The sequence below is a fragment of the Pelmatolapia mariae genome, linkage group LG9 (assembly GCF_036321145.2).
Source record: "Pelmatolapia mariae isolate MD_Pm_ZW linkage group LG9, Pm_UMD_F_2, whole genome shotgun sequence".
Taxonomy (NCBI): domain Eukaryota; kingdom Metazoa; phylum Chordata; class Actinopteri; order Cichliformes; family Cichlidae; genus Pelmatolapia; species Pelmatolapia mariae.
The window spans coordinates 9,175,903-9,247,991 of NC_086235.1; the positions used below are offsets into that span (position 1 = coordinate 9,175,903).

Here is a 72,089-nt window from a genome sequence, read left to right on the forward strand (position 1 = left end):
AAAAATGCCTGTAAATCAAATTGAATCCAGTGACAATTACTTTGTTTGAATCAATTTATTGATAACATAAAACCTTTTAACTGACGCAACACATACAACAATGTAACAAATATATTCAAATAAATTTCTCAATACATAACTCATTTGGGAACTAATCTTTCTAGAAGTGAAAAGAGTCTGTCCATCCTCTCCCTGCTCTCCTCTCCTCAGCCTCGTTTAGTACCAGGCCACGGGAGTTAAGGCTCCAGTATGAAATTTATGGTTTTCAGGGTTTTTATCATTAACTTGGTTTCCCTGGGTCTTTTCCCGTGTTGTAGTCGTTACCATAGCGACCATAGAGCATTAAGAGGAAGAGAGAAGGATGTTACTCTTAATGTTGGCGCATTTTCAGGAGGACGCTGCTAATAAAGTTACACAATTACACAATGTATTCACGTTTATTATTATAATTACAAAATACCACAGTTTTTGTCTTGGTCGGATCATTTTATGTGGTTGTATTTATCTGCAATACCTTAAAGGCCGGTCTGTGTCTGACATAAACCGGTCTGTGGCGCAAAAAAGGTTGGGAACCGCTGCTGTACAGCATGAGGGTTAATAGGACCGTACTCATATGAATATGATGTGTAAATTGATTTATTCTTCTTGATTCATTGTCAATCATCCAGGAAAGTAAATCTCCAAAAGTTGATTCTGTTCATCTGGACGTAGCGTTTTGTGGGAGAAACGTTTCGTCACTCATCCAAGTGACTTCTTCAGTCTCAGCTGACTGCAGGTTTCCCCAATCTTATAAACAGTACATTTGCATAAGGACTGAAACCAGCCTGCTGAAGGAACAATGGGCTGTGAGGTCAGTTCCTTAATCATAATTATGCAAATTCCCATGACCATTGATCAACAACCACTGACCAAAACCCACTGATCAAAGAACACTGATCAATGTCCATGAGTACCATTCACAGAGAGTTGGGGAATGGCTGCAATCACAGCATTGTAAGATGGTGACAGATGTACCCTTAGGCCCCCTCCTCGATTCAGAGATGGTCTTTCCCTTTTCACGTAAATGGCCTCCTTGACTCCGCGCTCAAACCAGCGTTCCTCCCTGTCCAGGATGTGTACATCCTCATCATTGAAAGAGTGTCCACTGGCCTGTAGGTGTGAATAGACTGCAGAGTCCTGGCCTGACGAGGTGGCTCTTCTGTGTTGTGCCATCCGCTTCGCCAGAGGTTGTTTGGTTTCCCCGATGTATAAATCCTGGCAATCCTCCTGGCTAGTGCTGGGCGATATGACGATATATATCGTGTGGACGATAGAAAAGTGTCTATCGTGCCATTTGTCTTCTATCGTTTCTATCGTTTCTAACCCGAATTTTACAAATTATTACATAAAATATATCATTAACCCTTTACAACCGGTCAGAGCAGGCACACTCCGTTTTGCCTAACTATTTTTAAATCCCTGTAGAACTGGAACCACGTAAGGTAGTGCAATAATGTTTTTTTTTTTTTGCATATTAAACCGTAGGGGTTGTACTTACATCTTATTCCATTAGCTTGCCCTAGGTCACGGTTTTCTTCCACATATAGCTTTCCAAAATTTGCATAAAAAGCACTTCCAGCAACAAAAACATAATATTCCAGACTTGCAGCAACAAAAACATAATATTCCAGACTTGCAGCAACAAAAACATAATATTCCAGACTTGCAGCAACAAAAACATAATGTTCCAGAAACGGGCTTTGCCGATCCGATCAGCTGTTCATAACACTTCCTAGTTGGAATATAAGTCAGCACAACTATCGCATGTCCGCCATTACCTGTCCGAAACCGGAAGTGACGTCACTTTCGCGGAAAATGTTTTTTAAGCTTCAAAGTCTATGTTGGTGTTTTTAAAAGTCATGTTTGACTTTATGCTCTTCTGTATCGTTTCTGGGATGCTTAGAAGTCAAATTACACTGTTGGAAATAGTTTATTTTGATGCACATGCTGTTTTTTTGCAAATTTGCATTTATTTATTTTCATTTATATATAAAAATTTGTGTATCTCAAAAATAAAACTATGAAGACACTCAAAATAAATAAATGTAAAGATAAGCTCTGGCGGACTTGGTTCTATGGTAGGTCTTAAAGGGTTAAATAGCCTGTGCAAATATATTAGTGTTGTCTTCTCACTATACATACTCTGAACTTTATGCAAGAGAAAATAAAGTATAAAAAAATGATATTTTTCACAAAGAAACTGTCTTGTGGTTTTGCAACATGGTGCTGCTTTACATGCACCCAGATTTGCGACATACTTTACAGTAACTCAAAACAAAGACTGCACCCTCTCCACTCGCTGTTTACAGACTGCATACTTTCCAGATGACCACAGGTCAGGTGGTATATCGTGATATATATCGTTATCGTGATATAAAATAATTCATATCGTGATAAATATTTTTTCCATATCGCCCAGCACTACTCCTGGCACTTAACAGCGTACACTATGTTACTCTGTTTGTGTCGGGGGACCCGATCCTTGGGGTGGACCAGTTTTTGGCACAGCATGTTTTGAGGTTTAAAAGCCACAGAGACCCGGTGTTTAGAAAAAATTGCATCTCACCTGATCTATACTAGTGACACATACGGGATCACTACAGGTTTTCGCTTGGGCAGCAGTTGTCCTTCTCTCCTGGATCGGCTGGAGCTTTCTTTATGTGTCTTTCCCGCTTTGACAAAAGTCCAGCTGGGATAACCACATTTACTCAGGGCCTTCTTGATGTGCTGTTCTTCTGCCTCCCTGGCCGCTGTGTCTGTGGGGATGGTGTTCGCTCTGTGTTGTAGCGTCCTGATGACACCCAGTTTGTGCTCCAGTGGATGATGAGAGTCAAACCTTAGATACTGATCCGTATGTGTAGGTTTACGGTACACGTCAGCTTTTAGATGTCCCCCATTACTGATAGAAATCTCACAGTCTAAGAAGGCTAACCTGCCCCTTTTCATGTCCTCCCTGCTGAATTTGATGTGTCGGTCCACCAAGTTAATGTGATCCGTGAATTGTGGTACGTCCTGAGATTTGATTTAAATCATGGTTTACGGTTTGGTCTTTGTTCGCCACAACATATCACCAATTCGAATATAATTCGATATATGAAATATTGAATAATGAATGATGCTCATAGTCAGTAAAAGGTAAACTGGGTGCATTTTTTTGGACAGAGATTCACTTTTAAAGTTTATGTATAATATAATACAGACATACATAAAAAAATACACTCCAAAAATAGAAGAGTGTACAAAATATTATTAAAAAATTAAAAAAATTGAGACACCTTGGCCTATGGTACAATGTATACAATGTATGAAAAGATCTTTACTGCAGACACTACTATGGCTCTGCAGATTTTTTCTTTTCTTTTATCCTATGTCGCCTCACCTTGAGGTTGGTAAATCTGTCTATCACATTTTGGTGGTCAAGTCTCTCAAGCATCTCTTTCTCAACTGACATCACAGCCAGGTGCTGGAGTCTGCTTTGACCCATGGTCCTTCTCAGCCAGTTATGGAGCTGATGAAAGACTCTAAAAGAACTTTCACAGCTACAGCTGCTAACTGGGTTTGTTAGGGCAACCTGAATAACAGTTTTCAGTGTGGGGAAGATCTGATTATCCAGAAGATTGTACAATGTTAACATATCTGGAATGGCACCAGCCTCACTCTTGAGCTTCAAAAAGTTTTTGGCAACCGTGACTTCCTCTGACTGAATTTCAATATTGTAATGCAGTGCCAGGGCTGACAACCCAGTTTGTTTTGCAGATTCTGTATAGCAGCTTTAATATAGGGAGAACACAACTTCCAGATTGTATGAGTAAAATTAGTTTGTTTTTTTTTCTTTGCCAGTTTAACAGTTTCTGTTTTGCCTGTTAGTATTCCCTGTCTGTTTTCTTACCTGGTTCTTCCTGACCTTGTACTTTCTCCTCAGGTTCCCCTCTTTCCTCTCCCTCTCTTTGGACTGACAATCATACACAAAAAAATACTATTAAGAGCACTAACAAAAAGTCCTCTCTCAGTGTACTTTCAACCAAAAGACAAATAACCAAACCACATGTACATCTAATAAAGGATATAAATATTGAAACACTGATCCAACATTATCCTTTATTAAGGGATAATTTGACCTTACACTTTTACCTAAATGTGGCTTCTTTTTTTGAAAAAACTTCCTCATATCCATTATGAACCTGGCTGTCTCTCTGTACACAAACACACACAAACACAAACACACACACACACACACACACACACACACACACACACACACACACACACACAACAGGAGTTATAAGGTTAATGGGAATCCAGTCAGTTAGCTAGTTAGTACCTTGGGTTCAATATCAGCACATGCAATATGACAAAATAAGCAGTTTCTCTCATTACATTTCAAACAGGACAGTGGTAACAGCAGCAGGCTACGGACAATGTTAAGTTTTAGATTTTAAATAGGCTATAAATTTTACTACAGAGTAGGACGGATTGTAGGGTAGCAAACATAGTCGGGAAACACGTTTTCAACACAGCAGGTTACCTGGTGTAATGTTTTTCAGTTAAAAAGAAACATGGACTGCCTCCTACTTAAATATACAAAGAGTAACTGAAGGTTAAATGCAGCTAATATGTCCTGGTTTAAGCCACGCACTTACACCTCCGCTCCGCTGCGTCTAAGCCACTATCGCTCTGGCAGCTGAAGCACCCCTGCTTTATTATCTGACTAGTAACGGATTGCATTTATAGTTATAGAGCCGGGTGGAGGCATATGGAATGCCAGGACTGCCATAATGAATGAATTAAATACACCATTAAATAATTAATTAAATGTGGCAATAATTAATTAAAATCGGAAATAATTAATTACAGAAATATTTACGACACATGTAATTAATTAATTAATAACACATTTAATTAATTATTGATACATTTAACTAATTATTGACACATTTAATTAATTATTGACACATTTAATTAATTATTTATTTATTTCACATTAAATAATTATTTAATGGTGTATTTAATTCATTCATTTTGGCACAGTTGACTCCTTCAGGTCTCACCATGAAATAATTTTATCTGTCAGCCTCACCCATCAAACTCAGGAGCGGGGTTAACGCTGATCGAGTCAAAACCATTGCTTTGGCCTGGTGGCCATTGTTTTTAGCACACAACAACGGGCATGTGGAAACTAACAGAACTGAACTTAGTTGGTGACAGAAAAACGGGGTATTTTAAAACTACACCACCACCATTGCTGCCTGTGATTTGAAATGCATTCTGGGATACCTGGCTGCCCCAGGTCTACACAAGCAATCGATTATCTAGGATCGACCTGTCTTGACATACTTTGCACGGCAACAAATCAAATGTTAGAGAAGCTGCATGGCAGCGTTAACCCCGCCCACTTAGTTTGATGGGTGAGGCTGACAGATAAAATTATTTCAAGGAGAGAGATGAAGGGGACAAAAGTGCCAAAATGAATTAAATAAATAAATCATTAAATAATTAATTAAAACTGTCAATAATTATTTAAATGTGTTATTAATTAATTAAATGTGTCAATAATTAATTAAATGTGTCATTAATTAATTAAATGTGTCGTAAATATTTATGTAATTAATTATTTCCGATTTTAATTAATTATTGCCACATTTAATTAATTATTTAATGGTGTATTTAATTAATTCATTATGGCAGTCCTGGCGTTCCATAAAAGTAAAGAGTTTTTCTTCATTTTTATAGCTACTTTTACAACGGGTTTTCTCATTAACAGAAAACAGACAGAAACCCTAAAAGAAAATGGCCTTGTTTTACACACATCAAGAAGGAGTCAGACGACCGTCGGTTCATCCCTGTTAATGTTTCCTCCGTCGGGTACCATAAACGTATGAGAAAAAAAACCCAGAGAATTTATTATTTTTGTAAGAATGAGGGAGACTCGATCAAACTTTTCACAAAACGTTATACACGTTATAAATGTTAACCAACCTTTGACACTTGGATGTTGGCTTAATTTTTACTCAAAGAGAAATTTGACCCTAATAAAAAACGATACTGTGGTGAACACTTACCTCAACTTTGATGGGGTTTTTTTCACAGCGATTTATTCTGAAAAAAAGGAAACATGTTACAAGGACAGTTTTGACGCAATGCCCAGTGCAGAGTATGAATGGGAAGTAGGAATTCCTCCTCTCTATACTTACACTCCTCCCTAACAAATGCAGAGTCATCATCTCCATAATCTGTCTGGATTTATCCCACTTTTCGAGTTTCATTGGAGTATACTCAAGTGCACAAGATGTAAAACAATGTATTAGTTTTTTAAGCCGTTCACTGAGTCCACGTCAAGATGCCATTCATTTAAGAGTCTAATAATTTTTTGAATTTAAATTGTGCTAACTTCAACACAGTACCATTAAAAATAAAACATATTAGAACTCATTTTTGTTGGACACAAGAACAACTCGAGCATATTTTTCGGGAGCTCAACTAGGACTTACAAGTTTGTTGTGCGGCAGATCCCGACGTGGAGGGTCCACACACTCCCACGGCGCAGACTTTGCTATCCCCATAGAGCGTTTCTGGTGTGGCTTATGCAAAAGAGACAATACAGCGTGTTTCTCTGCTCCCGGTAAGCATGTCTGTTGTAGCCTGCGCTTTATAATTGTCTCTTTAATTATTCAAACAGTGTTTAAAATGTGACTCGTTTGTTATCCAAAAACATTTGATCTATGTTACTGATTTAAAATTATATGTATATATTTCAGGTTTTTTAGCTCAAACAGACTCTTGAGCATATTCATATAGCAAATCTACATAACCAGTCTGCACCCTAATGTACATCTTTTAAGTGTATGTTAATCAGTACATGAAGCGTAGCTCTGAAAAGAGTCCATCATTTGTGAATTTACAGATTTGCTTTTAACTGCAGTTTTCACAAACTCTGGATGATGAAATCCTCTTTATTTTAGGAAATGTCTTCAAACTATCGCTGTTCCTACTTACTGAGTTCCTGAGCTACTTTTTTACTATGTGAATAAACTATTCGAACTAGAAAGGATTTAAAGACACATCTTAATTGAAGAAAAGGTGAAAAATTTGGAATGAAATTTATGCGACTGTTCATCTAAAATCCAGCAGAGAGTGAAAATCCAAGAGCTGCTGCAATCCTCTGCATTAATGATCTCTCTTTCTGTGTGTGTGTGTGTGTGTGTGCTCACAGAGGGGAGGTCACGACAGGAGTTCCCTGAGTTGACACGTATGAACCATAAAGTCAGTTTGGACTGAGGAGCAGTTGGTAAACACAGAAGTACATCCAACCTTGACAAAATTTCTTGTTTATCTACTTCATGCACATTGCATGCACAAGAATCCAAATCTCTGTATCACAATGATTTCATTAAAGCCTTATTATTTTATGGGGGCAATATCACAAATGACCGTAGATCATTAATAGGGTACAAAAAAGAAGGATCACATCGGCAATGTTGCTGGGAGACAGAAGTCTTGACACGTGCTTATAACTTAAAACAAAAAACTCAGTTACAGCTGGTAAGATTTATGGTATAAACCAGACTTTCACAGTCTGCATCTTTACAGTGTTGTTTTCTGCTTTGGTTCACTCCCAGTGTGATTAAAAACACAACAACCACAAACACAGAGCCCACTAACTATTAGCCGCTTTCCCCCCTAAACAGTCAGTTGACTGAGAGAAATGCAATCCATTATTGTGAACGCTGAAGGAGATGTGCTTCATAGTCAAACTTATATTTCCTTAACTTACATCCAATGTTCTGTTTAATTCCGGCATCCCTTTATGGTTTGATGGAAAATTGGTTAAACCATTGCTCAACTTATGTCTGAATGACAGCAGATAATTCTGATGAAACTGACCCCGTAAGCACTTTGCAGCTGAGTCGAGGGCTCGTGGAAATAAGGTCAGGAGGTGTCCGCGTGAGTGCGCGTGTGGTCTGTCCATTTGAGACGTCTGACAGACACATTAGTGCAACTCAGAGTGTGAGCAGCAACTCCTGTATACTAAACATAAGAAAAGTAATTTGTAGTGCTTCTTTTTTTTAACCGAGATTCCAGGGCTCATGCTTATATGGTTTTGTTTTATTCAAAAACAGGTTTGTATATGGAGCATAAAAGCTGAATGCAGCTTCTCCGTGTCTGGTTCTGACTCTGGGAACTGATAAAAAAAACGGATCCAGGTGACCTGAGGGATCTGGAAGGTTCATACTGGGTCAGGAGGTCACTGAAGTATTTTGGTCTTAAACCATTCAGAGATTTATAGACCAGCATCAGAACTTCAAAGTCTATCCTCTGACGGACAGGCAGCCAGACTAAAGACCTCAGAGCTGGACTGATGTGGTCCACTTTTTTGGTCTTAGTGAGGACTCGAGCAGCAGAGTTCTGAATGAGCTGCAGTTGTCTGACTGATCTTTTAGGTAGACCTGTAAAGATGCTGTTACAGTAATCAAGCCTACTAAAAACAAATGCTTGGACTAGTTTTTCCAGGTCCTGTTGAGACATATCAGTACTTACTTTTAAACGTTTACTCTTCCACCGTTTTTTGTTTTTTTTTCCGGCAAAATTATCCACACCCACTGCCGCGCTATGTAATCTGGGATATGTTGGGCCACGAAGTCTACACCGCCACATCCTTAGAATTCAGGGAAATGAAGGACGCATTTGAGGGCCACATTTCGAACAGCCTTCGAATTGGGACAGCCTTCGTCGCGATGCTGTGACGTAATCGGTCTTATAATGTGGCCTTTAAGGCTGCAGACCCTGAATTGGGATACAGCCCAGGAGTGACATGTTTAGCCACATGTTCTCCTTAAGTTGCTGGCTGTCTGAGTGGTGTCCAAGAAACGATGTGGGCTTCATAGATAATTGCCAAACTTTCTGGAGGAAACCTGGTCTTGTTAGGAGAGACGGCATCCATCCCACTTTGGATGGAACGGCTCTCATTTCTAGAAATATGGACAAATTTATTAAACCCCCTAAAATATAACTATCCAGAGTTGGGACCAGGAAGCAGAGCTGCAGTCTTACACGCCTCTCTGCAGCTTCTCTCCTCCTGAAACGACAGCCTCAACACAGCATTTAATCTGTTATTAGACTATTAAATATTTCACTTTAATGTTGTAACTATGCGGTCACTTCTGTCTTTAAACAAAATATTTTCCAGTTACAGAAATCATGAAATCCAAACTAAAGTGTTACTGATGCTATATGCATTTTATATAAATAATCGATGATGGTACTGACATGAAGGAAGAGAAAGTTACAGGTTGCATCCTTTGAGTTTGTCTCTGTGCCTTTGGGCGATTTTCAGAAGGACAGATGTTTCTGTTCAATTCTTAAATCCATTTTTTCAAACACAAACACTATTTTAAAGCTTCTAAAGAGTAAAATATTAATGATAATTATAATAACAATAATAAAAACAAAAGCTCTCAGATCCATCAAACCAAGCAGCAGAAAGAACAATAAGTGAAGAGAAAACTTTGACCTTGTAGACTTCATTATGTTCCAGCTGCTCTACAGATGCTGTGACCTCGAACTTAAGCAGGTCGTAAAGTATGTGCAGCTCAAAAACTTCATAATTACACCCTGTGGTATTTAGGCAGCAGAACATCTAAGAATAACAACTACAAATAATGTTTTTAGGTTTCTGTTGTACTGCAAGGTTCTGTACAGGAGAACCAAACCAAGAGCAAATATTACGTCTCATTTACACCAAAGCACGAAGAGCCTTCAAAATGTATCAAATTGAATCATCTTTGTTTAGATGCAAGAAGAATCATATAGAAATGGAAAAGTATAAATATGAATCCAGAGCAAAGATATCCTCTAAATCAGCGTAGCACATGTGCAGCTGCTGGGATTCACTTAAGCATTCGGCTCGTTGCTGTTGCAGATTTTTCTCTCGCTGTTCTGGCACACAGTGCTGCAAGCACAAAAATAAATATCCCCAAAGGTGTGAAAGAGAGCTAATTAGTAAGAGTATTGTTACTCTCCCCAGGAGTAGTCCAGCAGTAGAAATCAGTCCAATAACGAGATGTGTAACATCTAGCAGGGTGACAGAAAAACCCAGGGTAACTTCTAAGGACCTCAACGTCTCTCTCACATTGCGTTTTTTAACCATGTTTCCATTTGTCACTTCAGTCTTTACTCTGAAATACAGGAAGAGAAATCGTGGCTGAAACAATTTCTCATGAAACCAGGGGTGTGGTCCAACAGTCAGTTTTGGTGAGGAAGGTTCCTAACTGAGAGAAGTGACCCAGAAGTATCTGTGTAGCAGCCACAATGAATCAAGATCATGAGCTTTATTAACTGATCAAAGTTTATTCTTTCATCTTCTGTATTATTCAGTTTGCATTGGTAATGTCCATTATTGTAATGCTTTTTTAAGATGATCAAAACTTTATTTTACTTTGGTTAGCTGGGATAAGTGATGGATGGAGGGAATTTTACTTCAGTCACAGAAATCCTAAACAGGAAGGAGGAGCAGAGTTACAGTGGATCACTATCCAGCAGGGAAACAAGACTTATTTCAATTTCTTGGCTATGAGTGAGATTTACTAAGTGGGCAAATTAGGGTGATGATACCGTTTCAGAGTGATCTATTAATAGTGCACCAATTTACATTCAGAGATGCATGCAGCCAGTTCATTTCAGTATTAACCGGCTTTCTACCAACAGCAGCACAAAAACTGCAGATTCGATCATGGAGACACTGAATCTGCTAAACTAATTAAACATTGTAAGTGCAGGTCTCAGTTTAGGTTTCTTTGTGAAAACAGCACAGCAAAGGAGACTCTGTGAAGTTTTGGTATAAGGGATAAATCTTCTGACCAAACCTGCTGGGACTGTGTGAGGTCCTGAGGCTAAGAGTAAGGATTTATCCACAGGAGAGCTGCGTTCTTACAAACCATCCCACTGTGTAAACCTGACATCTGTGGAACAGCTGAGCTGTATGATGTGTACAAGGACACAAAACATTATTTACCATCAGATCCCGAGCCCTCTATGTGTTAATCAAGAAACTGCTGCTGTGCTACATCCATAAATAATGAATAAATTAGGAGCTAAAGCTAAAAGGACAGTTTATTTGTACCATCTTCATGTGAACACATTCAAGAACATCACAGATGAAAGAAACATTAAAAACTTCCACACTACATAAAGCAAGAAAAATAGTTTCTTCCTTTATGTAGAAAAAACAGAAACATCAAACAGCTCCAAGACTCTCTTTGAAAGAACTAAAAACCTTTATTCTCATGGTCCAATCATGAGTGAACTCCCCGATGAAGCCTTGTGTGCTAAAACATGTCAGAGTTTTAAAGGTTAAACATGAGTTTCCAAAACGTTTTGCTGGAGAACAATGAACTATTTGACTGAGTTTCAATTATTTACAGACGAGCAAAACCAGGACAGAGAAAAAAGGACAAAACTGACTCAGTAAAACGACAGAAAATAAGATCCCATGTAAATCTGTATTATGTAGAAGTTCAGCCCAGCAACCAGTTCAGTTCAACACAAGTTTAAATGATTCTATCTGAACTCTGTGGAGCCTGATCTCAAGCTTTTTGAGTCTGACACTGAAACCAGAGGATCTTTCTGTCTCTTCAGATTCACTGTGATCCTGTGATGGGAGTGATTTCAGCCCTGAGTGATCACGCTGATGTTTGAACAGAGCAGACAATGAGGTGAATGTTTGGGCACATTGGTAACAGTGAAACAGTTTATTAGTAACGTGGGATCGTTTGTGTTTGGAGTATGAACTGAGATTCCTGAAGCTCTTGTCACACTGGTCACAGCTGTAGTTTCCTTCCATGTGTGTACGTTCATGATTGTTAAGATGACTTGATTGTGAGAAGCTTTTGTCACAGTGTCTGCACTTGTATGGTTTCTCTCCTGTGTGGACTCGTTTGTGTGTTTTAAGCTGGCCTGCAGTGGTGAAGGATGACCCACACTGATCACAGAGGTGCTTTTTAACCCCACTGTGAATCAGTTCATGGCGTTTTAACTCACTTGATGTGGTGAAGCTTCTCCCACATTCTTTGCAGTATTTCAGTTTGTCTCCAGTGTGTCTACGTTGATGTGTTTTTAAGTCAACTTTCCAACTGAAAGTTTTTCCACAGAGGTCACAACGAAAGTCTTTCCCACCACCACAGTGATGACAGGGTTGAGATCTGGATCCATCTGTGTCGCTCTGCTTCTAAACAAAGACACAAAGACAGTGTAAGTCAGTCCTTCATGTCTGTGAAGGTTCTCAGTCATCCAGGTCATCGTAGTCTAAGGAGCTTGGAAAGAAAAGCGTCTGGACTTCTTTAAGTTGCTTGAAGACGTTTCACCTCTCATCCGAGAAGCTTCTTCAGTTCTAAGGTCAAATGGTCGAGAGTCCCAGATTTAAACCCAGTGGGAGTATCCCCCCAAAGAGGGACAAAGGACCCCCTGGCGATCCTCTAATCACATGAGCCAAGGTGTGAAAGCGGGTGTGGGACCTAATCAGCCAGGGTTTCGGGTGAGCTCATTGTTAAACCTGGCCCCACCCTATCATGTGAATTCCTGAGGTCAGATGGCCCAGAATGTGAGTGGGCTTTAAGGCGTCTGGGAAGGGATCTCAAAATTGGATTATAGATGGCAGACAATTGGTGTCGTAAACCACCGCCTCTGTTCAAAGATGGTCGCTCACAGTGGACATAGATGGCCTCTTTCACTCCTCTTTCAAACCATCTGTCCTCTCTGTCCAAAATGTGAACATTGGCATCCGCGAAAGAGTGACCTTTAACCTTAAGATGCAGATGGACTGCTGAGTCTTGTCCTGTGAAGGTGGCTCTTCTATGTTGTGCCATGCGCTTGTGAAGTGGCTGTTTGGTCTCTCCAATGTAGAGGTCTGGGCATTCCTCGCTGCACTGTACAGCATACACCACGTTGTTAAGTCAGTCAGTCCTTCAACATTTTTATCCTGAACGTCGCCTGAAATAAAGAGCATCTCTGCAGACGTCCAATTACATGTTACTGTTTCAGTTAACACACTCAGTTTACTGGGCTGCAATAACTACAATACTACCACCATAATACTACAGTAATACTAAAATCATAACTGACATGAAAATCTGAATAATCACTCAGAGCTGCTTTTCCATGCAGTAGAATTGCTAACATGCTAACACAGTTTAATGAGCAGAGTTGTTCCAAACAGTCAGGCTAAAATGACAAGATAACAATATAAATACAAACCTCACAGTAACTGCACTTGTAGAGTCTCTTTCTGGTGTGGATCTGTTGGTGTCGTCTCAGGTGATGTGGAGATTTAAAAGTCTTCTCACACAGGTCACATTTATTAGGTCTCTCCTCAGTGTGGGTAAACATGTGTTGTTGTAACTGTGCGTCTGTTATAAACTCTTTGCCACACTGTTCACAGCAGTACAAATCATGTCTAGTGTGAATGCGTAGGTGTGTATTTCGGTTCCGTCTCTGGCTGAAAGTTTTTCCACAGATGTCACAGCTGTATGCCTTAATTCCAGAGTGGGTAACTAGATGAATCTGCAAGCTGCTACTTTGAGTAAAAGCTCTGCCACACTGATCACAGCTGTACGCTTTAACTCCACTGTGGATGAGTTGGTGTCTTTTTAGGGAACCCTTCAAGGAAAAAGACATTCCACACAAGTCACAGCTGAACGGTCTCTCTCCAGTGTGGATGACCTGATGACCTTTTAGTTCAGCCTTCCCAGTAAAATCCTTCCCACACTCGTCACAGCTGTATGCCTTAATTCCAGAGTGGGTAACTAGATGTCTCTGTAAGTTGCTACTGTGAGTAAAAGCTCTGCCACACTGATCACAGCTGTACGCTTTAACTCCACTGTGGATGAGTTGGTGTTGTTTTAGGGAACGCTTCCAGGAAAAAGACTTTCCACACAAGTCACAGCTGAACGGTCTCTCTCCAGTGTGGATGACCTGATGCTGTTTTAGTTTTGCCTTCCCAGTAAAACCCTTCCCACACTCGTCACAGGTGTATGTTTTCTCTCTCTTTCTTCTGTGAGGTTTGTCGGCCTCCTGAGAGCGCTGACTTCTCGCTCCATGTTGGTCCTGCAGTGACAGAGATACAAACAGAGGCAGTGAGTGAAATGCAGTCGTGGAACAAACTCAACCTTCAAACTCCCTCCATTAACACTAGTTTTAATCCTGAAGGTGGAGTGTGGCACCAAACACCTTAAAGGTCTCTTATCGCCACCTGCTGGTAGTTCTAACACATTACATCCAACCTGGTGCTAAAAATAATTCATGACTGTTTGAAAACACTATCCCTCCTGATTGTATGTACACACACACACACACACACACACACACACACAGACACACACACACACACACACACACAATTATTTTATAATTTATATTATTTTGTTGTTTCCTATTACATATTTCTATAATTTTTATAGATTTATACATAATCATTCTGTGATGTTAAATCCTGTGTTTGTTTATTTGTTTATTCAAAAGGAACCCCATTAGCTTCCACAGCAGATGTTGCTCGCCTTCTGTCAAATACTATCACATAAAATATTACACAATAAAGTGGATTCAAGATATCCACATAATTTTACATCCACAGTGAGGTTTCACAATTGTTAAAATATAAGCAATCAATAATAATAATATCAATAACATTGAGGCACATTACACAAATTTCAAAAACAAATCATCTCTTTCAGTATTTACAACAACTAAAAACTCTGTAAATCGGCTTTTAAGTGTTCATTGAAGTTTTGAATAGTTGCTAATTCTCTAATTTTATAAGGCAATTTATTCCACTTAAAAGTTGCTCTAAATATAACAGTTTTACACAAAGTTACTTTTAACTCGAGCATTTACTAAATTGCAGTTTGTTGAAAACTGTGTAATATGATTATGTATTTCATCTGGATACTGCAGCTGAGCAGAATAAATGTGGTGTGTTTAACAGAATTGCATTCTTTATAACTACAAGTAAGCCATAGAATATTTTAGTCTGTACAGGAAGCCAAGAAAGCTGATTATGCATTTTATCAATATTAGTATAGTATGAACATCTTAACACTAATCTGGACGCCTTATTCTGGACTAACTGAAGTCTGTTAAGATCTGTCTTATTAGCTGCTGACCAAATGATTGAACAATACTCCAGATGAGACATTACTAGTGCATTAATGACATCTTTCATAATTGAAGAAGTGATACACAAAGAGCATTTCATAGCCATAGCTATGCCTTGTCCCATTTTCTTAATAACAGAGTTGATGTGCTGAGACCATGAAAGGTGGTGATTTATGGTAACTACTTATGAGCACCTGCAATCGTTCTGGTGCTGTGACATAAAAACAAACGCTGACCCCTGACTCTGGCACACAGTTTTGTGTCTTTTGCTCATTTTAATGTGTGATTAGTGCACGATCAGCTGGGCCATATCATACCGTTCATAGTAATACCGGTATAATGTTGGGCAACGATAGGAAAGTGAAATATGACGATAGAATATGGGTAAAACACGCATGCGCAGTGCCTTTGTTTTCATACGCACATGGAGTAAAAAGCATGGCAGCGACAGAGAATGAGAAGGGTGAAAGCGGATCGTTGAATGAAACAGATGAACCAGAATTGGTTTGTAAAAATTCTGCAACTTCAGTGGTGTGGAACTGGTTTAGCTTTCATCCGTCAGATACACAACAAACACTATTTGTGGTAGGACATGCTAGCAGGCCGTCGTTATTACTGTGTTTTTTGTGGAGTTGTAAAGTATTTTGTCTAGTGTCAATTATATCATCAGATATATTGTTATTGCAAATTTTAAATATTTTTGGTCATATCGCCCTGCTCTGTCTGTCACCTTCTGTGTTGAGCTCATTGTTTTCTCTGTAGTGGCTGAGCTGAGTCCAAGTAGCTGAAAATGTTCCTCTGCTGCTCCGTCAGACTCTTCTCCTCCTGCTGATCAGCTGGGACACAAAACAGATCTTTGTTAGGCTCCACACTGCACTGAAGAGTCAAAGTGTCTCATATGTTCATCTGACAAGTAAAAGAACACATTTTTGTTTCCCGAGGTGGCAACTTATTGGAAACAAACACAGAAGGTTTGAGCACTGATACCTGGCATTGCTGGCATTGAAAGGTGCAATGCCAGCAATGAGGATTGTCAAGACTAAAACCAATCATTAAGCAAAGACAACAGGGATCATTTGTTTCTGTTTATTTAGCATTCACAACATTTGTAGTTGCCTTCTGTACAGGGGAAGTCCACGCACACTGTGTGGTACCGCCATCCGCAGAAGGTGCATTCAATCTCTGTAAGAAAAACTAGATTGTCTGAGACTGAAATGATATTAACAAAAGGAGTGGTGATTTGTAAAACTTCAAGTGTATGATAAGGTGAAAACAAATACACAATTGCATGTCATGTAGTTGAAGGTTTTTTTTTTTCCTCTTTTGGAAGACCGGAAAACATTGAAAGTTACAAATGTATTGTGCTTGAAACAAATTCAAAATAGGTGATAAAGCCAGCTGCACATGTGCGTCACAAGTAAATCTGGCTGTATAATAAACAGAAACAAGTGATCCCTGCTGTCTTTGCTTAATGATTGGTTTGAGTCTTGACAATCCACATTGCATCTTTCAATATGTTTGTGGGTAGATTTGAATGCACCAGTGTAAGTGCAGCCACTCAGACTCAATGTGGTCATAGAAACAGGTGCAGATGTGTCACGAGTTAATCTAGTAGTAGGCTATGGCACTTGGCCACAGGTGGCAGTAGTGGACTGACCTCCATTGGAGACTACTCCAGCTGCTATGTGACAGTGGATCTGCTACAAATTGAAGATCATATGCAAGTTTTGGAAATTAACCCTTGTATTATGTTGAAAAACAAAAAAATGACATTGATTTTGTTGCGGGTCATTTTGACCCGTACTGTGTAAATCCACTCAGAATTGTTAAAAAACTGCAATAAAACAATAGCAACTTTATTTTCCATTAGATAAACATGTAGAACACAGACATACAACAGTTTGACTTTCCATAACTATTTTTAGGAACAATTTGGTTTTTCGTCCTTCCAAACACATTTCTTTTGAACTTGCCCAACGTTCTCAGTTTTTCAATGTTCAACATTTTCAATTTTGTCCACATGATGGACAGAATGTAACTGTGTGCAGTCTGCAGATGTACTTCTTGCATATCTCACAAAAAGTGCTTGTTTTAAAACAGGAATCTTCCTAACTAAGATTTAAAACAAAAGATTTCTATGTCTCCTCCAGACTCAAAAACAAATGACAAACCAATCGACACACCGGAGTCACTGACTTTCTTCAATCCACTCACTCTCACTGGCTCTGTTTATTACTAATCACTGTGTAACTGCTGTAATTTCACAGTAACTGCCATCTCCTTACAAATGTTCATTAGATTAACCACACTTATACAGACTGTATATAACTACCAACTCTCCAGCCATGTTGATGGATTGCCTATGTTGGCCAGAAATATTAATTTCCAGAGAAAAGACACAGGCAGACTATGCTTATGACATGTGATGTGACAACACTAATAAAATATTGATGTGTCATATTTGTCCAAGGCGTATTTCATTGTTATGGAAAAAGAGAATATTAAAATCATGATGAACAGGGGTGGTGATTTCTATGACTTTGTGTAATATAATTTGGAATTTTGTACAAATGTAGGCCAATAATAAATACATGATATCATTTCATTCATTTCAAAGGTTTATTTGCATGATGCACAAACAGCCACAATTGAAAGGTACAAATGTGTTGTGCATGAAACGAATTCAAACGTGCTGCAGATGTGTGTCACAAGTTGATCTGGCTGTAGGCTGGGGCACTTGGCCAGAGGTGGCGCTGGTTGATTCGAGTCCATGTTAGTGCACACAAAGTAAACTGCACAATTTAGTTGTGAAGCAAAAAACGCTGAAATCGGAGTAATAACACGTTCGAGGGGAACGATAACGACGACAAGAGTCTCCCGATCGTTTACTCTTGCTGTCCTGTGAACAGTAGGGATGGGTATCGTTTAGGTTTTATCCGATACCGGTGCCAAACCGGTACTTTTGAAACGGTGCCGGTGCTTAAACGGTGCTCAAACCGGTGCTTAAAGAATGGAGAACACAAAATTGGTCCAAAAACCTCTCATGTTCAGCTGTTTTTTGTAAAAAGATAACAATGTTAGCCTTTTCTTCAGCTACAGGGCACATATGGTATCACTCTTGGCTGGAAGCAGTGCTTAAACAATGGAAAAAACACAAAATTGGTCCAAAAACCTCTCAGGTTTAACTGATTTCCACTTTTTCTTTTGGTCATTTTAGCCTTTTTGGCCAGGGTGAAGGGAGTATCTGCCATCAAACAAGAAGACAGCCGCATGTAACTACGACGGTGTTTGCTAGTTCACCTTACATGCATTAATTTAATAACGTGGTTAGCCTACTCAACGTAAATTACACACGAACAACATTAAGCTACTCACGCAGAGAAGAACGGCTGCTGCTGCCATCATCATCCGTCATCATTTCTGCTACACTGGCAGGGCTAGGGGCCAGGACTCTACTCTTCGAGGTTTTGGGGGATGTTGCTAACTCCCGGTCCGATAACAGGCACCACACCCGCAGTAGATGTGCTCGGTGTGAGGTCTCGCAGCAAGCTATCAAATATGGCGCATTTCTCAGCTTTAAAAAAAAACGCTATGCGTCGCCAGGTGTTTCATCGGATTCGAGGAGTTACCTCCTTTGACAGTATCACAGTATCAGCTTAAAGCACTTGTTGCAGGCAGCCGAGTTTGCATCTTTTGCTGCGAAGTACAGCCAGACTTTTGACCGCTTCGCCTTGGGCATTTTTAATCTGTAGCTCTGCTCTAAAAGAACGTACGTACCTGGGCCCGCCTACTATCCTCGGAAACGTAAAATGATTGGCTAGAATTGGCTCAGGAAAAAAAAAAAGCACCGAAATAAAGCACCGAAATGTGTGCTGCTTTTCGGTCTGGTTACTACCGTTTATGTCAGAACCGGTGCCATCATGGCACCGGACACCGGTACCCATCCCTAGTGAACAGCATCGGCGTGGTGTTAATTGTTTGCCGTTTTCGCGATCGCGTCGCGCATGAGACTATCACCAGGTAAACGTGCGACATTTTTAAACATTTTGTTGTTCAACAGCATCAGGACTGACGGGAGACATTTAAGGATGCAGGGACTGACAGAGACGGGGAAGAAGTCTCATCGTGACGAGTAAAGTTTACCTTGCCTGGATGGGCAGCTCTCTGGGTGCTCAGCACCCCCAAAGCTCTGATCTTAGAATGGCCCTTGATGGTGGCTCCGGGAGAGTTTCGGGAGGGGCACTGAAATTCTGGATTCTAACGGGAAAATCGGGAGGGTTGGCATGTATGGTTGTGGCAACATCACTAACCTTTTCAAACACCTCAGAGTAAATCATATCACAGAATATGTTGAGCGTATGTTGAGGCGAACTGAAGATGTGGACAGGGACAGGTGCTGCTAGGGCGAGACAGACGTCTCTCACAGAGTCCTTTAGTGCTGCAGGCAGGCAAGGTGTTCAAATAGCGCAAAACTTTTTTATTTCTATATGATGAACTCTGCATTATTAAGTGATAAGAACACGTGATCTGATGTCCTGTAATCATTTTGATGCTATAATTTGAGATACAATAAATAAAATAAGTTTTTGTACAAAGTATCAGTGTCGGATCAGTATCGTCGATATAACCCTGAATATTACTTGGTATCGGATCGGAAAGGAAATCAGTGGTATCGCACATCACTACTCTGCAACTGCCTCGTTTGAGTTTTGGACGAAATGGATTCTGGGATATTGCATTTCGTCATTTCGAGCTGATTGGAGACAAGAACAGCCAATCAGATATTTTTGCATCCAAGTCTGTGATTGGCTGGTTTTGTGGCACAACTATAAAGGTGTAGAGAAAGAGTTGAGCGCGCACGGGCAGAAATGTTGAGAGCGCGAGCAACACATTGCGAGCGAGCGCAAATGCAAACGCTGAGCGAGAGGGGCTGCTATTGTGTGTGTGTGTGTGTGTGTGTGTGTGTGTGTGTGTGTGTGTGTGTGTGTGTGTGGATAATAGCAAACACTGAAATACATTTTTTGCACGCAGAAATTAATTTTGTTCACTCAAATTCAGCTTTTCTTTGCTCAAAATAAATTTGTCCTCAAAATACAACACTTGCACCTGCAAACTTTTTTTTTACGTGCGCTCAATTTTTTTTACGTGCGCTCAGAAAAGTGGCACAAAAATAACGCCATACCCGAGAGCCGTCGCCAGTCCCCTTCAAGCCCTTCCCCAAACTGCAGCACTATTCACACTTCCTCATCCCTCATCGTTACCAAGGATGTGGTCCCTGCTAGTGAAATCTATTCGTTTGCACACTTACACACACACAGCTGTGGTTTCCTGTTTCGCTACACTCTGGAGAGCCTCGCCTTTAACGGTCTTCTCTCACAGAGAGCAACAGAAAACTTCATTCAGAAAACTTCGAAAAACTCAAGATTGACTGAACTCAGTTCAAAGTTACCTTGACACTTACCTTTAGATGTGAGAGGTAGTGATGGTCCGCTTGAAGCTGACGCTCCGGTGCGTGTGCCAAAAAGATCAACACGCTGCTTCAGAAGCACTGTGTCGAGGCTTGATTCGTTTGGCCAGAGTCACGTGATTAGTGACGTCTGAAGCTTCATTAGAACGTACTTTTTTATTGAACTTTATTGAAACACAATGAGTGTACAACATACAAACAGATGAAGTTTACGGAAGAACAGAACATGAACATACAGAACCAGGAGTAAAAACATATCTTATTAGTACGCGCAAAAATTCACATATATATATTGTTCTGAGAGGCTTTTTGTTGGTTGAGTCTGATATTGATTGTATGTACAATTCCATATCCTTATAAAAAAGGCAGAAATATGGTGTTTTATTAATAAACTTACATTTATGGATAAATTTTTTTAGCTGAAAGTATTAACAAATTTATTGTAAAAAACATTTATCATTCTTCCTGGAGAACTTAAAGAAACAGAATAAAACATTTTCCATCATAAAGAAAACTCCCTTAAAATATGGACAATAACAAAACTGCTAAATTCCTTCCAGAATCTCTGTGTAGAGGAACAGTACCAAAAAAGATGTGTCACAGTTTCTGGATGATCCCCACAGAAAGTTCAATTAGTATTTATGTCTCTTTTAAATGTTACCATATAGTGACTGGCTGGGTAACATTTATGAAGAATTTTATATGAGATTTCCTTCACCTTGTTTACAATTATATATTTATGGGGGATCATCCAGACTGTCTTCCAGGTGATATCTGGAACATGTCGGTTCCAGTAAGATATTATATATATGGGAGAGACACGAAATCTTCTTGGAATAAACTAAGTATTCTCTTATTGCTGTTACCAAGTTCCTGTGAAAAGCAGATTTTTCCCACTGCTGACTCAGCTGGATCAGGGAGAGTGACTGAGGTAGATGTTGAACTATCAGTGTTTTATATAACATTAAAGTACCTGAGGGTATAGCACCAAGCACCACTGAGAATTTTCCGAACACTGATGGGAAAATTATATGGTGTAAGGAATTCATTGTAAGTAAGTAGTACTCACTCTTTATTAACCAGCTGAGCCACCAGTAGGATCCCATTTTGGACCCAAGTTTCCAGGAAAAGTGATTTATTTTGAAATAAAATATCTCTGTTGTTCCAGATGAGGTATTTGTGTGGTGAGAAGTTGTGTTTATAAATGAGGGTCCACGGTAAGAGGACCTGCATATGGTTGCTTATGGTTTTTCCATATAAAATTAAAGAGCACGTGGTCAATGGCTTTACTAATTTTCTTATCCAGATGTAAGGAGAGAGCAGCATATGCCAATCGGGATATCCCTTCAGCTTTAGTAATTAACACTCTACCTGTCAGAGATAAATCCCTTTGCAGCCACTGATTGAACTTTTTTCGGATTTTTTTATATAATCGGAGTGAAGTTTGACGAGCATCTTGACTTTTGGTCTTTGGATATTAACAGTTGATGGCAAACATCTTTGATACCCATGTGACTTCTTATTTAACAGAAATGTTACAGATGACATTTGCAGTGCAGCCTTTAATTGCTAGTAATTCACATTTTTTTAGATTTAGACTTAAACCAGATGCCTCAGAGAAATCACTAATAACACTAAGGGCTGGACGGATTTGATTTGCATTCTTCAAGAAGAGTGTGGTGTCATCAGCTAGCTGGCTGATGATGAGCTCCTTATCAGCTATGGTGATTCCTTGTAAGTAGTAATATACCGGCAGTATTTTTTGCCCCCACCTCCACCCCCCACACCCCTCACCCCCTCCCCACCACGTGTACATGAGTATGTTGCCCCCCTAGAGTGACAGGTGCCTGGGAGGGGTGCGATCCTAGAGCCCGCAGCTGTGTATTGAAATAAAGAGGCACAGATCATGAACTTGTTTACGATTCAACTGCAGGATTTATTCTGCAGATTCGCCTCCCAGGGGGGTTTACGCTCCTCCTGAGTGCTATGCGCCACCTAGTGGTATCTTTTAAGTAATGGCATGGAAGATGTAAAGTGTAATTAGAAAATACTGAATCAACACTTAACGATGTAACAAAGACCAAAATATAACTGGGGTGTTCCCTTTTTTTCTTGTATGAAAACATAAACTGAACTAACATCCCCATAAGTCCTTTTATCTCTTAACTTTTTAACTATTAGTTTAATCCAGATTTATCAGCCACACATTTCAACTTAAACACATATGTTAACCTTTTACAAGTGCATGTACGCGTGCGTGTCCCCCTGTAGCCGGTGGCTTTGCTCGTGCATGTGAGTTCAGGGGTCATATGAGTTCACATGTGTTCAATAGCGTTTTATTTAATGAAACCATTATGTGTTTTAATTAAACTGTTTTTAAGGATTGTATAGGTCTCAGTGCTCTGTTATTTACACATAGATGATTTAACTAGTTTAGGAGCATTTTACTTTTCTTTTGTGCTCTGAAGCACACAGAGGCTAATAGTTTCAAACAGTGCCATAAATAACAGGGATCCCTTTAGAAATAAACTTTTCTTGTGATACTTCTAAAAACACATATTCTAGCTAGCACTGTATAAACCCCCAATTTTCCTTTAATGCAACTAGCCCTATAATTATCTACTAGTCACAAACACACTGCAACAGTAAGACTCAATGATTACACATAGATGATTTAACTGCTTTAAGGGGATTTCACATTCTTTTGGTACTCTGAAGCACACAGGGCCTATAGTTTTTAAACAGAGTACCACAAACAACAAGTATCCCTTTAGAAATAAACTTTTCTTGTGATACTTCTAAAAACACATATTCATATCATACCTAGCCACACTAGCACTGTATCAACCCCCTATAATTATCTAGTAGCCACACTCTGTAACAGTAAGACTCGATGATTAGACATAGGGGTTACAGGTAGGCTCCCAACAGTCAGCAAAACAAGTCATAAAACAATAAAAGCGGCTTCCTTATCAAGAACATCCCAACTGTAGTTCCATAGTTTTTACCTTTTTTCATTACAAACAGTTCCTTTATCTCTCCATGTCAGAGGTCAACTGAAACCATGTCCAACTGAACCTCCAAAGGTTTTTCCAGGACAATCACACCTCCTAGTGACTAACTGTACCTCTATAGTTTCAACCTTTTTTCATTACAAACTGCTCTTTTATCTGTCAATTACACTTTCTACTGACCAACCGAACCTCCGAGGGGTTTTCTTTACATCCTACTCTTTTATCTCTACTTCTCAGAGGTCAACTGAAACCAACCCCACCTATATAAAAACACCCTAATCAGACTGTCACGGTTCTGGGTCAGTGTTGACCCAGCATTTTGAGTTTCTTATATTTATGGATTATGGATTATTATGGATTATTTTCTGATGTTCTGGTGCTTTGTTCATTATTATTATTAGCAATAAAGCTGTGTATTTTGAAGTTTCTTTCGCCTCCTTGAGTCCTGCATTTTGGGTCCTCTCTTCCTGCCTGCCTACAAACAGACATGACACAGACACCCTGTATTTTTCCTACCTACTACACATCAGCCCTTGCGAGCACAACGCTTCGTTCAGCAGGACGGACAGCAAAGCTAACAGTGTTCTTTTTTTTTAAACATGGACTTCATATATGGTAAGTAAAACAAGACTATTAATCTATTTTTAAATTTATATCATAGCATATCATAGGATATTCAATGTGTTTTCTTTTCTAAAACCAAAGCCTGATTGCTCTTGCTCTTGACGAAGGCGGTCGCACTTTTTCTTCTCTCCTCCTCTCCTCTCCCTTAGCTTCCCTGCTTAGCCTCTTGTGTCCTTGTCTAGTCTCGTGTTTTTTTGTATTACTTTTCCCTGGAACACTCTCTCACAGTCTGTTCTCTAAAACCTAAAAGAGGAATTATGGATTGGATCAACTGGTCCCTAAATGCAATTGACACCCCTTTCTCAACGAGAAGTCTGGGCTCGGGTGAGCCTGAGTGCTGAAGATATCTACCTATTTGGAACCATGATAACGGGGTTCTGGCTGATCGGAGCTGCATTGGCCCTGGCTTATCGAAGATTAAAGGAAGTGGAACCAGCTGTTCAAACCTCCACAAGGCTGCCCGCTGGAATTGAAACGATGGGAAGAGACGTGAGTTTCTCAAAATGGGCTCATTGAGTGCAGCACGGATAAGATCTTGGAGAAGCTTACGGCTGCCATGAATACTCAGAATAAGATCTCTGAGTGCAAACTGGATTACATCTCGGAAGGGCTAGCTCGGAATAACATCTCTGAGCGCAAATTGGAAGACATCTTGGGGAGGCACACTGTTGTGAGTTCTCAGAATCGGCTCCTTGAGCACAAGAATGACAACATCACAGAACGCAAGTATGGCGAAGCTCGCGGCTCTCCAACGAGAGACCAGTGTTGGACTGTAGAACAGCTTTGAAAATCATATGAGTTGTTCGCACTAAAGTAAAAACCACCATCACTTCATGCGGATACCCTCTTGGCGCCAGCTGCAGTCGCAAGACTGGAGCCGAACAAAAATACCCTGATAACGACTGTGTTGTGACTGTTTTTCCCATTCCATGCAAGGCCACCTGGGTTGGCTGGAAGACTGTTTACTTAGCCTGGCAGGGCGAAGGACACTGTCTCAGCTGAACTCTGGACACGCACACACATACATATACTGATATGCACACAATCATCCCCCCTCCCTTTCCAAACGCCTTCGACGCTTATTCCCTTCCGATGCTGACGGTGGATCATGGAGACCAGCGCACAGGTTGCAGGCCCGGATGTACTGTCTAAATCGGCTGTCTCTCACCCTTTACCCACCCCTGTTGCTTGTCATGTGTTTCTTTGATGTATTAAGAGTTTTTTTCATGTGCTATGTGCAGAGGTGTTTTTTTCTGTTCTCAAACTGATCTCCCTGTTGAAGCTCAGTCTGGGGGGAGTTATTTTTTCTCCTTATCTTTCCTCATGTTGTGCTTTTTCCATTGTTATACCTCTCTGACCTGTCTTCCCCATGTGATGTTTTTGTGTAATGTATGTATGGTCGGATGGGTAAGACGGCGCCGCCATTGCGTGCAATAGGTCGGCAGCCTTAACATGAAATTTCCCTCGGGGTCAACCTTCAGGATCAATAAAGTTTTATTGAATTGAATTGAATTGAATTGAATTGAATTGAATTGATTTTTAGGGGCTCGTCACAACGGGACAGCATACATTTCACATACACAAGGTTTGTGTTTCTTCTTTAAAAAAAAAAAAAAAAAAGTCACTCACTTACCTGTTTCTCATATAGTAATGTTTAAAATGTATGTTTCTGTCTCTTTCTACAGGATCACAAGCCTATATAGGGCAAACTACACCTCTAAAAAACACAGGGTATAGACAGTGTTACACATGTTTTAAATATAAGAGTGTTTTGTTTAAACCGTGCATTAACTGTCCTTATCCCCCCGGACACAGGGTCAATAAGCTGTCCAGAAATACCTACAGCAGCGGGAGCAATAAGACCAAGCCTTACATTAGGTATGTATACAAGTCTCTGTATACATGACAACCAATTTAAAGGAAAAAAAAGGTTTAAATATTTACAAATGTTCTAATACACCAGACCTGAGACAGAGTACGCAGCGTGTCAAGAACCAGGGCCATCCAGAATAACACAGACCAATGTGTCAGTGTAGTCATAAATAAATCAAAAGACCCAAATATATCCTGTTGTTCTGAAGTGTGTGTGTGTGTGCGCGCGCGCTCACAGAGGGGAGGTCACAACAGGAGTTCCCTGAGTTTACATGTATGAACCATAAAGTCAGTTTGGACTGAGGAGCAGTTGGTAAACACAGAAGTACATCTGATCTTGACAAAATTCTTTGTTTATCTACTTCATGCACAAGAATCCAAATCTCTGTATCACAATGATTTCATTAAAGCCTTATTATTTTATGGGGGCAATATCACAAATGACCGTAGATCATTAATAGGGAACAAAAACAGAAGGATCACATCGGCAAAGTTTGCCAATTATCTATGAAGTATCTGTGTAGCAGCCACAATGAATCAAGATCAGGAGCTTTATTAACTGATCAAAGTTTATTCTTTCATCTTCTGTATTATTCAGTTTGCATTGGTAATGCCCATTATTGTAATGCTTTTTTTAAGATGATCAAAACTTTATTTTACTTTGGTTAGCTGAGATAAGTGATGGATGGACGGAATTTTCCTTCAGTCACAGAAATCCTAAACAGGAAGGAGGAGCAGAGTTACAGTGGATCACTATCCAGCAGGGAAACAAGATTTATTTCAATTTCTTGTCTATGAGTGAGATTTACTAAGTGGGCAAATTAGGGTGATGATACTGTTCCAGAGTAAACTATTAATAGTGCACCAATTTACATTCAGAGATGCATGCAGCCAGTTCATTTCAGTATTAACCGACTTTCTACCAACAGCAGCACAAAAACAGCAGATTCGATCATGGAGACACTGAATCTGCTAAACTAATTAAACATTGTAAGTGCAGGTCTTCAGTTTAGGTTTCTTTGTGAAAACAGCACAGCAAAGGAGACTCTGTGAAGTTTTGGTATAAGGGATAAATCTTCTGACCAAACCTGCTGGGACTGTGTGAGGTCCTGAGGCTAAGAGTAAGGATTTATCCACAGGAGAGCTGCGTTCTTACAAACCATCCCACTGTGTAAACCTGACATCTGTGGAACAGCTGAGCTGTATGATGTGTACAAGGACACAAAACATTATTTACCATCAGATCCCGAGCCCTCCATGTGTTAATCAAGAAACTGCTGCTGTGCTACATCCATAAATAATGAATAAATTAGGAGCTAAAGCTAAAAGGACAGTTTATTTGTACCATCTTCATGTGAACACATTCAAGAACATCACAGATGAAAGAAACATTAAAAACTTCCACACTACATAAAGCAAGAAAAATAGTTTTTCTTTCAGGTGGTTTCAGAAAAACAAAAACATCAAACAGCTCCAAGACTCTCTTTGAAAGAACTAAAAACATTTATTCTCATGGTCCAATCATGAGTGAACTCCCCGATGAAGCCTTGTGTGCTAAAACATGTCAGAGTTTTAAAGGTTAAACATGAGTTTCCAAAACGTTTTGCTGGAGAACAATGAACTATTTGACTGAGTTTCAATTATTTACAGACGAGCAAAACCAGGACAGAGAAAAAAGGACAAAACTGACTCAGTAAAACAACAGAAAATAAGATCCCATGTAAATCTGTATTATGTAGAAGTTCAGCCCAGCAACCAGTTCAGTTCAACACAAGTTTAAATGATTCTATCTGAACTCTGTGGAGCCTGATCTCAAGCTTTTTGAGTCTGACACTGAAACCAGAGGATCTTTCTGTCTCTTCAGATTCACTGTGATCCAGTGATGGGAGTGATTTCAGCCCTGAGTGATCACGCTGATGTTTGCACAGAGCAGACAATGAGGTGAATGTTTGGGCACATTGGTAACAGTGAAACAGTTTATTCGTAACGTGGGATCGTTTGTGTTCGGAGTATGAACTGAGATTCCTGAAGCTCTTGTCACACTGGTCACAGCTGTAGTTCCCTTCCATGTGTGTACGTTCATGATTGTTACGATGATCTGAACGTGAGAAGCTTTTGTCACAGTGTCTGCACTTGTATGGTTTCTCTCCTGTGTGGACTCGTTTGTGTGATTTAAGCTTACCTGCAGTGGTGAAGGATGACCCACACTGATCACAGAGGTGCTTTTTAACCCCACTGTGAATCAGTTCATGTCGTTTTAAGAAACTTGATGTGGTGAAGCTTCTCCCACATTCTTTGCAGTATTTCAGTTTGTCTCCACTGTGTTTACGTTGATGTGTTTTTAAGTCAGCTTGCCAACGGAAAGTTTTTCCACAGAGGTCACAACGAAAGTCTTTCCCACCACCACAGTGATGACAGGGTTGAGAACTGGATCCATCTGTGTCGCTCTGCTTCTAAACAAAGACACAAAGACAGTGTAAGTCAGTCCTTCAACATTTTTATCCTGAACGTCGCCTGAAATAAAGAGCATCTCTGCAGACGTCCAATTACATTTTACTGTTTCAGTGAACACACTCAGTTTACTGGGCTGCAATAACTACAATACTACCACCATAATACTACAGTAATACTAAAATCATAACTGAAATGAAAATCTGAATAATCACTAAGGCTACGTTCACACTGCAGGTGAAAGCGCATCAAATCCGATTTTTTTGACCCTATGCGACCCATATCCGATCATGGTATGACAGTGTGAACGGCACAAATCCGATATTTTCAAATCCGATCTGGGTCACTTTTGTATGTGGTACTGAATCCGATACATATCCTATGTTTCAGAAAGCGACTGCTGTTTGAACGGTCATGTCGCATTAAATCCGTCTTTTACGTCACTGACACAAGACAGACACCAATTATCAGCGCCGGAGAAGCGCCCGAGACGACATCGCGAGCGCTTCCTGGCCATCCCGTGTAGATGTTAGTGAAACTGTTGGGAAGACAACGTTGGAGAAACGTGAACATTTTATTTGTACTGTATAATCTGCAGATTCTGACAGAAATCTGCAACTATCCATTGAAGCACCGCTCCTCTAAAACAGCAATAAGGATCATTATTAGGTTATTTACATTATTATGTAAATAAAAAAAAAACTTCAAGCAAAAATTGGGAAACGTAAAGTCCGAAGTCTTTATATTAAGGGCCAACAGTCAAACAATATTGTTTGGTCTGAGTCTAAACAGAGCGCGTTGTGTGTGACGTCTTCTTTTGCGCATGCAGGCCGCTTTGAGCGTTCACACTAGAGCGCGTTTGCTGTCGCATTTTATTTGTAGTGTGAACAAGCAGACAAAAAAAATTGGATTTGATCGAAAAATCGGAATTGAGCATTAAGACCTGCAGTGTGAACGTAGCCTAAGAGCTGCTTTTCCATGCAGTAGAATTGCTAACATGCTAACACAGTTTAATGAGCAGAGTTGTTCCAAACAGTCAGGCTAATCAGAATCAGAATACTTTATTGATCCCTAGGGGAAATTATTTTTTGTTACAGTGCTCCATAATAAAGACATTAACAAGACAGACAATACACTAACTAAGAATAGTACAATATATACAGGCATATATATACATAAGTCGTTTATTAATAAATAGCTAAAAAAGAAAAAGAAAGAAAAAGAAAAAAGAAACAGAAACATGTGTGTGTTAAAATGACAAGATAACAATATAAATACATACCTCACAGTAACTGCACTTGTAGAGTCTCTTTCTGGTGTGGATCTGTTGGTGTCGTCTCAGGTACTGTGGAGATTTAAAAGTCTTCTCACACAGGTCACATTTATAAGGTCTCTCCTCAGTGTGGGTAAACATGTGATGTTGCAACTGTGTGTGAGTTATAAACTGTTTGCCACACTGTTCACAGCAGTACACATCATGTCTGGTGTGAATGTGTAGGTGTCTATTTCGGTTTCCCCTCCAGCGGAAAGTTTTTCCACACTCGTCACAGCTGTATGCCTTAATTCCAGAGTGGGTAACTAGATGACTCTGTAAGCTACCACTTTGAGTAAAAGCTCTGCCACACTGATCACAGCTGTACGCTTTAACTCCACTGTGGATGAGTTGGTGTTGTTTTAGGTTACCCTTCCTGGAAAAAGACTTTCCACACAAGTCACAGCTGAACGGTCTCTCTCCAGTGTGGATTACCTGATGCTGTTTTAGTTTAGCCTTCACAGTAAAATCCTTCCCACACTCGTCACAGGTGTACGCTTTAACTCCAAGGTGGGTAACTAGATGAATCTGTAAGTGGCTACTGTGAGTAAAAGCTCTGCCACACTGATCACAGCTGTACGCTTTAACTCCACTGTGGATGAGTTTGTGTTGTTTTAGGTTACCCTTCAAGGAAAAAGACTTTCCACACAAGTCACAGCTGAATGGTCTCTCTCCAGTGTGGACGACCTGATGACGTTTTAGTGTAGACTTCACAGTAAAATCCTTCCCACACTCGTCACAGGTGTATGTTTTCTCTCCCTTTCTTCTGTGAGGTTTGTCGGCCTCCTGAGAGCGCTGACTTCTCGCTCCATGTTGGTCCTGCAGTGACAGAGATACAAACAGAGGCAGTGAGTGAAATGCAGTCGTGGAACAAACTGAACCTTCAAACTCCCTCCATTAACACTAGTTTTAAACCTGAAGGTGGAGTGTGGCACCAAACACCTTAAAGGTCTCTTATCCCCACCTGCTGGCAGGTCTAACACATTACATCCAACCTGGTGTTAAAAATAATTCATGACTGTTTAAACAGTAAAATCATGCCCATCCCTCCTGATTTGTAAACAAATACACACACACACACACACACACGCACACACACACACACGCACACACACGCACGCACACGCACACACACGCACGCACACACACACACACACACACACACACACACACACAGAGACACACACACAGTTATATTATTTTATAATTTATATTATTTTGTAGTTTCCTATTTCTATAATTTTTATAGATCTATATATAATCATTTACTGATAATAAATCCTATGTTTGTTTATTTGTTTATTCAAAAGGATCCCCATTAGCTTTCACAACAGATGTTGCTCGTCTTCCGTCAAATACAATCACATTATACAATAAAGTGGATTCAAAATATCCACATAATTTGGCTCTTACATCCACAGTGAGGTTTCACAATTAAAATATAAGCAATCAATAATAATAATAATATAATAAAGCTCTGTAAATCGGCTTTTAAGTGTTCATTGAAGTTTTGAATAGTTGCTAATTCTCTAATTTTATAAGGCAGTTTATTCCACTTAAAAGCTGCTCTAAATATAACAGTTTTACAAAAAGTTACTTTTAACTCGAGCTTTTACTAAATTGCAGTTTGTTGAAAATCGTGTAATATGATTATGTATTTCATCTGGATACTGCAGCTGAGCAGAAAAAAAATGTGGTATGTTTAACAGAATTGCTTTCTTTATAACTACAAGTAACTACAAGCCATAGAATAGCTGGTCAGGATCCAGCTGGTCGACCTTAATCTTACAGAGAATCTGATGATTTTATGGATAATTAAAGTCAGTCATATATCCACAAACACAACAAGCTGAAAGTCAGTGATTCTGCTCGGTTTGCAGTCCTGAATATCACGGCACAAGCAGGATTCACTGCACTGTTAATGTTAGCTATGTTATACTGCTGCCTCTGTTCGGTGGTGTCGAACCAAACAGACTTTAACGTGTGTTTGAACGAGCTGACGGTTCACTCGTTAAGCTGAAAGAAAGATGCTTTAATCACAGGAGTCACACATGTGTCCACTGTACCATCTGGGAACTCTTCTTGTTTAGCACTCGTAATAACACAAACACTAAATCCTCCTTCTCTTGTGCTGTTTTGTAGCAGTGTATACACCTGAGACTGTCAGCTGTCTGTCTGTCCTGCACTCTCTCTCTTTTTCTTTCTCTCTGATTGTGGAATAAAAGTATGAACATGTATTTATAAGTTACACTTGTGTTTGAATCCTGCAGCTTATCACACATTTGATTTCCATGTGTGACAACTGCAAGTGTCCAGAGTGAGGACAGACTGAGGGACCCACTGCTGCACATCATCTGTGAGGCTTTGCACCCCTGATGATCCACCAGGACAAACTCAGCAGTGTGTGAGGAAGAGGAGGAGGAAGAGCCAGCAGCAGCTGACAGATGGAGAGAATAGACAGACTGTTCCCTGTTTGTGAAGGACTGCTAGGAAAGTTTAAAATAACTAATTGTCTGTCCTGAATCAGTCTTATTAGGTAATGTTCAAATAATTTTATCATTCCAGTGTTTTCAGTGTGGGAGAAAGTACTCAGGGCCTTCAAGTTACACACTATGAAAGGCAGCAACAAGTTTAATATTCAGAAACCTAAAGTATGTATCAGCAGCAGAATGGAGCTAAAAATAAATGTTTGTTTCAGTTCTATGAAGCTTTGAGTATTTTGGATTAGTAGCACTACTGTGTTTGTTGCATCATATTGCTGTAATTGTTTATATGCTTCATATACTCTGAGGTAAGTTGATCTATAGTGTTACATCATATTCTATAATGATGTTATGTGTTTGTTTACTTTCTGCCCAATTTGACCCATTTAGCAGAAGTCAGCCTGTTTAAGGCTCTGATATCTATTCTGTATGACTTAAAGCAGTTATGACATGGTCTGATTTTCTCACCCAATAAAGGAATATTTAATATATCAGTCTACTCTTCATTCTATCAGAAACAGTTTTCACAGCTCGTACATTTGCTTTTTACACATTTATGTAAGCATTGAGCCAAATTTAGTAATGCCAACATATTAAACGAACAATATTTGTCTCTTATGTATGATACATCTATATATACACTGTCAGAGATACTTGTCTTTGAGTGAAGTGATTAATATAATAACTATAATATTGGCCATATTATAGTTACATTACCAAAGTGAGATGACTTTAGTCTCATGAACAACATTAACTAATTGTTATTTACTAACTAATCTTAAATGACTGTTCAATACAGAAATGAAGCTCAACAATCATGTTTTACAGTCTTGTGGTCTCAGCCTCAGATACTTATTAAATCACACAGAGCTCATGTAGAAACAAATGAACAAAATATGTTCTCCTTCATTTCTGTCAAACAAAGCTGTATGAAACGTTTCCAGATGTTAGTATCATGGTTGCTAGGCAACCTGGGCAGCGCGATGAAGGCTAGACCGTCCCATTTCACAAGCCTACAAGCCTCGCACTTCTGGCCTTAGCGGTCTTTGAGTACGTGGCCCTTGAGGACCGTTGAGGCTGCGTACTTTAAAGCTGCAGAACCTGAATTGGGATACAGCCATGATGATCTCCAGCCTTGTGCTCGTCAACATTCTCACCTGAGTTAAGAAGACGATTACTGAAATGGTCTCAGCAGGTCCTTTAATGACAGCAATGAAATGCAGTGGTAAGGGTTTTTGGGGATTAAGTTCATTTTCATGGCAAAGAAGGACGATGCAATTCATCTGATCACTCTTCATAACATTCTGGAGTGTATGCAAAATGCTATTATAAAAACTTAAGCAGCAACTTTTCCAGTTTCCAATATTTATGCAATTCTCAAAACTTTTGGCCACGACTGTATAACCTCTTTTTAAGTTTTGTGTATATTATACATGGTTATACTCAGGATATGTCGGCCAATTTCCACTGGAAATGCCTTTTGGTTAAACTGTCAGCAAGGAATTTGCATTTGCACTGTTAAATTTTTATATAACTTTAATGCACATAAAAAACAGCTGCTTGTTTAAGTGAAAATACATAGATGGATTTTTTAATAAAGTTGTGGAGTTGTAAAGTATTTTGTCTAGTGTCAATTATATCACCAGTTATATTGTTATCACAAATTTTCAAATGTATATCGTGATAAATATTTTTGGTCATATCGCCCTGCTCTGTCTGTCACCTTCTGTGTTGAGCTCATTGTTTTCTCTGTAGTGGCTGAGCTGAGTCCAAGTAGCTGAAAATGTTCCTCTGCTGCTCCGTCAGACTCTTCTCCTCCTGCTGATCAGCTGGGACACAAAACAGATCTTTGTTAGGCTCCACACTGCACTGAAGAGTCAAAGTGTCTCATATGTTCATCTGACAAGTAAAAGAACACATTTTTGCTTCCCGAGGTGGCAACTTATTGGAAACAAACACAAAAGGTTTGAGCACTGATACCTGGCATTGCTGGCATTGAAAGATGCAATGCCAGCAATGAGGATATTCAAGACTCAAACCAATCATTAAGCAAAGACAACAGGGATCATTTGTTTCTGTTTATTTAGCATTCACAACATTTGTAGTTGCCTTCTGTACAGGGGAAGTCCACACACACTGTGTGGTACCGCCATCCGCAGAAGGTGCATTCAATCTCTGTAAGAAAAACTAGATTGTCTGACACTGAAATGATATTAACAAAAGGAGTGGTGATTTGTAAAACTTCAAGTGTATGATAAGGTGAAAACAAATACACAATTGCATGTCATGTAGTTGAAGTTTTTTATTTTCTTCTTTTGGAAGACCGGAAAACACTGAAAGTTACAAATGTATTGTGCTTGAAACAAATTCAAAATAGGTGATAAAGCCAGCTGCACATGTGTCACAAGTAAATCTGGCTGTATAATACACAGAAACAAGTGATCCCTGCTGTCTTTGCTTAATGATTGGTTTGAGTCTTGACAATCCACATTGCATCTTTCAATATGTTTGTGGGTAGATTTGAATGCACCAGCGTAAGTGCAGCCACTCAGACTCAATGTGGTCATAGAAACAGGTGCAGATGTGTCACGAGTTAATCTAGTAGTAGGCTATGGCACTTGGCCACAGGTGGCAGTAGTGGACTGACCTCCATTTGAGACTGCTCCAGCTGCTCTGAGACAGTCAGTAGATCTGCTACAAATTGCAGATCATATGCAAGTTTTGGAAATTACATTATAAATATTCCGTTTTAATTTTGCACTCCAGTATGACCACAAATCCCCCAAATCGAGTATCACCACAATCAGTGGCGGTCCTAGCCTGTTTGGCGCCCCGGGCGAACACGCCCTCTGGCGCCCCCCCCCCCCCCCCCCCCCCACACACACACACACACACACGCACGCACACACGCACACACACATATATGACCCTATATATGAAGAGAGAGAGAGTATGCATAGTATGCAAACGGCTACCAAACAGACATCATAATTCGTCATACAATGGGAACAGGACAAATCAACAATTGACACTGACTAATTAATATTATATTATTGTATATATTGTTTGGAGTTTAGTCTGTTACTGTTACTATTTTTACCATTTCTTCTTGGAGGAACTGTAACCCACATAATTTCCTTAGGGATTAAGAAAGTATTCTGATTCTTAATGTTTTAGGATACATGACCTGCCATTATCCAATGACACATCTGCTTACCTGTATCTTTTGCTTGTTTGTCCTTGTAGGAGCCATAATTAAATGTATTGAATTTTAATGATCACTGGGTTTTCATTTGTTTGGTTGCTATGGTGATGTGTAACGGGAGTCACGTGGGTACTAGCGGTGACATTAAGAGGGCGTTGTCAGTCTGTCTTTCACTGGTTTGATTTTGACAGAGAGGAGGGCTGGGTAGCCGTAGTTTTTGTTGACCGCAGCACAACGAGTTTCCCCTTGTTGCATTAGAGCTGTGATGTTTTAAGAGTTTGAATCGCGAGCCGATCACATTGCTCTGTAAACTTTTCAAGCACTTTAATAAACAAGCAAGCAATTGCACCTCTCGCATTATTGCGTAAAGTTGACAGCGCGTCAGGCAAATAGGCAGGCTCCATCCCCGGCCTCTAGCGACTGTGGAAGTCGCCACACTCCTCCTCTTCTTTTCTCTTTTTTTTAAACTTTAAAAACGGGTTGTGTGTGAGACTTTAAATCAACAAAATATAAAATATACATTTTAAATTGTTATTGATCCCTTTACCCCTGGTCCTAAAGTGTATATTTATTTTCTTACTCTTCTTATATTTATTGTTTGTATACTTGCACTGCTGTAACTGGAGCCTCGTCGTCTCGTCTCTCTATATACTAGACTGTATGTAGCGGAGATGACAATAAAGTTTACTTTGACTTCAGCAGCGAGCAGGCGCACCGAGGGCTCTCGCGCTCACTTTTCGTGTATAGAATTTCAAAAAAACATCGGTGCAAATTATAAGTCTGTATCATGATGTCTGCTGTTTTCGTGTTGTTGGTTTGTTTTTATTTTGTTTTATTTTGCAAGTTGGTTATTAGACGCTGCTCCAGCCACCCAGAGAATCCCCCGCCGCCCCGCCCTCTCCTCCCTGTGCCGCAAGCAGCAGGCGCACCTCGCAAACGGAGGGCGCCCTTACTACCAGCAAATGGGCGATAGAAAACCGATCGGTGCCTATGCCATTCCCAGTATGCGCTGGCATGATGTCGGGGCAGCATGAGTACGAGCATTTTTTTTTTTTTTTGCCGATGCCCGTGATGCCGCCCCCCACCATGATGCCGCCCTGGGCAACCGCCCGTGTCGCCCGTATCTAAAACCGCTACTGACCACAATTAACCTAATAGACCTACACCTTAGTTCACAGATTCACTTTGTCTAAGGTTTATTTCTGGGATTTCACACAACCCAGTATTCAGATCGTGAATACATAACGGGCTTGGATTTACAACATTATGAATGAAATGTGCTCTATTTGGAAACAGCATGTCCCCCTCCCCTTTCCAGGGGTTGTGTGTGAGACTTTAAATCATCAAACTGTAAATTATTAATTTTTAATTGTTATTGATCCCTTTACCCCTGGTCCTAAAATGAATATTTATTTTCTTACTCTTCTTATATTTATTGTTTGTTTACTTGCACTGCTGTAACTGGAGCCTCGTCGTCTCATCTCTCTATATACTGGACTGTATGTAGCGGAGATGACAATAAAGTTTACTTTGACTTCAGCAGCGAGCAGGCGCACCGAGGGCTCTCGCGCTCACTTTTCGCATATAGAACATCGGTGCAAATTATAAGTCTGTATCATAATATCTGGTGTTTCGTGTTTGTTTTGTTTTTATTTTGCGAGTTGGTTATTAGATGCCGCTCCAGCCAGCCAGAGACTCCCCCCCTGCGCCGCAAGCAGCAGGTGCACCTCGCAAACGGAGGGCGCCCTTACTCCCAGCAAATGGGCGACAGAAAACCGATCGGTGCCTACGACAATCCCAATATGCGCTGGCATGACTTCGGGGCAGCATGAGTACGAGCAATTTTTTTGTTGTTTTGCCGATGCCCGTGATGCCGCCCCGGGCAACCGCCCGTGTCGTCCATATCAAAAACCGCTACTGTGTGTGTCACAAGTTAATCTGGCTGTAGGCTATGGTACTTGGCCAGAGGTGACGCTGGTTGACTCAACTCCATTTGAGTGCACACAAAGTAAATTGCACGCTTTAGTTGTGCAGCGAAAATGAAAACCGCCCGTATCAAAAACCGCTACTGCCTATACTACTGCGCTTTGATGTCGCTCGTAAGGGTGAAACTCATTGTGAAACGTTTGAGAACCACTGCTACAGAACAATGGAGATTTCCGTTATATGGTAACACCTGCAACTCACGTGACGCCCAGAATTGTACAATGCTTGAGAGCGCGCGTGTGATGCAAGTATGTGTAGAGTGTTGAGCGCGTGATCAGTGGTGAGAAAAACAACTCACGAAACTTGACCTTTCTATACTCGTGGCTCACTTGCACTTCTAATCTATTCGTTTGCACACTTACACACACACAGCTGTGGTTTCCTGTTTTGCTACACTCTGGAGAGCCTCGCCTTTAACGGTCTTCTCTCACAGAGAGCAACAGAAAACTTCATTCAGAAAACTTCGAAAAACTTGAGATTGACTGAACTCAGTTCAAAGTTACTTGGCACTTACCTTTAGATGTGAGAGGTAGTGATGGTCCGCTTGAAGCTGACGCTCCGGTGCGTGTGTCAAAAAGATCAACACGCTGCTTCAGAAGCACTGTGTCGAGGCTTGATTCGTTTGGCCAGAGTCACATGATTAGTGAAGTCTGAAGCTTCATTTAGAATGTACTTTTTTTTTTTTATTGAACTTTATTGAAACACAATGAGTATCCAACATACAAACAGATGAAGTTTACGAAAGAACAGAACAGAACATGAACATACAAAACCAGGAGTAAAAAAAATATCTCATTAGTACGCGCAAAAATCAACATGTAAATATTGTTCTGAGAGGCTTTTTGTTGGTTGAGTCTGATATTGATCGTATGTACAATTCCATATCCTTATAAAAACGCAGACATATGGTGTTTTATTAATAAACTTACATTTATGGATAAAAAATTTAGCTAAAAGTATTAACAAATTTATTATAAAAAAACATTTATCATTCTTCCTGGAGAACTTAAAGAAACAGAATAAAACATTTTCCATCATAAAGAAAACTCCCTTAAAATATGGACAATAACAAAACTGCTAAATTCCTTCCAGAATCTCTGTGTAGAGGAACAGTACCAAAAAAGATGTGCCACAGTTTCTGGATGATCCCCACAGAAAGTTCAATTAGTATTTATGTCTCTTTTAAATGTTACCATATAGTGACTGGCTGGGTAACATTTATGAAGAATTTTATATGAGATTTCCTTCACCTTGTTTACAATTATATATTTATGGGGGATCATCCAGACTGTCTTCCAGGTGATATCTGGAACATGTCAGTTCCAGTAAGATATTATATATATGGGAGAGACACGAAATCTTCTTGGAATGAACTACGTATTCTCTTATTGCTGTTACCAAGTTCCTGTGAAAAGCAGATTTTTCCCACTGCTGACTCAGCTGGATCAGGGAGAGTGACTGAGGTGGATATTGAACCGTCAGTGTTTTTATATAACATTAAAGTACCTGAGGGTATGACACCAAGCACCATTGAGAATTCCCAAACACTGATGGGAAAATTATATAGTGTAAGGAATTCATTGTAAGTAAGTAGTACTCCTTCTTTATTAACCAGTTGAGCCACCAATAGGATCCCATTTTGGACCCAAGTTTCCAGGAAAAGTGATTTATTTTTAAATAAAATATCTCTGTTGTTATGGTTTTTCCATATAAAATTAAAGAGCATGCAGTCAATGTCTTTGCTAATCTTCTTATACAGATGTAAGGAGAGAGCAGCATGTGCCAGTCGGGATATCCCTTCAGCTTTAGTAATTAACACTCTACCTGTCAGAGATAAATCCCTTTGCAGCCACTGGTTGAACTTTTTTCGTGTTTTTTGTATAATCGGAGTGAAGTTTGACGAGCATCTTGACTTTTGGTCTTTGGATATTAACAGTCCTGGGTATGTGACTTCTTGTTTAACAGAAATGTTACAGATAGCATTTGCAGTGCAGCCTTTAACTGCTAGTAATTCATATTTTTTTAGATTTAGACATAAACCAGATGCCTCAGAGAAATCTCTAATAACACTAAGGGCTGGACGGATTTGATTTGCATTCTTCAAGAAGAGTGGTGTCATCAGCTAGCTGGCTGATGATGAGCTCCTTATCAGCTATGGTGATTCCTTGTATAACACGTCAAATCTCACGGTGGAGTCTAATCATTTTAATTGAGCTATTGCAATTCGTGTACAAGGTTTTGAAGCTTTACAGAAAAATGCCAAATTTTTCCAAAGAGTGGAAAATAAATTGATGTTCAATTGTATCAAAAGCCTTTTAAAAATCCAGGAAGAGAATGAAGCTAATGTCAGATACCAAATCAGAGTAATCAAGTAGATCCAAAACCAGTCTAATGTTATTAGAAATGTGTCTATTTCTCATTAAGCCTGATTGTGTCTCATCGATAATTGTATCCAAGACCTCTTTAATTCTGTTAGCAAGTACTAAGCCATAATCTCATAGTCATTATTGAGCAGACAGATGGGTCTCCAATGATCAATAAGAAGTAAGTCTTTGTTTGGCTTTGGAATAAGTGTTATGAGACCCTGAGTAAGAGTAAGAGGGAGGGTGTTATTCTCTATACTTTCTATGAAAACCTGCAGTAAGAACGGAGCCAGGAGATTAGAAAATGATTTATAAAACTCTGCAGTTAAACCATCTGTGCCATCTGAGACAGAAATTAATTCTTTCTTCTAGGAGTCAAGTAATTTATCATTTTCAGTTTTGTTATTGTAACCATACATATTTACTGTAATGAAAGTACTGTTATTGTGTCTCATTATTGAACAAAGGTAGTGATTGTCCTGCAGGTAGGGGGATGTAGACTCGGAAGGTGAACTGCACAACGATGCCTCTGGGTCTGGTGCTATTCTGGCGCTTGGCTCCGAGTCAGTGTACGGTGTCGATGGTGTCAGGCAGCCTGTGATTTTGTTCTGCCAGAACAGATCGGCATATCTCTATCAGCTTTCCTCTTACGTCTTCTTTCTCATTCTCCTTGACTCCATGTAGTCTGAGATTCCAACTCCTGGAATATCTTTCCAGCTCAGATATTCCCTGATGGCCATTGTCCACTCGGCCTTCCTCTTTAGTTACTTTTTTTTCCAGGTCGCAAACTTTCCCCTTCATGTCTTTCATTTCCGCGCACACAAAATCAATCGTCTTTTTGAGACCCTCAATCTTTATCGTATTCTCTCTCACCATGTTCGAGTTCTCTCTTACTATGGTCTCGATGTTATCAGACCTGGTGTTTATTAGCGCTGATAAACTGGAAATGATCTGGTTTACATCAGCTTCTTCAGAGCTGGTGAATTAAGAGGTGTAACAGGGAGAGGTGGGAACTCATTCATTTCCTCTTCGGCTAACGTGAGTGTTACCACAGTAGCTGCATAGTTATGGCAGCTATCCATTAGCACGTTACTGGGCGTAGCATTCTCCTCGTTAGCATTCTCAGGCATTGTCTTAGACTTGGAACTTTCCAGTCCCCTTTTTGCTTCTTTCTGATTCTGCATTTTGCTGCTTCTTGCCTTGTGATTGTTGTATCTTCCCTTGTTTAGTGAATTGTTAGTGTTAGCAGCATAAATTTGAGGTTTTACCATTGCTCACAAACTTTCTGTACAGAAATCGGTAGAGAGCGTCTATTCACTCCGCCATTTCTGGACGCCCCCCATTTAGAACGTACCTGATTCAGTGGTTTATAAGCAGCTAACGGCATTACTTTTTTCAGTAGCGAGTAATCTAACTAATTACTATTTCTATCGTTACAACGCCGTTACTGTTACTAACAAGAAAATGCGGTGCGGTCACGTTACTATTTTTCAACAGACGGTTGAAGCTGTGTTCAGCTTACTGCACCTTATATCAGTTGCATGGAAGTAGCTGTAAGTAATCTGGAAGCTACAGCTTCAACCAAAAAGGTAAATGGCTGCAAAAGCTTTGTTGTTTGCAAAACTTTTGCATATAATTTTAAAATTGTCTATTTATATTTGTATTTAAAATTTTGAAATATGATTCATTAAACATGTTTGTGGTTGTTACGGTAAAATATATAACTTTTTCTATTCGGATTTAATGTTTTTGTCTGATTTTAGATCAGATGTGTTAGTACAGTATGTCAAAATGAAAACATGACTGTAAATTCAGACATGTGAGGTTGTGCTGAAAAAAATGATACCAAAGAAGGCAAAGTAAATCGTTTTTAAAGGGAAAATCATAAGTAGTTAAAAATGGCCAATTATCCCCTGGAGCCCAGAGGGTTAAACTTTTTTTTTAAAAGTAACGCAATAGTTACTTTTCAAGTATTTAATTACTTTTAGAATCTTGTAACTCAGTTACTAACTAAGTGACTTATTTGAAGAAGTATCTAGTAACTATAATTAATTACTTTTTCAAAATGACTTGCCAATACTGTTTATAAGGAAGTGGATCATTCGTGGGATTTGTGGAGTGTTCTGATGGTGAGAGATAGCAAACCACAGATCGTTCTATTGAGCAGGGCCGTGCAGAGACGTTTATAGGGGCGGGTGCTCAAAGCTAAAAAGGGGCACATTGAACCAGGCTGAATAACAACAACACACATTCATCAAGAATCTAATATGGGATCGCATCATACTATATCACTGTTGTGAGGCAAAGCAAACGTAGCCTGTGTTGCTGCTGCTCCTGCTGCTGATAGTGCTCGAGGGCAGGGCTGTGTTGTTCTGAGACTGTAGACATTAAAAAGTCCATAGGAGAGATGGTAGCTGACTAAACAAGTGTCATGAGATAATAACAAAATGCAAAGATTGGTGACAGCGCTTGGAACCATAAGGCAACAAAAAACTGAGAAATAAACAAGGCTCTGCCTGTGATTCACTCTTTGCCTCTCTTCCTCCTTCATCTCCTCATCTCATCTATCACTCTCCACTTGCTGTCCATCTGAGAACAAGGCACAACTTGCTATTGCAATAAACTATTATTTAATTATCCACACTTAACAACTCTTACACTTAATCTATAATAAAATGATGACAGAAAAATGTTATAGAAGCAAAACATTTCAGTTGTGCTTATTATTATTTTTATACTGGAATACCTCTCCAACAACTGGTACATGTGTTAATGTTACCTGTGCTCTTTGTAATCCAGCTGCTGAGGGATTCACTGTCTTTAGTAGCCTCACACAGCTCCTACTGTTTCCTCCTCATGTCCTTACCAGCCATGTCTGGACAATGTTATATCATGAGTAATAATTTAAAAAATCCATATACATAAAACACACACATGCACACACAGTGACATTTTAGACCTTCTTCAGAATACTGTATGTACTGTGGGCACAAGTTTCCATCATGGTGCTGATCCAGAATCCTTCCCTTATTATTTATTACTAGAGCTACAATAATAAAGCAATGAGGGAAAAAAAGTAATAAATTTATAATAATGTATTTATGATGATTCCATTTGTTTCACTATCCACTTTGTGCAGGCAGAAAGCTTATTACATTTTTAAACTGTAGAGATACAATAATTTTGCTGCTGTAAAATCAGCATTTTGTCTTATTTAAAATATAAATCTAATATAATCTGTTTCTTAATGTATGTTCTTTAAAATACAGCGTGTTTTTTTAAATATTATAATTATAATAATCCATAATTATGTGGACATGCATATTAGATCATTTTAAGTGAAATATAATCCCTCCAGAAAGGCAGGAAAAGCCCTGTAACTTGTTAGAGTGAATAGTTAAACATTTGTCATTTTTATGTTTACCATTGGTCCATTGTTTTAACTCTGTGAAAGGAATTCTTTCTTCCTCCCATCCCCAGATTCTCGAGGTTCTGGGTGCGAGGTTGAAGTGTTTTATCACAGGAACATCCTTGTGAAAGTCTGTTTGATGTTTGGTAGAACTTCCTGCCCTTTGTATGGTTTCACTGTGTTACCTATGGTAAACCATACATTGGGTGTGGGGGAGACTACCCTCTTTATGACCAAGGATGTTCCTACTGCTGTTTAAGTTTTATGACCCTTGGATCAGCAGGAGAGGACACACACACACACACACACACACACACACACACACACACACACACACACACATTCTTGCATACACATACATACAGTGCCTTGTCTTTGTAACCAAAGGGGGTTGCGAGGGGAGGTGTTTTGTAAACTATTGTTTGAAGTTTGTCAATAAAAGCCAGCGAGAGGAGGCAATCGTCGGGGTCATTTTCGTGCTGGACACAGATGAGGCCTCCCTTGCGCAAGTAAATGATCGAGCACTGTTGCCTTGTTTTTCTTTCATGGGAATAAGTCCTGGATACAGCGGGGTCTGAGTTTAGACCCAACAAACTTACTTTAAAACTAAATATGTTCCCTAAAACGCTGACAGAGCTACAGACCCATGACAGCCTTACCCAGTTAGCCAGCAGCTATGATCAGCACTACTTGTGCAGTTAATAAAAGGACAGGTAATGTTTGTCGCGCTGTTACACACACAGCACGCTCATTTGTTTCAGTTCGTCAGTTGTCACAAGACAGCTTACCAACTTGTACATAATAAGCTAATACTCCGGTGTGCTATACACTCGTGTGTACGCTGTACACCTACTTACTGGTTGTGTCGAATCAGTCTGTCTCTGAGTTAATTTGGGTTTCTTCTACAGCTCCGGACCGCAAAAAATGCGCGTGCTCTTTGTGAGCTCATTCCCGGCTCGTAACCAGCGCGTTCTGCCGTCAAGGGCGATCATTGGTTAATGGTGATCATGTGACTGATGCAAGCCAGATCCTTTTATTTAGCAAAACTGTGATTAATAGTTAAATATTATTGTTGAGGGGCACAGACAGGACTCCGCACGCACACACACATTAAAAAAAATAATAATTAAAAATTAAAAAAAAAAAATTGCCTCAACAAAAGGGCACTTTGGGCACCCATCAGGAAAGGGGCGGGTGCTCAAGCCCCTTCCACCCCCCCCCTCTGCACATGCCTGCTATAGAGATTGAAAATGTGACGTCATTCAGGGGTAAAACCGCAAAGGATTCTGGGAAGTAGTGGCAAGAGGTACTAGCGGGCACAGGCTTTCAATTGAAATCAGTTACACAGCGATAAAAAGAAACAAAAAATGGCAAGAAGCTGTTGTATTATTAACTGCACAAGCTGGGCGAACGACAGCCGCGTGAAGTCGACGGGAAATGCGATTGGTTTTTATCGGATTCCGGCGTGGAAGAGAAATTGTCCAAGCCATGTCTCCGAAGTCACGAAGAGGCAACGGATGGCCTGGATTGCCGCTATCAGAAGACCTAATATAACGTTCGAAAACACTCCACCTCACATGTTAGTCTGCTCCAAGCATTTCCACAAAGGTAAGTGTTTTGTGGTAGTTAATACATCTTAATTGGCGCTGAACAGAAATCATCGCGCTATGCTCCTTTGTTTATTGTGGCTGTGTGTAATGTTTGCTGTATTTGTAGGCAAACCAGCCTACGAAATGCTGGAATGCGATCCAGACTGGGCATATAATATAATATAATATATTATATATAATAATTGCCACGTTTATGAAGACGATTTGTGAGACTGGTAAACTTACCTTTGTTCGTACGATGGTCTTGTGTTCTACACGGTGCATTTCAAGGTCCTTTACCCATCCGTCGGTAAACTGTACCTGGGCTTGTTGCAGTGACCTGAAGTTACTAAACTTCATGAGTGTATGCACTCACTCCAACAACCGTATAATTATAAATCTGAGCGTGGTGAAAGTTGGGCAGCACGCTGACGTCTTTTGTCCACTCTGTGTGCTCGTAAGGGTCTAACCCTTTCACTCCTTTGATATTTTCCTCCTTTTCTTTGGCTTTTCATCGAGTCTGTCTCTGTACGGACCGGCATTGTTCTCCTTCGCTTTGTACATTCCTTTTTTGGTGAGGAAAGAAAAAGCAAGAAGGTATTGGAACTGGAGAATAAACGTTTTGCGGTGCTGCAAATGCTTGCATTTAATGCGGTACTTTGAATGTTTTTCCACCACCTCCCGGCATACAATGCGCAAAAGTCACGTGGTCTGTCAATCTCTATTGAGAGATATGGAGCCAGAGAGGCAGAGGAGAGGTTCTGTCGTGTGAGAGTATTTTTGGTTGATTTAGGTCAGTTTTGGTTGGGTTTGCCAGCTTTGCGTTCTTGTTGTTTGTTTTTTGCTTGTTTATTTTATATAAAAATGTAAAAAACTTAAATTGTCAAAAATCTGCTTTTCATAATATAAGTATCATGAAATAACTGTAGAAAGACTTCCATTTGACTCTTTACATTTAATGTAATAAAAAATATATTTTATTTTAAGTAATCTTAAAATGTGCAGCAATTTAATGTGTTTATTCTTTTTAGCTGATAGTCTGTGGAACCCAGGACGACCAGATACCTGCAATAGCTTATCCCACATAACCTCTCCATTCGACTATTTTAAATTTGTTTATGTCTTATGCTTTTATGATTGTGTAAACTCCTTGCTTTTATGTTGCTTTTTACTCTACTGTGTACAGTGACCATGAGTGTTTTGAAAGGCGCTTTCAAATAAAATGTATTATTATTATTATTATTATTTTATTTATTTTTTTTTTTTACCAGTTTCTGTGCACTCCAGCCTCTTCTGAGAGGGTTTTCTTTTTTTAAGGCAGGAGAAATTACTCCATGAAAACAAGCAGACTCGGCCATCACACAGTGGAACAAATTCTCTTCTTAAATAAAAATGAAAAAGGGTTACCTTAAATGCATCGTGTTTTTAATTTGCAAGTTCATAAGCATTTTCCCTTTCCAGTTCACAATCAATTCTACCCCCAGGTCAAAAATATGTATAAGAATATTGGCCAAATATAATATTATTAATAAACATACCTGTTCAGCTGTCCAGTGCCGTATTATACTCTTGATCTCTGTCCTACTAACAACAACAACAACAACAACAACAATAAACTTTATTTATATAGCACATTTAAAAACCAGTGGTATACCAAAGTGCTGAACATGTGAGAGGGTCAGATGTAAGTAAAAGAGAAAGACGAAGGCCATGGCAAATTACCAAACATGCTAGCAGGTTAATGGCATTAAAAAACACAGAAATACATTTAAAAGCATATTAGAACATTGTGTGTAAAATATAAAAGAGTCAAGAAAAATGTAAAATAATTAAAAGAGGTTAAGAATAGAATGAAGGTAGCAACAAGCATTGAAATAATACTAACAAGCATTAACTGGTAGAAAAGGCGAGGTTAAATAAATAGGTTTTTAACCGCGATTTGAAAGATTGAATGGAATCGGACTCAAAGGTGGCAGTGGGGAGGTTATTCCACAGATCAGGTGCAGCCAAGGCAAACGTGTGGTCACCTCTAGTCTTCAGCCGGGTCTCGGCTGTACCAAAAGTGACTGGGAAGATGATCTTAGTGCTCAACAAGGCTGTATAGTCTAGTTTTGCCCTCATAAGAAATGTTCTTAGCCCAAGCCACTTTCGTAATTTTGTCTTTTATGTCATACCTATGAACATTAACCTGAGTAGACTTTGCAATCACTGTGTCTTGCAGCTTTGGTCCCAGTGATCCGTGAGCACGCGGAATTTGCAAATCCTCATTTTCCAGAAGGGCAAATTCTTTCTTTAAGCTGTACTGAATGCCATCATATCATTGCCCTCAGCACCTTCTTTAATTCCATATATACGGAGATTGTTGCGACGCAATCTTCCTTCCAGGTCCGTGACTTTGGTCTGGAGAGTTTTCTGCTGGTCCAGACAGCGAATTAACGTATCTCTCAGGTCCACATTTTCTGTCTCAAGTTTGCTCACACATTGTTCTACTTCAGTTAACCTAGTGCCGTGATTAGGGATATCCACGATGACATCTCTTCTATTCAATTTTATTTATATAGCGCCAAATCGCAACAGTCGGATTTGGGAGACAGACAGCCTCAGTAGATCCTATAATAATAGATACAGAGAAAAATCCAACAATCATATGACCCCCTATGAGCAAACACTTTGGTGACAGTTGGAAGGAAAACCTCCCTTTTAACAGGAAGAAACCTCCGGCAGAACCAGGCTCAGGGAGGGCCGGCCATCTGCTGCGACCGGTTGGGGTGAGAGAAGGAAAACAGGATAAAGACATGCTGTGGAAGAGAGACAGAGATTAATAACAGATATGATTCGATGCAGAGAGGTCTATTAACACAAAGTGAGTGAGAAAGGTGACTGGAAAGGAAAAACTCAATGCATCATGGGAATCCCTTGGCAGCCTACGCCTATTGCAGCATAACTAAGGGAGGATTCAGGGCCACCTGATTCAACCCTAACTATATGCTTTAGCAAAGAGAAAAGTTTTAAGCCTAATCTTGAAAGTAGGGATAGTGTCTGTCTCCCGAATCCAAACTGGAAGCTGGTTCCACAGAAGAGGGGCCTGAAAACTGAAGGCTCTGCCTCCCATTCTACTTTTAAATACTCTAAGAACAACAAGTAGGCCTGCAGAGCAAGAGCGAAGTGCTCTAATAGGGTGATATGGTACTACAAGGTCATTAAGATACGATGGGGCCTTATTATTTAAGACCTTGTATGTGAGGAGCAGGATTTTGACTTCAATTCTGGATTTAACAGAAAGCCAATGAAGGGAAGCCAATACAGGATAAATATGCTCTCTCTTTCTAGTCCCTGTCAGTAGTCAAGCATGGAAGTAATAAATGCATGAGCTAGTTTTTCAGCATTACTCTGAGACAGGATTTTTCTCATTTTAGAGATGTTGCGCAAATGGAAGAAAGAAGTCCTACATATTTGTTTAATATGTGATTGTCTTGGTCAAAAATGACTCCAAGGTTCCTCACAATGTTACTGGATGCTGAGGTAATGCCATCCAGAGTAAGAATCAGACAATATTTCAAGACTTTTTTAGGTCCAAGTAAAATAACCCCAGTTTTATCTGAATTAAGAAGAAGAAAGTTAGTGGCCATCCAGGTCTTTATGTTTTTAAGACATTCCTGTAGTTTAACTAATTGGTGTCCGTTAACTGGCTTCATGGACAGATAGAGCTGCGTGTCATCCGCATAGCATAGAAAATGTATGCTATGTCTTCAAATAATACTGCCTAAGGCAAGCATGTATACTGTAAGCAGAATTGGTCCTAGCACTAAACCCTGTGGAACACCAGGATTGTGTGAAGAGGACTCTCCATAGATATGATTCAAACCACTGCAGCGCAGCACCTGTAAATCAAATTAATTTGTGGCCACATTCAAAAGGACTTCTCCCTGTGACTTTGTCTTTAATAGCGTTTAATGAGTGGTCTTCACAAAAACTGCTTCTTCACTTAGTAGTTGACAACAGACCTTAATCTAGAGGTTTAAGATTACCATTATGATTACTGTTGTGTCTGTGTTCCCACAGACCCGCTAGTTCTAGAGACTTATTCATAATGAAAGAAAACAAGACAGTCAGCGATCGATCGATTACTTGTGCAAAGGAGGCCTCATCTGTGTCCACCACGAAAATGACCCCAAATCCGGCCTCCTCTCGCTGCCATTTATTGAGAACACAGTTCACACAAAACAATAGTATCTCCCCTCATAACCCCCCTTGGTTACAAAGACAAGGCACTGTATGCATATGTGTGTGTGTGTGTGTGTGTGTGTGTGTGTGTGTGTGTGTGTGTGTGTGTGTGTGTGTGACCTCCTGCTGGGCAGGAAGCTTACATCAAAAAGACCTTTACAAGGATGCCTGTAATAAAAGACTACAGCCCCTCACCCAGAACCTCGAGAATCTGGGGAGGGGGACAGTGGAATTCCTTTCATCACAGAAAGGAATTTCACTTTCTGTGAATTCCATAATGACAACATTTAAGCATAAAAATGACAACATTTAACAATTCACTCTAACAATTACCATTTCGTAATCTTCAGTTAGCCAGCTGCATAAATTTGGGCACCCCAACAGAAAATTTACATCAATATTTAGTAGATCCTCCTTTTGCAGAAATAACAGCTTCTAATTGATTCCTATCGCTTCCAATGACAGTCTGGATTCTGGTTGAAGGTATTTTGGACCATCTCCAAAACGTCTCCAGTTTAGCCAGTTTTCGTGGTTTTTGAGCATGAGAAGCCCACTTTAAGCCAATAATTCAATAATATTCAGGTCTGGGGACTGACATGGCCATACCAGAACATTGTACTCGTTTCTCTGGATGAATGCCTCACTAGATTTTGAGCACTTTTTAGGATTGTTGTCTTGTTGAAATATCAGCCCCGGTACAACTTCAGCTTTGTCACTGATTCTTGAACATTGTTCTCAAGAATCTGCTGATATTGACTGGAATCATGTGATGTTTGTGTAATGTATGTTGGGAGGGTAAGATGGCGCTGGCAAGGCTGGCAGCCTTAACCCAATTTCCCATGGGATGAACAAAGTATTATCAATCATTCAATCAATCAATCAATCAATCAATCAATCAATCAATCAATCAATCAATCAATCAATCAATCAATCGGATCATACTTATGATAATGAATGCTCTTGGTCCTCTTTCAACATTTGTGAAATCATCTATCAGGAACCTAGGGGTAATTTGTGACTCTGCTCTTACTTTGGATGTTCATGTCACATCTCTCATTCTGTCCTGCTTCTAACATTTCTAAATTAAGCCCTATTGTATCTTGTTCCAAACTGGAGATTATTAGTCATGCATTCATTTCATCACGTTTGAGCTACTGCAATTCACTGTTCAGTTGTCTAAGCAAGGGCTCCCAAGAGCATCTGCAGATTTAAATTTGAGAACCGCTGCCCTAAACCATGATGCTGAACAATCTTTGTTTTCAGGTCATTTGACAGCTGTTTCGAGGCTCCCATGTTGCCACTCTTCAGAGAAGATGCAAACAGGAGAAAAACTTGCAATCGGCCACATTAAATACCCTTTGTCATGACTGGATTCACCTGTGTATGCAGGTCACGGATCAATGAGCTCACCAATTAAATTTTGTGTTTCAGTAATTAGTGCTAAAGGTATTCAAATCAATAAAACGACAAGGGTGCCCAAATTTATGCACCTGCAAAATTTAGTTTATGTTTCTGTAAATCCTATAAACTTCATTTCACTTGTCAAATATCATTGTGTTATTTGGCTATATATAGAAAATATAGGGCTATATATACAGCTACATTTTATACACATCTCACACACAGCACCTCACAGTTTTGCATCTTTCTCATCACTTTAATCTTTTATTCAGTTTAATTCATGATCTTTGCGTTTTTTGCCTCTAGTTGAACATCTTTGTGTTTCTAGTTTGTAGAGCATCCATTTATGTGTCCTTGTGTTGATAGTTTATGTATTCATGAATAACTTTTCCAAGTGATTTCTGCCATCTGTGCCTCCTGGTGTCCTGAGATCATGACATCATCATGAGAATATGTTGTTACAGCAAACACTAAATAATCACACACACCATTATACATCTGAACTTAAAGGCTTTTATTGATTTATCTTTCTTCTCAGATTGAAGACAAAATAAGAAAACTTCAAACATTCATATTTAATTACATTTTTAATAAATATTGCTACAAGACTATTTTTAAGTTAAATGAATAATTTACAAAAATAATCAAAATTTTTTAACAAATATTTCTGTAAAAGTTTGAACTAATAAATCAGCAGAAATGGTTCCAGTTGCTGCTTTACTTCAACTTTGCTTCATCATTTCCATCATCATCATTTAGAAATCACTGGAGGACACAGCAGAGTTCCCTGTGGTGGTGAAAGAGAGAAGGTGACATGAAAAGAAAAAGAAGAAGCACCATTAGACAGATATACACAGATATGTCTTTTTATTACCTATATTATAATCTTCACACTTTTGCTAGAAAGTCACTTTTGGTTTAACTCTGGTTATAATGTAAGTACAACTGATATATTTGTTGCACTGTCTGCTGTCCTCTTGACCAGATTACCTATAAAAAATACATTTATAATGTCAACAACATTGTTTTTGAACTGGATAAATAAAGGATATATAAAAGTCACTGCCAAAAACTGATTGCAGCTTCTACCTTGTTACTGTCACGGTCTGGCTGGCAGACCGTGGGGATATGGGGGAATGAGGACCCAAAACGCATGGTTGTGCGATGCAAACATTGCACTTTATTTACAGTGAAGGCTGTAAACACAATAACTCCCCGTTGCTCCCTTGAATCCCGTGTGTGTGTGCTCCCCTCCGACGCCTGTGCTGATGCTCCCCGCTGTTGTGTTCTCGCACACCCTGTGCGTGCTGCCATTCTGGTCCACTCCTCTACCTGGGGGGAAAACCACAAAAACAGCCATCAACACCAACCCCGGCGGGCATACACACACTGCACCATCGTACGCTGACAAACACTAACTTGGGTAGACAACTCAATGATCCCGCGCCGGTGGGAGCTCCAACACTCTCCTTAGCTCCCCCAACGTGCCCTGATCACCAACAGGTGTGGCAGGAACTTCAGGTGTGGCCAGTCCTCCCGCAGGGCCACACCCATCAGGCCTGCAGGTGGCTGTGCTCCATCCTCCAGCCACGCCCGCAGACACACACACGTACACACCCACACCCTGCCTATACATATGAGTGGAACACAGACTAACACAGCATTGTGCAGAAAAACACACACATCACCAAATAATAAATGTCAGGAGTTTTCCTGTAAATTCAACTCAGATTGGAATAAATGACACTCAGACAGGTTTTACAAGTTAACGTGCACGGGAGAGAACTGGACAGGCGCTGTTCCTTCGCTTGACCTCAGTTGCTCTCGTCCGCTCTCCCGTAACACTGCTCTTTTATTGTGGTTACATGAATATGCATAGGGTCATTAACATATGACATCTTATAGGTATACATGTGAACAAAGAATACCTTGTGTGTGTGTGTGTGTGTGTGTGTGTGTGTGTGTGTGTGTGTGTGTGTGTGTGTGTGGTCATAAAATGACTTCCTAACCCTGCTGGCCTGGAAGTCCAGCAGTTCATCTAAACAAAATGCACTTAGAGTAAAACAGACATAGATACGTTTATCCTACCATAAAACAATAAGACAAGGTACGACCTCTCCCATGCTCCCAGGATGTGGGTGTGAAAGTCAGGGAGCTCTGGAATGCACACAAAGCTTGCACAACGTAACTTCTCTAATGAAAAGAGCAAACACATCTATAAAACCTTAAACAAAATGTACTTCTAAACATAAACATAATAAAATCTTTCAACAATAACGATGATAATAATAATAATAATAATAACAAAAATATATAAACTAAATATCTTTGAAACGTATAGAATATAATATTTGGTTTGATTGTTTTTTACATAGCACTTTATCAAACTGTTGTCTGCTCCAGAGTTAAAAGTATTATACTAATAATATAGCATCCAACCATCTCCTTGTCATGGTCCTGAGTCTGTCGGCTCAGTGTTTTGTGTTTCTTTATGCTTTTGTTTATTCTGAGTATGTATTGTGTTATGATTTGCCATTTGTTAGGTTTCTGTTCTGTTCCGATTTCTCCCAGGTGTGTTGCCCTCCTGTCTCTCATTTCCTAATTACCTGGTGTGTGTATTTATACTGCGTGTCTGCCTGTGCTCTTCGTCGTGTTGTCTGTGTTTCTCTGTGAGTCTTCTGTGCTAACATCTGCTCTGTATTTTTCCACGTCTCTCTGCCCAGCATTCTTCATCTGCCCCCTCTGTACATCTGTCCTTGTGTTTTCCAAGTTTGTTTGTTAGTTTTTCCCAGTTTAGGGTTATGTTCAGTTCTGCCCCCACCTTTGTTATTTTCACTGTAAATAAATCTCCATTCACATCTCCACTGCCATCTGCATCTTGGGTCCTCATTCAATCCACCACATGACTGCTGCCCCAGCCGTGACACTCCTGCTTGCATATTTCTGAAAACATCTTAATGGTGTGGCAGCCACGATTGAGCCAGCCCTGCAAACTCTGGATGGACAATGCAGTGGACAGTGAGAGGAAGCATCCTAAAGTTCTCTTTGCAGACTGTGTGATTCTCCACTCGCAGACCAGAAAAGACAAACCGCAGGTTGCAGCACCCCATCCATGTCTGATCTTGCTCGGGCAGATTCAGCAACACTGCCAGAGACTTCCTGTAATCTATTACAGTTGTTCAAGAAACGGTCCAGGAACAGGTTGATCCTGTGTGAACAACTGTAAATATTGTTTTTCCATCTTTACATACTGTGTATTTGAAATATTCTTGTTTAATTGTTATTGTTATTGACTTTATTGTTATCAAATAAATATCCATGTAATATTCTTCCAAGTTAGCGTTACGTTCATACATGTTAAAAATGCCTGTAAATCAAATTGAATCCAGTGACAATTACTTTGTTTGAATCAATTTATTAATAACATAAAACCTTTTAACTGATGCAACACATATATCAGTGTAACAAATATATTCAAATAAATAAATTTCTCAATACATAACTCATTTGGGAACTAATCTTTCTAGAAGTGAAAAGAGTCTGTCCATCCTCTCCCTGCTCTCCTCTCCTCAGCCTCGTTTAGTACCAGGCCACGGGAGTTAAGGCTCCAGTATGAAATTTATGGTTTTCAGGGTTTTTATCATTAACTCGGTTTCACTGGGTCTTTTCCCGTGTTGTAGTTGTTACCATAGCGACCAGAGAGCATTAAGCGGCAGAGAGAAGGATGTTACTCTTAATGTTGGTGCATTTTCAGGAGAACGCTGCTAATAAAGTTACACAATTAAACAGTGTATTCACATTTATTATACAAAATACCACAGTTTTTGTCTTGGTCGGATCATTTTATGTGGTTGTATTTATCTGCGATACCTTAAAGGCCGGTCCGTGTCTGACATAAACCGGTCTGTGGCGCAAAAAAGGTTGGGGACCGCTGCTATACAGCATGAGGGTTAATAGGACCGTACTAATATGAATATGATGTGTAAATTGATTTATTCTTCTTGATTCATTCTCAATCATCCAGGAAAGTAAATCTCCAAAAAGTTGATTCTGTTCATCTGGACGTAGCATTTTGTGGGAGAAACGTTTCGTCACTCATCCAAGTGACTTCTTCAGTCTCAGCTGACTGCAGGTTTCCCCAATCTTATAAACAGTACATTTGCATAATGACTGAAACCAGCCCACTGAAGGAACAATGGGCTGGGAGGTCAGTTCCTTAATCTTAATTATGCAAATTCTCATGACCATTGATCAACCACTGACCAAAACCCACTGATCAAAGACCACTGATCAATGTCCATGAGCACCATTCACAGAGAGTTGGGGAATGGCTGCAATCACAGCATTGTAAGATGGCGAAAGATGTACCCTTAGGCCCCCTCCTCGATTCAAAGATGGTCTTTCCCTTTTCACATAAATGGCCTCCTTGACTCCGCCCTCAAACCAGCGTTCCTCCCTGTTCAGGATGTGAACATCCTCATCATTGAAAGAGTGTCCACTGGCCTGTAGGTGTAAATAGACTGCAGAGTCCTGGCCTGACGAGGTGGCTCTTCTGTGTTGTGCCATCCGCTTCGCTAGAGGTTGTTTGGTTTCCCCGATGTATAAATCCTGGCAATCCTCCTGGCACTTAACAGCGTACACTATGTTACTCTGTTTGTGTCGGGGGACCTGATCCGTGGGGTGGACCAGTTTTTGGCGCAGCGTATTTTGAGGTTTAAAAGCCACAGAGACCCGGTGTTTAGAAAAAATGCGTCTCAACTGTTCCAATACTCCTGACACATATGGGATCACTACAGGTTTTCGCCTGGGCAGCGGTTGTCCTTCTCTCCTGGATCGGCTGGAGTTTTCTTTAGGTGCCTTTCCCGCTTTGACAAAAGTCCAGCTGGGATAACCACATTTACTCAGGGCCTTCTTGATGTGCTGTTCTTCTGCCTCCCTGGCCGCTGTGTCTGTGGGGATGGTGTTCGCTCTGTGTTGTAGCGTCCTAATGACACCCAGTTTGTGCTCCAGTGGATGATGAGAGTCAAACCTTAGATACTGATCCGTATGTGTAGGTTTACGGTACACGTCAGCTTTTAGATGTCCCCCATTACTGATAGAAATCTCACAGTCTAAGAAGGCTAACCTGCCCCTTTTCATATCCTCCCTGGTGAATTTGATGTGTCGGTCCACCGAGTTAATGTGATCTGTGAATTGTGGTACGTCCTGAGATTTGATTTAAATCATGGTTTACCGTTTGGTCTTTGTTCGCCACAACATATCACCAATTCGAATATAATTCGATATATGAAATATTGAATAATGAATAATGAACGATGCTCATAGTCAGTAAAAGGTAAACTGGGTGCATTTTTTTGGACAGAGGTTCACTTTTAAAGTGTATGTATAATATAATACAGACATACATAAAAAAATACACTCCAAAAATAGAAGAGTGTACAAAATATTATTAAAAAATTAGAAAAATTGAGACACCTTGGCCTATGGTACAATGTATACAATGTATGAAAAGATGTTTACTGCAGATACTACTATGGCCCTTGAAGTGAGATAGATCAACTGGAGACCAGACAACAAACGACGGAGGCTTCCAGAAAAGTGCAATCAAACGATGAGTTTATTAACACAGGAAAACAACCATCAGCATATGCCTTGTTTCCTCTGACAAAAATACACTGGGTTCTGGTTTTATAGCATAGAGGATCACGCCCCCACGTACATGTCAAACACAGGTCAAAAATACATTGATTACAGACAAGGGTACATCATGTACATCTTAATAACTATAAACAGACATATAACTTCTCTTTTCTATATCACTTGCCTTTTAAGGTAATAAACTTCAAGCTTCAGGGTCTCTGAGAGCTAATAATGGACCCTCGTCATCAATCACTAAGTAGACAGAATTGGCGCAGGTCTTAAAAAGAAGCAGAAGACACTTGGGCTTTTGCTCAGGCCTGCTACTAGATTAATATGTGTATTGAAAGCATGCATGCAATTAGCCTGCTATGTTCTCATCTTCCCTCAACATGTATCACCTGGACACTCTCACCAGTGAAGCTTAAAACCCTCTTGGATGGAACATCAACTCTAAACAAGCACAGTTATGCATTGTGCATAGAATGAACTCAACCTGTGAATAGAAAGGTCAATGTGATGACAAACATATTCAATGCAATATGAACCCTGTAAGAAATATTACTGATAAAATAATACTGTAAAACATGTTATTAATGCATTCATCGTAAGGCAGATTATATGGTAGCAATAAAAGAAAAAGAATTTTTTCTTTTCTTTTATCCTATGTCGCCTCACCTTGAGGTTGGTAAATCTGTCTATCACATTTTGGTGGTCAAGTCTCTCAAACATCTCTTTCTCAGCTGACATCACAGCCAGGTGCTGGAGTCTGCTTTAACCCATGGTCCTTCTCAGCCAGGTATGGAGCTGACGCAAGACATAAAAAGACCTTTCACAGCTACAGCTGCTAACTGGGTTTGTTAGGGCAACCTGAATAACAGTTTTCAGTGTGGGGAAGATCTGATTATCCAGAAGATTGTACAATGTTAACATATCTGGGATGGCACCAGCCTCACTCTTGAGCTTCAAAAAGTTTTTGGCAACCGTGACTTCCTCTGACTGAATTTCAATATAGTAATGCAGTGCCAGGGCTGACAACCCAGTTTGTTTTGCACATTCTGTATAGCAGCTTTAATATAGGGAGAACACAACTTCCAGATTGTATGAGTAATATTAGTTGGTTTTTTTTCTTTGCCAGTTTAACAGTTTCTGTTTTGCCTGTTAGTATTCCCTGTCTTTTTTCTTACCTGGTTCTTCCTGATCTTGTACTTTCTCCTCAGGTTCCCCTCTTTCCTCTCCCCCTCTTTGGACTGACAATCATACACAAATAGATTGTATTCAATTAGATTAAAAAAAATACTATTAAGAGCACTAACAAAAAGTCCTCTCTCAATGTACTTTCAACCAAAAGATAAATAACCAAACCACATGCACATCTAATAAAGGATATACATGTTGAAAACTGATCCAACATTATCCTTTATTAAGGGATCATTTGATCTTACACTTTTACCTAAATGTGGCTTCTTTTTTTGAAAAAACTTCCTCATATCCATTATGAACCTGGCTGTCTCTCTGTACACAAACACACACACACACACACACACACACACACACACACACACACACACACACACACACACACACACACACAACAGGAGTTATGTTATAAGGTTAATGGGAATCCAGTCAGTCAGCTAGTTAGTACCTTGGGTTCAATATCAGCACATGCAATATGACAAAATAACCAGTTTCTCTCGTTACATTTCAAACAGGACAGTGGTAACAGCAGCAGGCTACGGACAATGTTAAGTTTTAGATTTTAAATAGGCTATAAATTTTACTACAGAGTAGGACGGATTGTAGGGTAGCAAACATAGTCGGGAAACACGTTTTCAACACAGCAGGTTACCTGGTGTAATGTTTTTCAGTTAAAAAGAAACATGGACAGCCTCCTACTTAAATATATAAAGAGTAACTGAAGGTTAAATGCAGCTAATATGTCCTGGTTTAAGCCACGCACTTACACCTCCGCTCCGCTGCGTCTAAGCCACTATCGCTCTGGCAGGTGAAGCACCCCTGCTTTAAGATTATCTGACTAGTAACGGATTGCATTTATATTTATACACTGTAAAAAATCAAACTTGCAATTGCTGAGCTTACAGTCATTTCTTTCACAATTCAACAATAATAGTTGAGTTGCCCCATAAACTCAAATACATTAAGGGTTTCAACTAATCCTTTAACGTTTTGGAGCAAAAGTTGGTCTCAGATGAAATTTATTGCTGGCAAAATGAATGAATTCAAGTTTTACATGAGTTGAAGCTGTTGCCGCCTTTCTGTGCCTGAGCACGCATGCGCATCTCATATTTTTGGATACTACGGGGTCTAGTTTGGACTTTTGCAAGGACTGAAAGCCACCTTGTCGTCTGCCTTAACGAGAACGTGAGGGTTTTTATACCAGGAGCTGGATAGATCGTTCATCTCAACTTTCTAAAGGCAAGTAATGTTTCTTTTATTATATCAGACAATATATGTTTGAACGGTCTCAATTTGTCTTTTAGAAATATCACAACTGAAGTTCTTCATATTTTTCCGAAACTTAGCATAGCATTACTTTCTAGGCTAAGAAGCCTTGTGGCTTATGGGTATGTGTTTACTATATCATTTAAGATTCCATGTCACAAACTATGTGCCATGTCACAAAACAATGAAAATCCGACAAACATCGCTACTAAAGAGGCGCACTCATATCTGACAAGCCTCCGCGACACCCCCTATGTGTATTTCCTGAAGTGCAGTCTGTGGCCGCCATACCACCGAACGAAACAAAATAGGCTGTCTCGCTCATGACCAACGGCAGCAACCCCCCGCCGCTATTTAAAAATAAATAAATTTCGGGGGCGCCCGCTGCCAGGTCGTTTAATTTGTTCGAATCACTTTTAGCCAATAAAATGTGTGCTTTAGTTTCTGGCTGAACGGGGTGGTGGAGTCCTCACGGCCAGCAAGCTCCACCAAACACACAAACAGGAGGGAGAGGAAGATCAGAGAAGCAGCTACAGAGCAGTAAATATGGGGGTATTTTAAATAGAAGGCCTACTAGAGTCTGCAAGAGTCATATCAAACAGACTTTAAATAACTTAAAAAACATAGATGCATTAGAACTATGCATCCAGTAATGAAGCTGGAACAAAACAGATGAACAAGTGATTAGGACTGGGCGACATATCGAGTTTCTAAATATATTGATATATTTTTATACGAGATATGAGATGTAACTATCGTTTATATCGATATAGTCCATGTTACATTATAATTATACTTGTGGAGCCGCAAGTTTGCCTCTCTTTCGTCCACTTTTGTCTCTACGCAACTCCCCCTCCCCCATCGCTTCACCTGCAGGCAACAAGATGGACACGGCAGCTATCAAAGAGGAGCTGGTCGGTAAAAAGAAAACGTTTGAAGATTACTATTTTAGTGCTGTTAGCGTAAAGTTAATGCCATAACTGCATTAAAGGGGAAAATCTCCGTTAACTAGTTACCGCGGATCACCCCGTGAGTGGGGCTGGGCAGGGTTAACGAGCTAACCGGGCTAATGCGTTGACGCACGGCCTAAAATCCTTTCATTTTCTCAAAAATCAACAGTGTGCCTTATGTATGAATTCTGGTTGTGCTTAGTGACCTCGAACCAATTTTATGTGGTACACAGTTTAAAAAAATCTGTCAAAAAATGTTTTGGTACGACTTTGGTAAGCTATGAAGCTGCGCTGCTTGATGGATTGTTGGAGCATTACGGCTACCGAGGAGCCTCGCAGGGTGATAGTACTCTGCTTCAACGTAATATTACCGTATTATGTGTGTAGGGACCATAAATGGCACCTGTAAGAGACACTGTTACAAAGAGGATTTCAAACTCAAGGCTGTCAGTTGCGCAGTAGAACTTGGAAACAGAGCAGCTGTGAAATCTGTCTTTGTTATTATGCTCAGCATCTTTTAGTTTACATTTTGACTGCACAATTGTGAGCTTTTTGTTATGCACAAAAACAACATTGTTTTGGTTTATTTATGGAGCATCATTAATAAATGCACTGATAATTTAAACAAATGCTTCAGGAGTTTTATCCCACTCATACTCTCAATCCAATGTTTGTCATTCTAAGTTGTAAAACCAATCACACAAAATTATCCTTGGCATACATAATACATCCCAGTACACTGTTGGTGCATTCCATGCAGAATACAATTTGTTAATAATAAATTAAATAAATAAAACATTTAATAAATTAAAAATTTGATGTAATGTATGTTTTGTAAATTATTTGTTTTACACTGTTTTACGTGGCATTTTACAAGGCAGAATCAGCTCACTTTAGTGAGCCAAAACAATAAGGACAGGAGAAAAACTTTCTTAAGTAATGTCAGGAAGCTGGTATTTTATTTTAAAACTAATTGCTATTTTTATTTATTTAGAGAATTAAAAGCCAACTCCAGACCACTGCTTGCTTGACCTGATTTGTGAGGGACTGATGAAGAGTTGGTAAGGAGAGGAATCAGAACAGGAGCGCCTCCCCCCACCCCCAAACACATAATCAGGTAATGTAACTTTGGTAATTTGAGATTAATTCAGGTTTCTTTTGAATTGTTGACACTGTCCTCTCCTCTCCTCTCATTATAGTTTTTGTATGCAGTGCCAGTTCTGCTCTTTTGTCTGTTCAAGCCAAGAAGTACTCTTAAGGCATCACCAGCTACGACATAGAAGAGGATTTCATTTGCCCTGTGTTTACAGTGACTGCGTCTGTTCGTTTAGGACACGAGGGGCATTGAAGTCTCACCTCAGCAGATCACACAACAGGGCTAAGAAAAGGCAGGAGATCTCAACATTTTTTTGTGATTTTTGTGAATTTAAGGAAAACTGCTCACAACATACATTTATTTTACATATTTTAAGGCACTTAAGAAAACATCAGACTGTATCCTGTCCTTTCCAAAAATGTGACTATGCTACCAACAATTTATCAACCTTTACGTCACACACAAGCAGAAAGCACAAAAACTCAAAAGACATAAAAAACTGTATTAGACTGATTTCTCATGCAAATGCATGTCCTAGTGAAAGTAGCTCCCCTGATGAATCCTTAAATACCTCTCAGGAGCCAGAGACATTACCAAGTGGTTCAGGTGTCGCATCAAGTGATAAAGAGGACATTGAGTTTGTAGATTACCAGTGTCTTGAACATAAAATAGCTAGACTTTTTCTATGCATGCAAACATTGTTACATGTTTCTAAAAGTGCTTTGCAGAGAATTATTGAGGAAATTAGTGACATTTTAAAATTTTCTCAGGTTCATTCATTTCAAATAATCAAAGAGGTGCTTGCTGAACTGAACATTGAGGCAGATGATGATGTAATTAAAAATATAAATGATGCACTTTTCAAAACCAACCCATTAATTATCTCAACAGAACCAAAAGGCGCATTATCTACTGATTACAAGAGAAATATTTATTTCAAGAATAATTTTCATGTAATTGAGCCTACAGAGTACACCTACAAAGCGAGAACTAGAAATACATTTGTTTATGTCTCAGTAAACCAGGTCTTGGAGAACTTATTGAAAGAGAGAAGTTTCTTTGAAAAGTTAGCATTTGATAAAGAAATTAGTGAAGGTTACAGATCATTTAGAGATGGGCAGTATTTCAAAAACAACAAGCTTTTAGGATTGCAAGATACTACCATTAGTTTAGCTTTGTATATATGACGACTTTGAAATATGCAACCCTTTAGGAACATCTCGAAAAATTCATAAAATAACTGCCGTTTATTGGGTTGTACTCAACTTATCTGCAAGGTTTCGTTCCACATTGCCCTCAATACAGCTTGCTCTTCTAGGTAAAAGTGTAGATGTTAAACAGTTTGGGTATGATGCTTTTCTTTATCCACTCATTGAGGATTTAAAATGTCTTGAAAGCACAGGGGTGTATGTTGAATCTTTAAATAGTTTTTTAAAGGGAACTGTATTTTGTGTCTGTGCAGATAACCTTGGGGCTCACAGCCTTGCAGGCTTTTTGGAGTCCTTTAATGTCGACAAGTTTTGTCGATTTTGTAGTATTGATAAACATCAGATTGCAACTCTTGATCCTACAGAATTTCCATTAAGAACTGTGGAACAGCATAACATTTTTCTAGAAGAGCTTGAGGATGGTCAAAGACAAAGTGTGTGTGGTGTCAAAGGTTCCTGTGCCTTAAGTGCGTTGTCCTATTTTCATCCAGTCACTGGATTTCCTCCAGATATATTACATGATTTCTTTGAAGGTGTTGTCCCTGTGGAATTGTGTTTGTGTCTTCAAGATTTAATCAGAAAGGGTTTTATTACATTTGAAGGACTAAACAAACGTATAAAATCATTTCCATATAAATTCTCTGATAAGCTCAACAAGTCACAACAAATTACAAAAGCCAGTTTTGGAACAGGAAGAGTGAGTGGGAATGGACATGAAAACTGGACATTTTTGCGTTTGCTGCCTTTTATCATTGGGACCCATATACCAGAACATGAGCCATCATGGGAAATATTGATGGACCTTAAGGAGCTTGTTGAGATTGTTGTCTCGACAACTCTATCAGAAGACATATTGTCATACTTGGACACCAAAATATTGGATCATCGACGACTACTGATAGAGACTTTTCCTGATTTTAATTTGAAGCCAAAACACCACTATATTGAACATTATAGTCATCTTGTGCGTTGTTTTGGTCCCTTAGTTGATTTGTGGACTATTCAATTTGAATCTAAGCACAACTTTTTCAAGAAAACTGTGCATGATGTCAAATGCTTTAAGAATATACTACTAACACTTTCTTCAAAGCATCAACAAATGATGGCATACTTCTTAGATGGTCACAATCTTTTTAAACCAAGTCTGCATGTTGATAATATTGACACAGTTGACATCTGTTTCTTGAATGAAAATCTTCAGAAGTGCTTGAAACTGAAATATCCACAGGTAAAAGCTGTGTCATTTGTTAAATGTGTCTATTTGTATGGGACCCAGTATGTTAAAGGCATGATCATTTCATCAGGACAACTGAGTGGACTACCTGAATTCTACAAGATACTGAACATTTTGGTAGACTCTGGGAAAGTGTCATTTGTTGCTACAAAACTCTCCTCTTGGTTTATGGAACATTACAGATCATATCAGCTTGACAGCAGCTACAAAGATCTGGAAATACTTGACCCAGAAGATTTGAATGATTACCACCCTTTAGCTGAATACTGCGTAGCTGGACAACTGATGGTGACACCTGTTACGTGCCTCCTGCATTCAAAGTGATGGTATGTATTATTCTTAAATAGTTTTCAGTTGATTACTTTGAATTTGTTAATTATTTAGAATTGTGCCCTTTTTTGGTTTGTCTTCACAGGCCCTGTTACTGCGAGTCCACGTCAGTCCAAAACTTATCAGAAAAATCCAACTGTCCACTGTTCCAGAATCTGTGAAGCAGCTTCAAGATGAACTACAAGCAAAGCTTGGACTTGAAGGTGACTTTGAAATACAATATGAAGACCCAGATTTTGGGAACGCACTTTGCAACCTGATGGTTATTAATGAGCTACCTGCTGGACGGGCAGTGTTGCACCTCATTTGGGAGGAAAATGCATCAGCCTCGCCACCACAGACTCCATCTGATCATAGCGCCATCTCATCTATTGATACAGCCAGTGTGAGTTCAGCATCTTCTTTCAGCCCATCCTCATCCACCCAGACCTACATGCGTAGCACTTCACAGTGGCCAAATCCATTTCCTATCCCAACCTTTTCCTATGATGTAGAGTTAAAACTTCGCAAGGGCAATGAGGTATATGAGAAAGCAGGGGCAAATTTAAGTGTAACAAGAGACATCAAGATGAAAATTCTAGACAAGCTGGCACAAGAAATGTTTGCAATCAAAGCCTACCCTGACAAGAATGAAATAACATCTGTTGCCCAGGAGCTAGTTTCCAAACATCCCTGCCTCAAAGAGCCCAGCAATGGCACCGGATATGATGGTTGGGCAACAAGCATTAAGTTCAAGCTTGCCAACTACCGTTCCAAGCTAAGTCAAGCTGGATGTAGTGAAGTTGCAGTCAATCGAAAAAGAAGAGGGGAAGAAGATGACAGTGGATCAAATAGATTTTCCTTAAAGAAACCAAAGTGAGGTGAAGTCAACTTTATCCCTGATGCCCCAGAAAACTACAATGATGAGTCTCTTGAAAATGAAAGATGCATTTTGGAAGATGAAATGAAGAAGAGGGATAAGAACATGGCACTCATCACCCAAAAGATGGACATCACATTCTCTCTCAGGAGGAAAGAAGTTGTGGAGATGCAGCCCTTGGTCAAGGAAATGCAGCTCAGATGGTCAGCTCTCTTCTTGAAAGAACAGGTAAGATAATCTCTTAAATAGGAAGGAAAACTTCCATTTTTTTTTCAGTGTGGTCTTATTTCTAGAATGGAAAACATTCATTTACTCACCCAGACAAATTTCAAGGCATTTGGAGTTGTTAGAAAGAAATTTTAATCCCAATGTTACGAGTCAGTCATTTTGCAGGAGAGAGCTGAGCCACGGTTATGGGGAAAGGATTCACTGAGACAACTAAGAAATGCCTGAATTAAGCCAAAAACCACTCTGGAGGGTTTTTAATATAAGGAAATAACATTAAAATGTGTTTAAAAGCTCCAAAAAGTTGATTTTACATGATATAGGACCTTTAAAATTTCTTCTAAACAACTCCAAATGCCTCGAAACTTGTCTGGGTGAGTAAATGAACGTGAGCTCCATTTCTTGTGCCCCTGACAAGCATCTGTTTGTATCACTCCAATATCTTGTAGAAGAGGTTGAAGGCTACCGTTGAGCTAACAATGCTAATGGTAAAATATAAAAAAATAGTTGGCTCTAAAATATGAAGCTAATTTTGGTATTACCAACAACTCTATTGAAGTGAAATCTATTTACTTGTCAACTTACTGTGTATAATAATGGATTGCATTTATTTCGCTCTTTGCTGGGCACCCAAAGCGCTTTACAATTCCACTACTCATTCACTCTCACATTGGTGCAGGGAAACCACAGTTATAGCCACAGCTGCCCTGGGTTAGACTGACAGAAGCGACGCTGCCATATCGCACCATTGGCCCCTCTGGCCAACACCAGTAGGCGGTAGGGTAAAGGGTCTTGCCCAAGAACACAAAGACCAGGACAGAGAGAGCTGGGGGACAGAACCAGCATCCTTCCGGTTACAGATGAGCTTCCCAACCCCCTGAACCACGGTCGCCGCAATGACTTGTCTTCACTGGGCATCTAGAATCTTTTGGTGCTGACCCTTAGCAGGCAACAGCCATGAAACTCACAGAACAGGACTGAGAAAGTCACTTGCGTGTTATGAAAGTATCCACATTTGACCACAGGATGTTATTCTTACTTCATTCCTACATAACTATAAAATTAATGAAATTTTTGCAATGAATTTAAGATACAATTTATTGAGTTATTTCTTTTCTGCAATGCATCCTGTAACAATTGAAACCATTATTTTGTCTAATCAACATTTGATTAGGTATTCTATAGACTTAATGTAAAATCTGACGATCAGATTTTTCTTGTTTCTTTCTTTTTTTTTTCTAAAATGTGTCAGTTAGAATTTGTACTACCACTAAAAGAGGAAAAAAAAATCCAATCAAGACCTGACCAATAGATCAACCGAGACTAAATGTTTTGAAATTAAGCTGTTTTAACCAAATTTGAAAACAATGTCATTTTTATATAATGTACCTTTAAAAGTTTTCTTCTATATTTTTTTGTTGCTTTGTAGATATGTGCAGAATTCTCACGTATTACCACCAAGGATCTCATGGGGACCTTCATGACTGCCCTCGACACTTACTCACTTCGGCTGATTAAGCTGTATCGAATTAGAAAAGCTGCTTTCCGCAATGACATGGATTCCCTGTTGCAGAACTTTGATGAACAGGTAATATATAAAAATGTATTTGTGTCTGGTTTATGAGGAACCTGAAGTTCCCACTGTAACGAAAGATACTTTATTAAATATTTACTAAATTGACGTAAAAATTGTTAGTTCAGAAAGTGTGTCCTGAATGGGATTATAAGCTAACAAGCAGCGCTGTGTGTTTGGCAGATGGCAGGTCATGACAGACAGTTCAACTCTCATCCCACTCATGGCACTTTTTGTTATAAATGTTGTAATAAGTGTGCTACATTTGTTGCACATCAAAATTCCTGTAAAAAAAAAACTGACAAAACCATGAGCAAGTATCTGGAATAACTAATTTCAACATCTTATTTCTTAAGGCTGTATTTTTAGCAACAACACTTAATGTGTTTTAAAAACAAAATGGTAGGTTTATAAATGAGACTGAGTCTTATTTGATTTCCTTGTTTTAGGTCTCAAACATAGTCCAGCATCGACGAACCATCAGTTTGGAAGGGTTACCGATATTTGTTCGCGACGACGAGACCAAACTCTTCTTAACATGTCTGGTGAGCATGCAAATCTACTCAATCTTCAGTTTTGGTTTTCAGAGACTTATATGTACTGTTGTTTTTTATTTTGCATAGGATACAGATCCAGTTGAGAGGGCAACCCGAGGTGTTACGGTGGGCATCCTCACTGTTCTGGAGGACTACGGGGGACCCAACTCGCAGTCCACAGTGATCAACACTGCCATTGTTTTGGAAGAGGACATTATTCTTGATGATCTGCCAGACCTTCCTACTGCCTTTGCCTACCTGTTTGGCCTACTTTATGGGCTCAACATGGAGTTTCCCAAAGAACTCAAGTACACATTTGAAGCTGTGCAACACATTTTTATGGAGTTGACATCTACCTGTTCCCAGAGGATAAGAAGCTTCAAAACCAAGCTCTTAACCAAAGTCTAACCTATTTGACAACATGTTCAACTCAAATGCAACTTGTGTAAAACAGAATGCAGCAGTTTGTTATGATTTACAGTTTTTGGGTTTCGTGGTAAGTTGCTCTGAAAAAAGTTAATTTCTGGCTTTAAGAAAACGGTAAGATGCAGAAAGTTCTGAATCAATCTCTTCTGTTCTAACTTTACTTAATGTAGCTTGCATGACAGATTGCAGATTTCATGTATAACAAGTTTTTATAAAATGTTGAAAGGGTTTATTCTAACTTGAACTGTTTTAAACAATTTTTATAATCTGGTCTTAGGTACATTTGTACTAGTTTTATAACAAATGTGACGCGATACTGAACTTCAGAGGAAATTGGAGTGTTGATACCATTACTATTAAAAGACAAGTGGTGGAAAAATGTGTTTGAAAGTTGTTTGCTGTATGGAAACCAGATACCAGATGTTCACATCCTGCCATCTGATGTTTTGAATCTGTTAGTGACTATCTATCATGATAGGTTTGATATTCTGTCTGACAATACCACACCTTTAAAATTGAATGAGTAACATTTGTTACAAAAATTTGACTTTTTGTGTTTTTGGAAGGACTTTATTTGTGGCTGAATGTTGTCAGTATGTTAAAAATGGCTCATCTCAAAAGTCAACATTGTCAGTGGTGCAGTTGTGTTTGAACACAGTTATTTGAAAATCAACTGTGTAAACATTCATTGGTACAACAGGGAGCAGAATGTGTCAATAATTAATTAATTACATGTGTCGTAAATATTTATGTAATTAATTATTTCCGATTTTAATTAATTATTGCCACATTTAATTAATTATTTAATGGTGTATTTAATTAATTCATTATGGCAGTCCTGGCATTCCATAAAAGTAAAGAGTTTTTCTTCATTTTTATAGCTACTTCGGGTTTTCTCATTAACAGAAAATAGACAGAAACCCTAAAAGAAAATGGCCTTGTTTTACACACATCAAGAAGGAGTCAGACGACCGTCGGTTCATCCCTGTCAATGTTTCCTCCGTCGGGTACCATAAACGTATGAGAAAAAAACCCAGAGAATTTATTATTTTTGTAAGAATGAGAAAGAGAGAGAGGGCGAATCGATCAAACTTTTCACAAAACGTTATACACGTTATAAATGTTAACCAACCTTTGACACTTGGATGTTGGCTTAATTTTTACTCAAAGAGAAATTTGACCCTAATAAAAAACGATACTGTGGTGAACACTTACCTCAACTTTGATGGGGTTTTTTTCACAGCGATTTATTCTGAAAAAAAGGAAACATGTTACAAGGACAGTTTTGACACAATGCCCAGTGCAGAGTATGAATGAGAAGTAGGAATTCCTCCTCTCTATACTTACACTCCTCCCTAACAAATGCCGAGTCACCATCTCCATAATCTGTCTGGATTTATCCCACTTTTCGAGTTTCATTGGAGTGTACTCAAGTGCACAAGATGTAAAACAATGTATTAGTTTTTTAAGCCGTTCACCGAGTCCACGTCAAGATGCCGTTCATTTAAGAGTCTAACAATTTTTTGAATTTAAATTGTGCTAACTTCAACACAGTAACATTAAAAATAAAACATATTAGAACTCATTTTTGTTGGACACAAGAACAACTCGAGCATATTTTTCGGGAGCTCAGATCCATCAAACCAAGCAGCAGAGAGAACAATAAGAGAAGAGAAAACTTTAACCTTGTAGACTTCATTATGTTCCAACTGCTCTACAGACGCTGTGACCTCGAACTTAAGCAGGTCGTAAAGTATGTGCAGCTCAATAACTTCATAATTACACCCTGTGGTATTTAGGCAGCAGAACAACTAAGAATAACAACTACAAATAATGTTTTTAGGTTTCTGTTGTACTGCAAGGTTCTGTACAGGAGAACCAAACCAAGAGCAAATATTACGTCTCATTTACACCCGAGCACGAAGAGCCATCAAAATGTATCAAATTGAATCATCTTTGTTTAGATGCAAGAAGAATCATATAGAAATGAAAAAGTATAAATATAAATCCAGAGCAAAGATATCCTGTAAATCAGCGTAGCACATGTGCAGCTGCTGGGATTCACTTAAGCATTCGGCTCGTTGCTGTTGCAGATTTTTCTCTCGCTGTTCTGGCTCACAGCGCTGCAAGCACAAAAATAAATATCCCCAAAGGTGTGAAAGGGAGCTAATTAGTAAGAGTATTGTTGCTCTCCCCAGGAGTAGTCCAGCAGTAGAAATCAGTCCAATAACAAGGTGTGTAACATCTAGCAGGGTGACAGAAAAACCCAGGGTAACTTTTAAGGACCTCAACGTCTCTCTCACATTGCGTTTTTTAAACGTTTCCATTTGTCACTTCAGTCTTTACTCTGAAATACAGGAAGATAAATCATGGCTGAAACAATTTCTCATGAAACCAGGGGTGTGGTCCAACAGTCAGTTTTGGTGAGGAAGGTTCCTAACTGAGAGAAGTGATCCAGAAGTATCTGTGTAGCAGTCACAATGAATCAAGATCATGAGCTTTATTAACTGATCAAAGTCTATTCTTTCATCTTCTGTATTATTCAGTTTGGATTGGTAATGCCCATTATTGGAAAGAAAAGCGTCTGGACTTCTTTAAGTTGCTTGAAGACGTTTCACCTCTCATCCGAGAAGCTTCTTCAGTTCTAAGGTCAAATGGCCAAGAGTCCCAGATTTAAACCCAGTGGGAGTATCCCCCCAAAGAGGGACAAAGGACCCCCTGGTGATCCTCTAATCACATGAGCCAAGGTGTGAAAGCGGGTGTGGGACCTAATCAGCCAGGGTTTCGGGTGAGCTCATTGTTAAACCTGGCCCCACCCTATCATGTGAATTCCTGAGGTCAGATGGCCCAGAATGTGAGTGGGCATTAAGGCGTCTGGGAAGGGATCTCAAAACTGGATTATAGATGGCAGACAATTGGTGTCGTAAACCACCGCCTCTGTTCAAAGATGGTCGCTCACAGTGGACATAGATGGCCTCTTTCACTCCTCTTTCAAACCATCTGTCCTCTCTGTCCAAAATGTGAACATTGGCATCCTCGAAAGAGTGACCTTTGTCCTTAAGATGCAGATGGACTGCTGAGTCTTGTCCTGTGGAGGTGGCTCTTCTATGTTGTGCCATGCGCTTGTGAAGTGGCTGTTTGGTCTCTCCAATGTAGAGGTCTGGGCATTCCTCGCTGCACTGTATAGCATACACCACGTTGTTAAGTCTGTGTTTTGGAGTTTTGTCTTTCGGGTACAGACGAGCAAAACCAGGACAGAGAAAAAAGGACAAAACTGACTCAGTAAAACGACAGAAAATAAGATCCCATGTAAATTTGTATTATGTAGAAGTTCAGCCCATCAACCAGTTCAGTTCAACACATGTTTAAATGATTCTATCTGAACTCTGTGGAGCCTGATCTCAAGCTTTTTGAGTCTGACACTGAAACCAGAGGATCTTTCTGTCTCTTCAGATTCACTGTGATCCAGTGATGGGAGTGATTTCAGCCCTGAGTGATCACGCTGATGTTTGCACAGAGCAGACAATGAGGTGAATGTTTTGGCACATTGGTAACAGTGAAACAGTTTATTAGTAACGTGGGATCGTTTGTGTTCAGAGTATGAACTGAGATTCCTGAAGCTCTTGTCACACTGGTCACAGCTGTAGTTTCCTTCCATGTGTGCACGTTCATGATTGTTACAATTACATGAATGTGAGAAGCTTTTGTCACAGTGTCTGCACTTGTATGGTTTCTCTCCTGTGGTCAGTAGCGGTTTTAGATACGGGCGACACGGGCGGTTGCCCGGGGCGGCATCGTGGTGGGGGGCGGCATCACGAGCATCGGCAAAAAAAATAAATAAATAAAATTGCTGCCCCGACATCATGCCAGCGCATATTGGGGATGGCATAGGCACCGATCGGTTTTCTATTGCCCATTTGCTGGGAGTAAGGGCGCCCTCCGTTTGCGGGGTGCGCCTGCTGCTTGCAGCACAGGGAGGAGAGGGCGGGGCGGCGGGGGATTCTCTGGCTGGCTGGAGCGGCATCTAATATCCAACTCGCAAAATAAAACAAAATAAAAACAAACCAACAAACACGAAAACACCAGACATTATGATACAGACTTATAATTTGCGCCGACGTTTTTCTATACACGAAAAGTGAGCGCGAGAGCCCTCGGTGCGCCTGCTCGCTGCTGAAGTCAAAGTAAACTTTATAGTCATCTCCGCTACATACAGTCCAGTATTGAGAGAGACGAGACGACGAGGCTCCAGTTACAGCAGTGGAAGTAAACGAACAATAAATATTTAAGAGTAAAAAAATAATATACACTTTAGGACTAGGGGTAAAGGGATCAATAACAATTTAAAATGTATATTTTATATTTTGTTGCTTTAAAGTCTCACACACAACCCGTTTTTCAAAGTTTAAAAAAAGAGAAAAGAAGAGGAGTGTAGCGACTTCCACAGTCGCTAGAGGCCGGGGATTGAGCCTGCCTGACGCGCTGTCAACTTTACGCAATAATGCGAGAGGTGGAATTGCTTGCTTGTTTATTAAAGTGCTTGAAAAGTTTACAGAGCAATGTGATCGGCTCGCGATTCAAACTCTTAAAACATCACAGCTCTAATGCAACAAGGGGAAACTCGTTGTGCTGCGGTCAACAAAAACTACGGCTACCCAGCCCTCCTCTCTGTCAAAATCAAACCAGTGAAAGACAGACTGACAACGCCCTCTTAATGTCACCGCTAGCACCCACGTGACTCCCGTTACACATCACCATAGCAACCAAACAAATGAAAACCCAGTGATCATTAAAATTCAATACATTTAATTATGGCTCCTACAAGGAGAAACGAGCAAAAGAAACAGGTAAGCAGATGTGTCATTGGATAATGGCAGGTCATGTATCCTAAAACATTAAGAATCAGAATTCTTTCTTAATCCCTAAGGAAATTATGTGGGTTACAGTTCCTCCAAGAAGAAATGGTAAA

General features: G+C 39.6%; 2 protein-coding genes and 1 long non-coding RNA gene across 3 annotated transcripts; 1 reads left to right on the forward strand and 2 right to left on the reverse strand.

Annotated features, from left to right (window-relative positions):
• Nucleotides 1–10,879: 10,879 nt before the first annotated feature.
• LOC134634477 (zinc finger protein 239-like) lies at nt 10,880–20,689 on the reverse strand. The gene is made up of 3 exons (XM_063483703.1): nt 20,642–20,689; nt 13,285–14,133; nt 10,880–12,259 (listed from the first exon to the last, which is right to left on the reverse strand). The coding sequence occupies exons 2-3, from the start codon at nt 13,702–13,704 to the stop codon at nt 11,567–11,569; spliced, it is 1,113 nt and encodes a 370-aa protein (XP_063339773.1). The 5' UTR covers nt 13,705–14,133; nt 20,642–20,689; the 3' UTR covers nt 10,880–11,566.
• Nucleotides 20,690–29,856: 9,167 nt separating this feature from the next.
• Nucleotides 29,857–40,833, reverse strand: LOC134634107 (zinc finger protein 160-like). The gene is made up of 3 exons (XM_063483176.1): nt 40,531–40,833; nt 38,109–38,144; nt 29,857–30,739 (listed from the first exon to the last, which is right to left on the reverse strand). The coding sequence occupies exons 1-3, from the start codon at nt 40,831–40,833 to the stop codon at nt 29,858–29,860; spliced, it is 1,221 nt and encodes a 406-aa protein (XP_063339246.1). The 3' UTR covers nt 29,857.
• Nucleotides 40,834–66,346: 25,513 nt separating this feature from the next.
• Nucleotides 66,347–66,813, forward strand: LOC134634102 (uncharacterized). Its single transcript, XR_010094820.1, has 3 exons — nt 66,347–66,405; nt 66,608–66,703; nt 66,782–66,813. It is a non-coding gene; the product is annotated as an uncharacterized LOC134634102 (long non-coding RNA).
• Nucleotides 66,814–72,089: the final 5,276 nt, after the last annotated feature.

Excerpts from the sequence above, each read along its gene's own strand:
- LOC134634477 (XM_063483703.1), bottom strand. The coding sequence starts at position 13,704 with ATGTCTTTTTCCTTGAAGGGTTCCCTAAAAAGACACCAACTCATCCAC. Across the intron at positions 12,260-13,284 it reads ACAAGTGCAGTTACTGTGAG|AAGCAGAGCGACACAGATGG; the intron begins GTTTGTATTTAT and ends GTCTTTGTTTAG.
- LOC134634107 (XM_063483176.1), bottom strand. The coding sequence starts at position 40,833 with ATGGTGAGAGAGAATACGATAAAGATTGAGGGTCTCAAAAAGACGATT. Across the intron at positions 38,145-40,530 it reads TGCCTGACACCATCGACACC|CTTCAAGCGGACCATCACTA; the intron begins GTACACTGACTC and ends CCGGAGCGTCAG. Across the intron at positions 30,740-38,108 it reads ACTACCTCTCACATCTAAAG|GACCAACATGGAGCGAGAAG; the intron begins GTAAGTGCCAAG and ends CTGTCACTGCAG.